The sequence below is a fragment of the Camelus bactrianus genome, chromosome 36 (assembly GCF_048773025.1).
Source record: "Camelus bactrianus isolate YW-2024 breed Bactrian camel chromosome 36, ASM4877302v1, whole genome shotgun sequence".
Classification (NCBI taxonomy): Eukaryota; Metazoa; Chordata; class Mammalia; order Artiodactyla; family Camelidae; genus Camelus; species Camelus bactrianus.
This window is the reverse complement of record NC_133574.1, coordinates 1,143,860-1,204,807: the sequence shown is the minus strand read 5'-3', so window position 1 is coordinate 1,204,807 and position 60,948 is coordinate 1,143,860. Positions and strand designations below refer to the sequence as shown.

The following is a 60,948-nucleotide window of genomic DNA, read 5'->3' as shown; positions in this document are numbered from 1 at the left end:
TTAACAGCGAGACCGTGAACTTGACTTCCCACTAGGAAGGCCCAGTGTGTCCTCAGCATAAGACGTCACGTTCAGCCTCAGAAAGTTTACGCCAAAAGCCATTTCCTTCCTGACTTGCATCGGAAGTGGCCAGTGACCATTCACCCGGGGACTTAAACCTGGGCATCTGAGGTCTGCCTGCCGGCTGAGCAGCCAGGGGACGACAGGGAGGTGCAGTCCGGGAGTGTGAGCTGCTCTGCTGGCCCGCACGAGGGCGGCGAGGGACTGAATCCATACACTGAGCTCGCCTCAGCGGGCCGGCCACATGAAGGGGCTGGGTGACATTCTGGGGACCGAGTGCCCCGTAGCCTGAATTACTGACAGTTCGGAGTAAAAATAGAGCAAAAATAAAATGAACTGTAATGCAAAGCATGGTATGATTTCTGAATAATGCTAAAATAAGATCCCGAGTGAAGACCATGGCGGGACACAAAGTGACAACCCAGCCAGGGCCACAAGTACGGCACGTGAGTGTGAGGCCGAGAGACGGCGCATCTCTCCGTGTGGGGAAGGGGCCGGGGGCTCTGGCAGCAGACGCCGTGCGCAGAGCAGGGTCCGGGGCACCCAGGCCTGAGGTCCTGCGATGCCAGCCAGCACGCCCGGGCCAGGGCGGGGACCGCGTCCCAGCGCTCCACCCACGAACTGAGTCTGCATTTAGCACTAAAGCAGTCGCCTGGGGAGGCCGGCGTGGAGGGAGCAGGAGGAAGCAGGTCTCCCGTGGAACATCGAGGAGGGGCGGCTGGAATGTCAAATCTGTGCCCCGTCAGCACGCATGCGTTCCAGAATAAGCGACCGCTCTCACAACCCGATTCTGCCCCAGAATGACTGTGCCCGTCGCCCAGGGATGCCAGTAGTGGAGAAAAAAGCAGGCGGGCGGGTCTAGCAAGAATGTTAACGTTGCAAATAGTTTTGGCCAAACAAGCCATACGTGGGCTGTTGTTACCAACGGGGCCGCTGGTCACCTTTCCTGATAGCATGGCACTGGACAGCCCTTCTGACTTTAAAAGTTATTGGAAAGCAGGCTTGCTCTCTTGCCTGTTAAAAGAGTAAATTGTTAATATTAAATTTGGAATAAAAATAGAGCAAAAGTAAAATGAACTATAATGCAAAGCATGGTATGATTTCTAAATGATGCTAAAATTAGATCCTGAATGAAGACCATGGCGGGGCACAGAGTGACAACCCAGCCAGGCTTGTGTCTCTTATGTTTGTTCTCTACATACAATTATTCCCCCTTGGATGATGAAATGACTTCTTAAAACAGGCAATTATTTTGCCTGTAGTCTCTGCTCATCTTAGGAAGCCCTTCCCACCGCCCCTGCTGCCTTCTGGCTCAGCTCCCATCCCGGTGACCGTAACTTCCTACTTGTGTTGGACCAGCGGCCGGAAACACACAGACGCCTCCATCCACGGCCCGCGGTGTGGGAGCTCTGAACGAGCAGGAAGCCTGTGTGTGTCCGTTACCTCTGCACCTGCGTCTCCCAAATGACCGAGGATGGAGCTGATAACGGCACAGGTTATAAGAAGGACGTATTGTATCGGTGTGAGTTTGCCTCGGTCTTCGAAGGAAAAGACACCACTGGTCTCTCTGTGATGGAGCAGAACCTGGACCGGCTTTCAGCAAAAATCGGTTCCGTTATCTGACGATCTGTCACTGGGCACGCCCTCCCGAGACCCGGAGGAGACCCAGCAACCGCAGATCACCGCACGGGCCGGACTCGGGGATCGGAGCTGGAAGAGACACGCGGGGACACCGGGAGGGCAGCCCAGGCTTTTTAATCTGTATCTATAGAAAACATTTATATAAGCTCTCTCATCGAGGGTTATAGAAATACACTTCATATAGAATAGTGGACTGCGGTGTCCTCGCTGTGAAAATAGCACATTTTATTGAGAGAGGGCTCCGATGGCCCCGAGTTCTTGTGGATGTCTTGAAATAGATCCATGTCCTTCTCTTGCAGTCACTGTTACCGAGAAGAGCACAAGTGCCGGCCGGTGTCCATCACGCCTCGGCCAGGGTCTCCCCCTCCCCGGCCGGTGCTTCCCAGAGCCGCCCGGGATGCAGACACCAGCACGGTCCCCCGGGAGACGCCCGCGCGGCCCCGGGTCTACATCTGCCTGCATTCGTGCCTGGTGCACATGGCCTGCCGCTCGATCCTCCACGTCCCCTCCTCGTAGGTGCAGTGGCAGACGGTGCACTCGTCCGTCTTCACCTCCCTGCCGGCTGGGATGACGGCCGTCTCTGCGAAGCAGTTGGGACCTGGGGAGAAGAGGGACACGTGGTCAGGGCGGGCGTGAACACGCGACGTCATCAGCTCTACGTTATGTCGCGTTCACTCTCTTGTACGAAGGACAGTGAAGAGGTTACAAGCGACACACAATTTTTATAAATGACAACACTCTGGATTTTCACTAACAGACTATTCAGTTTGGGGACAGTCATCTGATTCAGTTAGTTCCAAGCAATCAGAGAAAAACTTAGATGTGACTTTCAAAGAGCCAGTCTTCTTCATGGCAGTTTCAGAGGAGGGGCTTTTAAACAAGCAAATTGCTTGAACCGCTATGAGTCCAGTGCAACCCACACCCCTTAGAGCACGTTTCCAAGGTCAGCACACAGAATGATCACCGGGACCGCCCAGGAAAGCCTGGTTGCAGGTCCCACGCCAGCACTTGGGACTCACAGGCTTGGGGGGACGGGATGGGGGCAGGGAATCGGCTTTGCTAACAGGCTCGCAGGTGGCACTGACGCCGCCCATCTGGGGCCACATTTCCAGAAGCGGCGTCTCAGCCCGCCCCGGGGCTGTGTCTTTGGCAAGTCCCCTGCGAGAACTGAGGGGCCCCCGCAGTTCTCAGTCAAGGTCACCCGTGAGCTCATCAACCCACAGAGGTGCCACATCTGCATTTTACGTACAGTCAAGGACCCAAAGGGACGGGTGTCAGGAAGATTTCCAGTGTGCGTTGAGACATGGTTTTCACGTTCTGTTTCGTGCACCTGACGTGGAGGTGAACGGCTGCCCCCGAGCCACGCCCTCCCCGAAAATGGAGACCTCGGTAATGACCGCAGCCTAAAGCAGCGCCCCCAGCTTTGAACTTGAGCCGAGTGCTCACCTCCTCCCTCCCCCTTCCTCGGCGCCAGTGCCTCTGATAATGTGCTCACCCCCAAAACACGTCTGATCAGACCACCCCAGCCATGATAGAGATGAAAAATGTTCACCCAGAAAATCTTAAAACATCAGTCAAACCAGCAATTGCAAAGGGAGTGCAGGGAGAACCCATGTGCCCTTCACAAAGCTTTCCCCGAGGGATGTACTTCTAGCCCGCATCCAGGCCCGGAACTGACCAGTGTAATTGGTGTGCACACAATCGCGTCATTTTTCCGTCTGCGTGGTTTTGTGTCAACGCCACTGGGACCAAGATACAGACCGTCCACCACCACGGAGACCACCCTTCTGCAGCCACGTCTCATGCCCGCCCCACCGCGGCACCCGCACCCTGGAATCACCGTGCTTTTCCCATCTGTAGTTTTGTCGTTCAACAATGTCACGTAAGTGGCGTCACACAGTAAGTCAGCTTTCGAGGTGGGCTTTTTAAACCCAGCACAACGCACTGGAGACCCAGCCAAGCATCAGCTCGTGTCTCTTTACAGAGACGGCGTCTGTTCCCGTGGACTGGACGGGCTTCACTTTAAACGTTCACCTGCTGATGGATACTTTGCATTTCCCGCAGTTTCTTGGCCGTCGAGAATAAGGCTGCTAGAAACACTCACATGCATGTTTCCTGTGAACGTAGCCTTCATTCCTCTGAGATGAAGACCGAGGAGTGTAATTCTGGCGGTCTTGTAAGAAACCGCCAGGCTGTTTTCCAAAGTCACGGTAAGCGTTACACCCTGACCCGCAGTCCGGTTTATCCGCATCCTCGCCAGCATCTGGTGTTCTGAGGTTTTCCATCTTAGCCGCTCTGACAGGTGTGCGACGAGATCGCAGTGTGGTTTTAACGCGTGTTCCCCTCGTGGCTGGTGACACTGACGCGCCCGCGTTGGTGGAATGACGCTTCCTGTATTTCTGAATGCAATTGTTTGGTTTTTACTGTTGAATTCTGCAGGCGCTTTTTATAGGCTTCTCAATACCAGTCCTTTCTCGGGTGTGTGGTTTGCAAATACGTGTCACTAGTTTGCAGTCTGCCTTTTCACCATCTTAACAGGATCTGTCACAGATCAAAAGGTTTTAATTTTAACGAGGTCAACGGTGTCAATTTTCTCCCATGCTTTCGGTGTCCTGAGAACTCTTCTGTAAGCCCCATGACCTGAAGATTTTCTCTTACGTTATTTTCTAAACATTTAATAGTTTTACGGTTTACATTTAAATCTGTGACCCATTTTGAGATACGTCTTGCATAAAGCGTGAAGTTTAGGTCAGGAAAAAAAGATTTTTTTCCTTTCTTTTTTTTTTTTTTTTTTTTTTTTTGCCCTTGGCTGTCCAATTCTTCCGGAGGCATTTGTTGAAAAGACCATCCTATCATGGGGTGGCTTTGTCACCTTTGTCAAAAATAAGTCATGGCTCTATTTCTGGGTTCTGCTCTGTTTCTCTGTGAATACTATACTCTTGTCAATACTATAATCTCGATTGGGGGTAGAATGGTCTTTATTCTTTTCAAAAATTACTTTAGCATTGCAGTCGCTTTGCCTTTCCAGGTACATTCCAGTATCTCCAGAAATACTGCTGGTATTTTGATAAGAATTTCATTAAACCTGTATATCAACATAGAAAAACTGATATATTTGCTGTATTAATTCATCCAACCCATGAATGTGGTATTTGCACCCCCATTTATTTCTTTTCCTTGATTTTCTTCCGTCAGTGTATTGCAGGAGGAGGGCGCAGCTCAGTGGTAGAGCACGTGCTTAGCAGGCGTGAGGTCCTGGGTTCCATCCCCAGTCCCTCCATGAAGAAATAAATACATAAACCTAACCTACCCCCCAAATTTTAAAAACTAAAATTTTTTTTTAAATTAAAAGATTTTAAAATTAAAAAAAATAAATTTACCAAGAAACAGATTATATTACAAAGTTAATAGTCATCAAAACGTAACAATGACACAGAGACCAGCAGAATGAACTGAAGGGCTGTGGAAATAAAACACACGTGTAGATCAACGGATCTCCCACAGAGGCACGAGAACACAGTGAGGAAAAAAAATGGTGTTGGGAAAACTGGTGTTATGCACGCAAATGGGCCATACGCAGAAACCAACACAAAGTGGAGTAAAGACTTAAAACGGAAGACCTGAAACCATGAAACTCTTAGAAGAAAACTTGGGGTGGGGGGAGGAAAGCTCCTTGACGGTGGTCTTGACAATGATTTCTTGGAAAGCACAGAAAAAAAAAAAAAAAAGAAGAAACAAATGAGACTATATAAAGGGTGCAACCAGCAAAATGAAAAGGCAACACACAGAAGGGGCGAGAACACGGCAAACCGTGTTAATATCCAAAACGCACAAGAAACGTATACAGCTCAGTGGCAAAAACAAAGAAAGAGATAACCCAGTGGGGAAAAAAAATGGCAGAGAACCTGGGTAGACATTTTTCTAAAAAAGGGCTACAAGTGGCCAAGAAGGACCCAACAAGACGCTCAGCATCGCTCATCACCAGAGAAATAAATGCACGTAAGACCCACAAGGCGATGTCAGGCGGGATTAAGCTATTCCCGAAAAAAAAAAAGAAAAAGTTAACAAGTGTTGACAAAGGTGCGTGCGAACCCCCCAAAGCTGTCAGAAGGATTGGGCAAACCCGCCGTCGGAGGACCACGTCCCCAGCACCGTGCTGATGCATTCAGACGTCGGGTTTTAAGCTGACTTGGCAGGTGGCGTCCCGTCCCTTAGACAGGAAGGCTGCGCACAGAGAGGAGTTCTAGAACTGTAATTAAGGAATCGTCGTCACGCTAATTAAGCCATATTTATGCACAGCAAATAAAGCCGTGTTGACAGCTAATGACTGAAGACAGATACACACTGTCAGGAGACAGGGAGGAGGAAGGAGGGTCTGGAAATAGGATGGAGTGTCAAGGCTTCTGAAAAGGAAATTCTCCCCCCGACCCCGCCCCGGAGCTGCCTCATACAACTTTCCCCAAATAGGAATTTAACTGAAGCACTAAATTAAATCTGAATTATGCAAAAAGCACATCCCTGAACACACCTGGAGAATGGCCTTCTACTGAGGTATGAGCTGGTGGTCTTAAAAGAGCTTGTCTGTACATTTAGTCATTTCTAGGAGTCCATGAGGCAGGCGCTGTGTCCCCAGTTTACAGATCTGGAAACTGAGGCTCACGGAGACTCAGGGACTTGGCAAGACCTGGCAACCACAAAGCGGCCAGCAGGAAAATCAAAACCTGGCCTCCTCCCTGAGAGGCATATGTGTTTCCCACAGAACCAACCAGAACTGCTCCCCCATGTGGGACACTCCCCTGCATTTTCCAGTGTTCTTGGACGATACATTTTAGTCTCCTTCCATATGGACTCAACTCACTCCGCCTCTGTCTCTTAGGGTCCTTATCAAAATCAAATGTTTACAAGCCTGCGACAGCCTCCCATGTAAGTCACAGCCCTCGCAGTGGGTTATTTCCTGCAAATAACCTTCCAGGAGCAGAATCCCAGGGTCCCACGCTCTGAGCATTTTGAGCACTTAATCTGCACTGTCGGGGGGGGGGGGTGTTCCAGAATTACCCTGTGACGTCACTGTCACAGTGCACACGGGGACAAATTTCCAACTTGTTGGTTCTATGGGGTCCAGTTCATGGCTTTGCATTTTTCGGTATGTTTGATCATTTTTGATGAAAACTCATATTCCGAAGGCGTTTTCTTCTAAGAGAGCCCAGCGTGTTCCCTGGAGCAGTTTCACGGCCTCTTGCCTGGGTTTACGTTAATTAATCCGTGCTTTGATAGTTTCTTGAATTAAGGAAACCCCAGGAAGATCAGAATGAAAAGAGACAGTGGGGCTAATTTCCTGATCTATCAGGTGTCTCGATTGACAGGGAAGTTCTCTGTCATCTGCTCACAGTCCCGTCAGGGTTGCCTACCTCTTATTGAAACCAGGAGCCCATGTCGGTCGGCGTTCTGGACGCACATGGGGTCTGCGGCCCCAGCTCACCTGTGCATGTGTGAAAACCTCAACCCTTGTGACGTGCCCCATCCTTTATTACCCAGGTGACTGTCACCACCGTCATTTATCATCTTCCTAACTCTTCACTTTTCTATACAGCAGAAGATACAAATCTTACGGCTTGATGACTATTTGCACACGTACATACTTGTGAAGCCACCACCCCAGGAAGCTTCTTCAGGCCCCTCACTACTTAAGTCACTATCCTCTCTTCTCCTACCAGTGATTGTTTTTCCTGTCCTTGAACTTCAAATAAACAGAATAGTAGATTACGTAACTCTTCATTCAGCGGCATGTTTCTGAGGTTCGGCCGTGCCTTGCATATCAGAATCAGTTCATTCCTGTTGACACCTGAGAGGTTCTCTGCTCCAGGAACTTGCCATCGCTGGTTAATCCAGTCTCCCCGTGACGGGCACTGAGGCTGTTTCCAGTTTGGGACTGTCCTGACTAAGGCAGACACTCTCATTTCTGTAAACGTCTCTCTGTGGACAGCGCGCTGCACATCTTGGGGGCGCGTCTAGGAGAAGAACTGGGCCACGCGGGGCCGTGGGTCTCGGTTTCCCAGGCAAGTCAAGAGACGTCCAGCCCACCTTCCTCCTCCCCATCACTTTCTCTTGGCCGCTTTCCCATTTCAACCCTTGTGGGAGGAACGGATCGTTTTTCAAGACTTTCTTTTATTATAATTTCTTGGACCAAAAGATAGCAAAATTGGGATTTAAAATTTTGCAAAAGGATCCAGAAGAAAAAAAAACTAAGTTATTTTGAAAACTTAGGAGTAACCATGACACAAGGATTGTAGCATCTAATTTTTTAAAATTGAAGTATAGTCAGTTTACAATGTTGTGTCAATTTCTGGTGCACAGCACTGTGTTTCAGTCCTACGCATACATACATGTATTCCTTTTCATATTCTCAAGATATTGAGTATAATTCCCTGTACTGTACAGTAGGGCCTTGTTGTTTATCTGTTTTATATGTAGTAGTGTGTATATGTTAATCACAAACTCCTAATTTATCCCTCCCCACCCCTTTTCCCCTTTGGTAACCATAGTTTGTTTTCTATGTCTGCGAGCCTGTTTCTGTTTTGTAAATAAGTTCATTTGTGTCCTTTTTTTTTTAGATTCCACATATAAGTGATGTCGTATGGTATTTTTCTTTCCCTTTCTGACTTACTTCACTTAGCATAACCATTTCCAGGTCAATCCATGTTGCTGCAAAAGGCATTATTTCATCCCTTTTCATGGCTGAGTAGTATTCCATTGTGTAAATCTACCACAGCTTCTTTATCCAGTCATCTGTCGATGGACATTTAGGTTGCTTCCATGTCTTGGTTACTGTAAACAGTGCTGCCATGAACACTGGGGTCCCCGTATCTAGTACCTAACTTTATAGCACGTGAGTCATGGTTTTGTCCTATCTGTAATTTTTCTTACCTAGCGTAGGCCTTCATTTTTAAAATCTTTCCTCTCTCTGGAATACTCCCCCATCCCCTTCTCCACCTGGACTGGTGAACACACCCTTCAGACCCCCTCCCATCCCTCCCTGGGCCCCTGGGTGGAGAGAGCCCTCCCCTTACTGTGTATTTCGTGAATGTTTCATTTACAGCAGTCATCACATGGACTCACGGCCAATGTCTGTCTCTTCCCCTAAACGTTGTCATGACACACGTTACTCATAATTATGCCAACGAATTGCTGCAGGATTTAAGCACATAGCGGTCTGTGAATATTTATGGGGAAGAAAAAAGTGAACGAAAGAGTAAATGATCCCTCACTTGCAGGGTTTTGAAAAACTCATAATTCAGAAAGAGAAACGGCTGGTATTTTCCTAAGTTGTAGTTTATCTGGAAATTATATTCTAGAAAACCCGACATAAATTTGAGACAAGAAAACATCTCTCCTTATAACCATCTTTCACTACCTCCCTCCACGAACCGGCTGAATGCACGTGAACACTCAGGAGAGTCTGCCGTCGGTGCTGAGTGGTGCGTCCGTGGGACCCTTGTCGTCCTCTCTCTGCTTCTGGACGATTCTGCCGCCCTTACGAGACAGGCACGCACTCCCCAGGGAGACACAGCGGCCCTGAACCGGGCGCGCCTCATCGCCCAAGCACTAAGTAAGTGCCGTCCTCCGCTGCTCTGTGACCAAGGAAATAAACCAGCGATGGCTATTTCGAAATGTGCACAGAAGTAAATTTGGAAAAAGAGGGCCACACCTGGCGCCTGCTTTGAAACAAGAAGAGTGCCGTGCAGGGGATTATATTCAATGTCTTGTAATAAATCATAATGGGAAAGAATACGGAAAGGAATGTATGTGTGGCTGGATCGCTGTGCTGTGCACCGGAAACTAACGAAACACTGTAAGTCAACTTCCTTTCAGTAAAATAAAAAATAAAACAGAGAGCTTGTCCTCACCTGATTAAACCTGTTCTCTAAGCTCTAGACAAACCACTAATGTCACCTCAAAACACAAGAATACAGGTGTTGTCAGGAAAATGGGTTATTAACTGAGTCTGTCTCACCGTCAATGTCCTTTTCCCACCATAAAATCCGTGCTGCTGTAAGCAGTGGGCCCCGGAATCCACGTGGGCAGGTCTGCTGGCCTCCTGACTCTGCACATGGGTCTTGGGGACATCGTCACCGCCTGAGGTTCACAGCTGATTGACAGGTGTACCTGAGGACCGGCCCCTGGGTCTCCGGCCCCGAGCTGTGGGGAGCCAGGGCTCGGAAGAGTGAGTTCCTCGGGCTTTCCTTGTCTCTGGGGTCATCCGTCCATCCATTTATTCATTTGTAGCAAACGAGTTGTTTATGTCAGCTGTGCAGCCCCGCCCCTCCTAGTCCAGGCATCTCTGTCACTACTGTCCCCTCCTGTCCCCTCCGTCCCCTCCTGTCTGTGCTGAGCAGCAAATACTGACACAAAATCCGTGAATGAAAACACAGCCTCTCCCGTTTTCTCATAACTCATCCTTCCCGGGGATCTTCGGGGGTAAACAGTCTTTAAATATGTCTTTTGGTGCCGTTTTGGTCAATGTCATTTCCCTGTGGACTCATTAAGTGACGTGGACCCAAGAAAGTCCAAGTCTCTTCACAGGAAGGTGCTGAAATGAAAAGACCCTTCATTTTTCCAGTGAAGACGTCCAGATGGCCGACAGGCCCATGAAAAGACACTCAACATCGCTAATGATCAGAGAAATGCAAATCAAAGGCACAGTGAGGTATCACCTCACACCAGCCAGAATGGCCATCCTTCAAAAGTGCACAAATGACAAATGCTGGAGAGGCTGCAGAGAAAAGGGAACCCTCCTACACTGCTGGTGGGAGTGCAGTTTGGTGCAGCCACTGTGGAAAACAGTATGGAAATTCCTCAAAAGACTAGAAATAGACTTACCATATGACCCAGTAATCCTGCTCCTGGGCGTATATCCAGAAGGAACCCTACTTAAGGATGACACCTGCACCCCAATGTTCACAGCAGCACTATTTACAACAGCCAAGACATGGAAACAGCCTAAATGTCCATCGATAGATGAGTGAATAAAGAAGCTGTGGTGTATTTATACAATGGAATACTACTCAGCCATGAAAAACAACAACATAACGCCATTTGCAGCAACATGAATATCCCTGGAGATTGTCATTCTAAGTGAAGTAAGCCAGAAAGAGAAAAAAAATACCATATGAGATTGCTCATATGTGGAATCTAAAAAAAAAAAAAGGATTCAAATGAACTTATTTGGAAAACAGAAACAGACTCACAGGCATGGAAAAGAAACTTATGGTTACCAGGGGGAAGAGGAGGGAGAGGGATAAATTAGGAGTTTGGGATTTGCAGATACACACAACTGTATGTAAAACAGATACACAACCAGGTCCTAGTGTAGAGCACAGGGAAATATATTCAGTATCTTGTAATGGCCGATAATGAAAAAGAATCTAAAAAAGCAAATACACATGTATAACTGAATCACTTTGCTGTACAGCTGAAACTAGCACAACATTGTAAGTCAACTATCCTTCAGTTAAAAAAAACAAGAAAAGAAAAAGGATGCCCATGGTGTTTCACGGAGCCTGGTCCAGCCCATGCGTGGGTCGTAGGGAAGAGGCCCACGGGGCAGCCCTGTTCCATCGGCCAGTGTTTGACCTCTTGAGCTCTCAGGCTGTGACGTCCGGGGCCCCCTGCCCCTGGGGGCTGCCCCTCCCAGCTCGGCTAACTCCTAGAGACAGGAAGCCAGCCCCCCGCACCCCCAGGGCGCCTTCCACATGTGATCTAACCTCCAGCCTCTTCCCCAAGGGGCTCACACTCGGGGCCACCACCCCTTTGCTGTGACCCCGGCCCCCCCCCCCGGTGCCAGGGACCGGATAGCGAGGGGCACCCTGGGGCCCCGAGCCCTGAAGTTACTCAAAGTACTAGTCCTCAGCCTGCGCACCCTGCCTTACCTGATCCTCCCCATGGAAGCAGAAACCATGGTAAAGGCTCATTTGTGCACAGTGTCCTCTCCCTGAGCCTGCTGGCTGACCCTCTGCCCACGGCCCCTTCCTCCCGGGAGACGCAAGCAAAACCAAGTCTGTTTTTAGTGGCAGTGGTCTCCTGCTCTGTTGGCCACATAATTCCTCGACGCTATGAAACGTGTGTCCCCAAGAGGGTCACGGTGACAGCACAGGACCGGTGTTCAAGGACCGCAGCCCAGGCCTGTGCTCAGGGCCACGCGTGCACTCCCACGTGCCCCACGTGACAGCCCTGCAACACGGTGACATCGTGCCGCCAGGTGAAATGGGAAAAGCCGAGGCTTACAGACAGTGCGTCGCCTGTCAAGGTCCCGACACGGGTGTCACCAGAGGTCGGGTCACAGCCTCATCGGTCACCATGCTATAAAAATCCTCCACCTTCTGTGTTTCTTCATATTGCCTCCCACGGGAAGGCCTGACACCCTGCCAGTGACCCTTATAAAACCCATCCATCCTCTCTGGCTTGGTGTCCTCTTAAAACACTTTGCAAAGCCGGAGACGACATTTTCAAAGACATCCATCCAAGCTCTGCAGCGCGGCCCTTCTGCTCCCTGCCAGCCAGAGTGAAATTCTGCGGGGAGCAAATCCACAGCCTCACGCTGAATAATTCACCAAAAAAATCTGCCAGCCCGCTAATTATTCCTTCAGCGAGAAACAACCAGATACTTGGATCATAATATTTTACCTCATCATGGCAAAAAGCGCCGAGGTGGCAGAGGGATCGAGACGCCGGGGTTTGTGCCTGTCAAGTGATGCTCGGGAAATTTACATACCGATCAGTACACAGAAAAGGGGAGATGGACGCCTTCCTGTGTCGTGAAATTACGGACTAATTCGAGACATAGGCAGTTGCAGGGACGTGCGGGGGTGAATCTATGTGTCAGCAACTCTTTGGTTACCGTGGAGACCGAGACAGATGTCCGTCTGGTGCTCACAGTCCAGCGGGAGAAGCAAGGCAAGTGATAATAACAACGTGGAGTGATGAGGATACAGGGAAAAAGTTGTCTGTCTCAGACTCTCAGGCTTTCTAGGAGGAAACGCTTGGCCTGAATTCTGCAGGGCCCCAAATTAGGAAGGCATGTCCCTCGGGGGACATCAGAAGCTCAGGCCAGGGGGTAACGGGGGAGAGAAACTCTGACCCCACGTTGGGTCTGTTTCCTTTACGTTCACCTCCGTCTCTACTGCTTCTGCTGTAAGTTAACCACTAAAGGGATGTTGCCCATCCGCTAAAATGGCACATAATGGCCCGTCTCTGGGAACCCTGCCTCCCACAGAGAACCTTTGGGGCCAAGAGGAACTGCCCCAAACAGAGATCCGTCTTCAGCCACAGGAAGTCCACACTTCAGGACACCAACCTTCCAAGATCCTTTCGCACCAAGTCAGGATTCCCAAGAAAAGACCGTAACATTTTAACAAAACGAAAGCCGACAAACTACGGTTACCAGAAATTAATGTGACACTGTCAACTGACTACACTTTCCCAGTGAGACTCACCCATTTGGGAAGATGAACTGTAAAATCGTGATTCTGATGCCAGTGCAGTAACTGTGGGTTCTCGAAACGTGGGCTTCTGACCTCCATGGTAAATTGGGTTCCCGTCGGAGGACGTCCCCCAACCCCCACCCTGCTGCATCCCCAGTGACGTTCTTTCTGTGTGCAGCTCTCTCATCTCAGGACGTTTCCTGTGATCGTGTGGCTCCGACGGGCACTGGTCCAACACACGTAGTCCTGGCCCCCAGCCCCGGGCACCATGCGGGGGCCTTCGGCCTCAGGAAGGGAAGCCAGACGCAGTTTCTGCTTGCATGTCTGTTCGTATAGAAGGCGTCCACCCTCCCCAGACCTCCCCCAGGTTTCTCTCTGCTTCAGGCACGAGACTGAAACAGACTTCAGCACAAACAAGAATGTCGGTGGGACTCCAGACACTTCCTCAGTTCTAACGGCATCAGGGCCGTGTGACGGAGTGCCGGACACTGCTCGTACGTGGACACCATGGCCTCTCCAAGTCTGGTCATGTCGGGGGACCATTTCAACATTTGCATTTCAAAGGGGGAGTTAAATTCAGTCCTTAGCAACTCTTAATAGTTGCATGATGGGGGGCACCTTACACACCGCCTCTGAGGCTTGCTTTTTGATTTGTAAAATGTACATCATATTTATTTCATGAGATCTAAATGATACAATATTGATTAAAAGCTCAGAGGATTTCCCAGAAACTCGGGGGCCTTGAAAAATACATGACAGTTATGATCATGACCATCTTAATATTACGAGCACGCTGGTTAATCCATCCTTCAGAACTCGGCCTGTGGGCCACTCCAAGACCAGTAGAGAATCTCATGCAACTGTCAGGGTGAATGCCCCGGGGCACCCCCACCCCACTGGTGGGGGCCCCTCGTCCCCCATCCCTGGGAAGGATTCCAGCCCTGAGCAGCCCCTTCCCCAGACTCCACGTGCCTCTGCCAAGGACATCCAGACCCCCTGGAAAGTCCAGCCAGTCCTCCTAGGAAATGCAGCCGAGGTTTAAGGCAGAGGTTAGAGGTAGATCTCAGCCTACGTCCTGCACATACGACCACTCAGGAGTCCTGGGTGGAAATGTCTAAGGGTCGCAGAGCGAGTCATCTTTTGTGTGTCACTGGCCAGAGGCAGAGCCCGGACTCTGCCTCCCGGCTCCTACCACAAGGCTCCCCAACGTGGGCAGCGGTCCTCGCCCCAGCGCTGCTGTGAACCCCCACTCGGGTTCCCCAGACCCTTCCAGACCCCCTCATCCAGGCTGCAGAGCTCCGGCTTGTCTTCACATCCCTTCCTCCGAGCTCCGCTTGGCGCCACCCCATCGCACACATAGGAGGCTAAAAGCAAACTTTCCAACCTCATGGTTCTATTTTCTGTAAGGATGTCAAAGATGTTTTTAAAAATTATGTTATATCATAAGAACTAATGGGACAATTCCTCCAGGGCCTCAAAAAAAGAAAGAAACACCGTCCTCTTCAGCAAAACGTTTTATCTGTTTTATTAGCACCAGGGGGCACGTAAGAGATGAGATTTTTTAAATTTCTGCCCCCCTGGCCACTTGAAAATGTAAAGCGAAGTTTGTTTTCCATCTCCAGTACGTGTCTGTGACCTTTGGAAAGCATCGGGGCTCCTAACTTCACTATTAAACTTACTTTTTTTTTTTCTCCTTTCTTTCAAATCGCATCCCTTTTTTAAAGTTGACGTCTCTTCATAGTCCCGGTGTCTTCTATCAGCCTCGTCAAGTACTTTGTAAAATGAAGTGGGATGCAGCGGATAAAGCTCGCTTTTTCATGGATGCTTTCCAGCTTTGATCAAAGAAGACACACAAAGCCAGTGATTTCCCCCAAACAGACGCCCCCCGACCCCGTTCCGATGAAGCGCTCTGGGTCCGCGTCCAGAACGTCACTCCTCCATCCAGCCTTTGGGATTACAAGGCGGATCTTCCAGTGAAGGCCCATTCTTCACTTTCCGCCAATAAAGGGGACCCCAGAGTCCTTCACGTGTCCCGGGGACGCCCGTGCCCCTGCCTGGCCCGGCAACTTCATAACTGGGCTTATTTGTCGGTACCGGTTTCCCCTGCGTTTAAGATCGGTTTTCGCAAAAGGTTGGAGACAATTTTCAGCGATCATTCGAGGAATGTCTAAATTTAATTAAGTCTGATTACACAAGGCGGGGTGAGAAACGTTTGCAATGGTCCACTGAGCTCTGGGTATTTAAATTCGCTCCCTGAGCAACGCGGCTGCAATTCTTAATTTAAAGTCCGCACATCTCTATGGGATGGGTTTAACCTTTTTTTTTTTTCTTTTTTAAAAGAACTGGGTCATTTTTGTAAAGGTTCTCGAGTAACTTCAATAGTTGCCGTGTTATTAGCTGTAAAGGCAATTTTTAATAGCACACAAAGCGAAGAACTGAGAGTTCGGAGATGCAAGCCACACATTGTGAGGGGTTATTCTTCGGCAGTCAACGGCGCGCACGTTCGGAAGTGTTTTGAAATTTCGTTCACAGGTAGAACACAGGTAGTGTGAGCTTCTGCCTTGAACTCTCTCTCAAAAGGAAATACACTCTAGATGCGTCTGAAGGTAAACAATGGTTTGGTTTTTCAGTTTTCAGACTATATATGTGTGTGTGTATCTCAAAATTCTGAAAATATTTTAAAATTTGGACAACTACACCTTCTCGACTTACTTCTGGGGTATCAATTTGTCTGGACACAAACTGTCGCCAAGGCTGTTGCCCCAGAATCACACCCCTGCTCCTCCCTCGAACGGAAACCAGTGGCTCTTGTCTGAATTTCAGGAGCCAGAGAGAAAAAAAAAAAAAAAAAAAAAAACCAAGAACCAGGCAGAACCAGCCGGGCCCAGGATGATGTCCAGGAGACCTTGAGCCTCGCTGTCCGCCCACTGCGATGCGTTAGCTGCTGAGTGACACACCCACTGGCGCCAGGACAGGTGACGGTTGCCATGACAACCACCGGAAAACCCCGTACAAGGACTGGAAAGGAGATTTGCATCAGTTCCAGGTCAGCACAAAAACACATGAATGTCCCTCTCTCTCTAACCAGCTCCCCCTCCTTTGCCTCCGCCCTCCTGCATCTTTGGTGTCTCCACCTGAACAGGGTTAGGAAGTTGATTTGCAAATGAGGTTTCCCCATCTCTATTCCAGTGCTGTTCCAGCCTCAGCGTCGATTTCGTTCTTGGCTGTGCAAATCCTATCGGAAATGGAATGTCTCTGATCGAGACAAGGGGTCTCAGCCCGGCCTAAGACCCCCGCGTGGGTCCAGGCAACCAATGTGGGAACAAATTGAGAATAATAATGTCATCACAGCCAACCCCAATGGCATCGCTGCTCTGCTGGTTCCCTAAGGGATACAGGAAGGTCATGTTTCTATAAGGACGCTCTGCTCTGCCAACAATGTGTTCATCACAGCAATCAAAAAATGATTTAACTTTCGACACTGAACTTTTAAAACCTGCATCTCCAATAGAATGAGCAATCACACTAGACGTTTTTACCTTTGACGACATTCATTTCCGAAAGCTTTGCTCCGAGTCCGGGAATTGAATTTATTTAAAAAAAAAAAAAAACTGAGCTACACTGATTCTCTATCTGAAGCATACAAAAAAAAAAAAAACCTGATATGCATTGTAAAATGATTATAAATCAATAAAAAATGTTACATTGTTAAAAAAAAAAAACACTGATATGAAACTCACAGTATTTAAGTTTTTACTGTTGTTCGTCCACGATGGGAGCCAACATATTAAGTGGTTGTCTCTCTTTCTGTGCAAATACAGAAACCCTGCAATTGCAAATGAGCCCAAACAATAAAATAATTTGTTATAAGATCTTAAAAAAAGAAAAGTAAAGAAAAGAAAATGAGTTTGGTTGATCTAGGGTAAGAGGCTCTCAGTGAGAATGTCCGGTTGAGGGGGGTGACAGCTGGTCACTGCTAACGTGGGACCTAGAAACAATGGATGCTCTTAAGCAGGTTCGTTTTCCGATTTATTTGCACCTGATCCCCGAGTTCACTGCAGCCCCGTCCGCGACTAGACAAGGTCTGTGCCAATTACAAGTTCACCTGCAACAACTTTGAGACACGGAAAATCGATACTAAAGGTTTGCTAATTGCTCACCTCCTTCCTCATCTCATTCCTTTAAAAAGAAATTTTTTTTTCCCCTTTGGAGCTCATGGCAAAGGAAATGATTATTTGCTAAACAGGAAAGCACGCTTCAGATGGAGGGCCGCACAGCTCAGGCCGCGGGACAGCTCACCTCCGTCCACGCCCCTCACCTCCCCGGGATCTCCCGTCCTGCCAGAGCGCTGCTGCGTCTTTGCGGGATGACGAGTGCATCTTCCTGCTGATTTTTTCAAAAAGGATTTTGAAATTTTGGATTTTTTCCCCCACTTTGTGAGGCCCTGGAGAGGCAGCCTGAGATGAAATCATGGGACACATTCAGGTAAGCGTTCCTCTGTATCCCCTGCACGCGCCTCCAGAACACAAGACAAATTTGGGTCCGTTTGATTGGATTTTGTGGGCAAAATGTTACGAGCGAAGGCTGTTACCAGGAGGGGAAAGACCATCTTGCAGGCACTGGATTTCATTATTATTATTATTACTTTAAAAACCAAATTTACATCCTCTACAAAGTTCCTCTAAAGGCTGGATCGGACCAAAATAGCTTTCAAACAAATATCCTTTTCTTCTGTCCTCTGCTCATAAAATCTTCATGAATGAGCCCGTCCTCGAGGCTTTTCTTTCCTCCTGGGCCCCGGAGGGAGCCGGCTCCGTTTCTTTATTATTCTGATGCTGTATTTTACATAATGAACAGCGGGCTGTCTCGGTGAGCAAGGTTCCAGGAGCCTGGGGCCCGCAGCCCTCGGGCGGGAGATGTTCCCGCCACTCACGGCAGGTCAGAGCGTGGGGGGGCGGTGGGGTGGGGGGCCAGGAAGGTGTCTGCAACAGCTGGAAAGACTGGACTGCCTTCCTGGGTCTCAGGGGGCTTGATACCGTCCTTCTCTCAAAGTAAGGGCAGGACGCTTGGTCTTATTTAGAAGGGACAGACCTTGGAAACAGGCAAAGGGACGTTAGTTGACAGTTGAATGTAAACAGCCGCCCGCAGGCACAGGCGAGGAGGGGAGAAAGGGGGTGGAGGGGGCGACAGGGGCAAGTCGTGTGCCCTGGCCTTGGGGACATCCACTGCCGCCCAGGAAGAGAGCAGGTCACGGCGGCCGAGGCCGAGGCCGGACACCTGCCGCGTTTTCTGTGACGGTGCAAAGCACGCAGAAAGCAGGACGCAGGCCTCGGCACTGACCCTTCAAAGCAGGTGGGGTTTTGTTTGTTCCAGGAAGGTTTTGATGCTTTGCCAGCGGAGGCAGTGACCCGGGATGTGGCCCCGTCTCCGGGTGGGTTCGGCCCCGAAGGCTGGCTGCAGGGGGGCCGGGGCCCTGCGGGCCGGCTGGGAGGCTGGGTGCGCGCTGGGCCTCTCCAAGCGGCAGCCAGAGGCCTTTAAAAATCCAAATAGTACGAGATAAACAACTTTCAGGGTTTGGGGGGGACACGTGTGTGATACTTTTTGTCAATATTAATCACGTGTATTCGACTTGCCAAAGCATATCCCGTCCTTTAAATAATATATATGGCTTAATTATTAAAGGCAAGCTCATGTGCATTCTCTCCCATTTTATCTGTTGCCTCTTCCAGATGAGCGAAGTGATGTCCAGATGTGGCCGTAGCAGCGGGTGGAGCGGAGCCAGCAGCCCAGCCTCCCCCAGGCCCCGCTTCCCGCACTTCACGCATCTCTCCAAGCCCCACAGGGGAAGGGGTGGCGGGGCGGGTCTTCAGAGCATAACTGTTGCTCTTGTTTTAAGTGTTTGTCTTGTTCGTTTACAGAATGACTTCCTGACACCCCTAAGGGGGGCAAGCACGAGAGAACGTCTGAATTAACCAAGGAAAGGGAGGCGGTCCTCTCGGTGCAGCCAAAGGGGACGGCTGAGGAAGGATGCCCGAGACTCGCCGGCGTCAGTGGCAAAGACCAACAGACGTTTCACCCTGACGGGCTCCTCCAGTCCTCCGGTCCAGTTTGGAAAGTGTTTCTCTCTGAATCGAGCTGCCCAGACTCTGAAGGCTTCCGAGAAATAGCTTTAAAATCAGAAAAGTCCGTCTTGTATTGCACCCCCATCTTTCAATGTCCACCCACTTTTTTTTTTTTAATGAAAAAATTTTTTTTTTTTTTTTTAGTGGAGGTACAGGGGATGGAACCCAGGACCTCGTGCACGTTAGGCGGGCACTCCACCACTGAGCTACACCCTCCCCGCCTCCATCCACCTTCTGAGCTGACCTGGATGCAGGCGCACCTGCATCGGATGCTCTCAGGGGGCGGAGTCTAAAGGGAACCTTTGTACCCACGGCGACCTCACCTCCTCGGTGAGTGGGTCCAACGACTACACTGAGCACCAGGTCCCAACGCAGGTTAACCAGGGACCCTCTTTTCAGAGACCCACAATTCTTCTTTTCTAAAAGAGGGAAGTGCGCCCAATTAATTGGAGATGCTTTTTCCCCCGGTTTAAGTAATGCTTTCCTCATTCCTGGCTGACGTGGTTTCTCATAGACCCTCGGCAAACGGGTGATTGAAGATAAATTCAGGTCCCAGCTGTCAAGATCCCCCGACTGTAACTGCCCTTACGTGACGCCATCTGGTTTAGGAGAGATGAGAGGCAGTTTTCAGAACCTGTGCTTTACAGACACCTCCTGGGGTCACGGGCTCTTTTTCATACCTGAAGTTTATCTTCCTGAAGGACAAGGAAAGGGTCTGGGGTTTTGCTGTTGGCGTAGGAGCACAGTGCGTCGTCTGATCCACAAAGCGGGCACTTCATGTCCCGTGGCCGCCCCCGCTGGCTTGGGGACAGGCTGGACAGACTGTCCACGGGAAGCACCCGCCTTCACACCGTCCACCCCGACAGCGCGCTCCTCCCCGTCTGCATCCCCCCTAAGGGTTTTGAGGTGGTTCAAGCTACCTCTGGTAGTGGTGCCACTGATCACCACTGTGCTGTGGATTTGGCAAAGATGCCATCTGCCTCGGATGAACTGCTTGCTTTATCATATGTGGGGACAACTGACTTCCCTTCCGCTGGGGACATGGGCTGGACATTCCTGAGACCGCTGTGTCAATGACCAGGCAGGTTTTAACCGACGAATGATAACCAAGCAGTGTGGATGGGTAATCAGCCTTCCAGAGCACAGAGCGCCTTGCCTGTGAAATACTCCGGGAATCCTGACCTCTTCTGCTGCTCTGGGCCCTCCTCCTGGCTGAGGCTGGGGACCCACCGTGGTGACAAATTTAGGGGCCCTTTGAAAGAAAATGTGGTGCTGGGTGGCACTTTTTTTTTTCCTTTTGCTTGCTTTTTTTGGGGGAGGATGTACTTAGGTTTATTTATTCTAATTTTTTTTAATGGAGGTATTAGGGATGGAACCCAGGACCTCGTGCATGCTAAGCACACGCCGTACCACTGAGCTACACCCTCCCCACCTCCAGCCACTCCGTCCCCGGGGGAAGATCGCCCACTTGCAGGGGGAGACTCTGCAGAAGATGAGCAGATGCCACAAGGGGCCAGGGATTCAGCCGCGAGGTTGCACCTGCCTCGCTCCAGAGCCGCGGCGTCCCACACCACTTCTTCAAGGAGTGCAGTCTGACTTCACCGTGCAGAATGTTGAACGAAGGGCATCTTCCAATAGAGCCTAAAGCCTGCTCTTCCGAGGACTCTGAGTCCCACCATCAGGGCGACCGCTTCCGTCTTAATGTTCCATCTCTGGCGCCTCGTTGCCTCGGGATTAAATCTGACCCCTAACGTGTTGTGAAGGTGGTTCGTGGCCAGTCTGTGCCCATCCTTCTGTCCCCGCCACCAGGCCCCAGCTGGTGGGGCCATCCCAGCCTGCAGACGGGGTGCCTTCACCCCCCACCCCGACCGCAGCCCTCCCCACTCCCCTTCAGCATCCTCGCCCTCTGGGGAAATCGCCCCTTCCCCTCGCACGACCTGTTCCCTCTTTGCCATTTCATCTCCCATGGATGGACACGGATCAGTCAACGTCTGCGAGTCGAATTAATGAAACTCCTCTGAACCCGCTGCGTTACTTAATTGTCACAGGACGTCGTAGCTGTGGCTAGAGTCACTGTGTCCATTTCAGAAAGGACCCGGGGAACCAGGCTCCTCGGTCCAACTGTTAATCTGAAGACCTCACTCTATTTGGGGCTGTCTGGTAATTCACGTGGTTTTCATGTCAATGACTTTCAACCATCAAGAACCATTTAATCAACTCTACTTCAATAAAAACATAAAAGCCAAAAAAAAAAAGCACCTTCTGAGTGTTACAATTAAAAAAAAACCACTTAAGTTCTCTTTAAAGTTATTAAGAAAGCAGAGAAGTATAATGCATTGCAGGAAAAAAGAAGTCATCCAACTATTTTAAAGGTTACATGAATATTCAAACAGTGGGCGTCATTTTCTACAAATTAAATTAAGAAAAGGTTAAGGTTATCCTGAAGCCAGAGGTTTCAAACTGCGCGTAACCTTCTGGAAAACCACAGGGCGATCCATATCAGAATCAGAGAAAAAACGTTCCAAGCCTTTGACCTAATTACCTCACTCCTGGGATTCCATCCTAATGAAATAATTCAGCAGCAAACAGGCCGCGTACATGGGATGTTTTCTGAGCTGGTCCTCAGGCTTCCCGCCTCCCTCCCTCCCTCGCCACCTTCATCGTAATTCAAGTCAAACAGCAGACAGCTTATTTCCAGAACCGCGTCCCCTCCAGATGGTGAGCTCATTAAGGGCAGGCACCGCATCCTGAGTCATCTTTGGGTCCACAGTGAAATATATATAAGGGTCTGCGTGTTTTATAAAAGTAACATATACGCACACGCACGCACGCACCCAGACTCCTCGACAAAAATCTAAAGAAAACCCCCAGACATTAAACAAAAGCACCAAATGTTCAACAAAAGAGCATCTTTAATTGCAGTGTCTGCTCGACCCTTCCATCAGAAGACAGTGTGGGGCGAGCAGACACACACTACTGTGCATAAAGGAGGTAAACATTAAGGACCTGCTGCAAAGCACAGGGAGCTACATTCAAGTTCTTGGGACAACCTATGAAGAAAAGAATCTGAACAGAAAAAAAAAATACATGCATGTCTGTGTGTAACTGAGTCACTTTGCTGCATGCCTGCAACTAACATTGCCAATCAACCACCCTGCAATAAAAAATAATAAAATTAAATTAACCTGCTTTAGGAAACAGGACAGAGAAAGTTCTCCAGGTGAGGGCATGAGAGCGCACGTCTTTACAAAGGGACCCCAGGCCTGGTCCTGGGGAAGGTCCAAGGTCACGGTGGACGGTGGACGTGGCCACGCCTGGCAGAGGCCAGTCTGCGACCTGAGTCCCAGCTCTGTCTGAAGTCCAGGTCTGTAGGAAACATCCAGATAAAGCCACTGGAAAAGACACTTTTTTTTTCCACCTGGAAGTTTAGCAAATGTGCTGAACTCCGAGAAGGGCTTCATCGTGATCATGGGGGTCAGTCTGCACCTAACTTGCCCTACTGACCTGAAGAGTTCAGACTCTTGCCACAGTGTTTGCGGACACAAGTGTCATTTTAAGCGACCCCCAAATTTACAAAGAGGAGCCGCTCACGCAGAGCCCTCAGGAGGAGATGAGAACAAAATTAAGTTCCTGAACTCAAGAGATCAAAACCTACCCACCCCTTCTGTTTGTCCAGCTTGGCAGAGAGGAGCTCTGAGAGCTACCTGAGTTCTCTCCTGAGGACACGGGCCATCCCAGCCTGGCGGGGGCCACCGCGAGCCCAGCGTGGATGCTAGCTGAGGACGTGATGGGGTGCGTTGCGGGGGATCCGAGCGCTTCTCCGAAGCAGGAACCTGATGCTCGCGGGGCTCCATCAGGACTAACAGAGTGCCACCTGAATCCTGTTGCCACAAAACCAAAGCACAGGGACCCAGCAGACACACGGAGAAGAAATACGCTAGCACTTTGGTTCAGGTCGGAAAAAGCCAAGAAGAAAATGGATAGAGCTTTTACACTAAAAAATACATTTATTTATGTGGTTTTTTTTTAGGAAAATGGTTCACGAGTAAGTCATTTCCTCTGGTGCGTTTGTCTCTGTAGGTAATAGTTACTAAGTTTCTTTTTTTTTTGGCTCTGGCTGCCAGAAAGCTTACGGTCAATTCAACTCCGCCCGTCTTTAAAAACAAGCTATTACAAAACACAGGATGAAGGCAGGCATCTATCTGCAGTAACTCCTCCTTGCTGGCCTTTCAACAATTATTCTCTCTCTGCCCTAAGAGTTCCATTTTAAAAATATTACTACACGTTGCATGGTTCTAGAAGCTCCAAAATCTCTAGAAAAACAACAAATACGGAATCATGCTTTTGAAAAATGCATCCAGTTCTCAAAAAGATCTCCGCTGGGTGCTTCTCCTGTTAAACTCGACAGGGAGGAAATAATCAAAGAGGGAGAAAACAAGGGCCTCAAAGGCGTGGATGTCCAAGGGTGGTCCCCAGGCCAGCAGCCCCAGAAACGCCGAGGCACACATTAAATGTGCAGATTCCCAGGCCCCAGGCCAGACCTACTGGATCAGGGAGTCTGGGTGGCCGAGGGGGGGCCCAGGAAGTCTGAGTGCTCACAGGCCCTGGAGGTGTGGCGGGGTGAACCCTGTGTCCTAGAGTCTGGGGTCCCAGAAGACCACAAGACTTGCAGGAGGTCTGGAGACCCCTGGCGACGCTCGTGCTCCCTGCATCTGCCGCCCCAGGTCCCGGGAAATTGGGTCCTCACGAGGAAGAGTCTAGAATGACCCGGGGAAGTGTAGCACATGATGGAAGCAGAGAGGGACCTACGTGGGTGGAAGAAGAGTTGTGGGCGGAGCTGTATTTCCGTGCCGCACCCAGGGGCCCCGAGCACAGGAAGTCCGCAAAAAGCCACAGGCACCTGCGGGGGTGTGTGTGTGTGTGTGTGTGTGTGCGCGGTGCAGTTAATCCATCCTCCGATTCCAGCTCTCGGCCACCTACGTAAACGTGCCTTCTTTAGACTTTGCAAACACACAGGATCACACACTATTTGGTCTTTGAAATTACCTTCTTCCGTTCAGGATAATGTTTTTAACATTCAACCCCGTTGGCACATATATTTCTTTTTATTGGTGAATAATAGCCCACCGAATGGGTATTAACCGCACGTTTATTTGTTCTCCAACTGACAGCCATTCAGATTATTTGTCTAAGGAGAATCCTGCTATGAATATTCACATAGACGTCATGCTGTGGACGTACATTCTCCGTCTTCTGGGACTGAATTCCAGGATGGAATGGCTGGGGCAGACGGGAAGTTCTTGTTTCGCTTTTTAAGAAAATTCCCCACCGCTTTCCAGAGCATGTGGACCATCTGACCGTCCCATCAGCAATCCTCGGGGGTCCCAGCTTCTCCGTGTCTTTGCCAACACCTGCTACGCTCTCTTTTTTACTAGAACTGAGCCAGTGCGGGTGGACCGGTTACCTGACCGTGTCTCCGATTTTTATCTCCCTGAGGACCAAGGACGCTGCGCATATGATTCTGCGTTTATTTACCATCCGTTTACCTTCTCTGCGGAAATGTTTGCCCATTTTGTTTCGGGTTGTTTACCTCCTTACTGAGTTGCACGCGTTGTTTATATACACTGCACGCCGGAATTCTTCTCCGGTGCATCATTTGTAAACATTTTCTCACCGCCGGTCGCTTGCATTCTCATTTTCATAATGATGTGTTTTGAAACGTGACACTTTTAAATGTCTACGCCATCCAGTTTATCGGCTTTTCTTTTTTTTTTTTTTTTTTCCTTTGAGGAGCTGTGATTTCGGTGTTGAATCTAAGTACTCTTTGCTCACCCCAAGATCATGGAAATGCTCTATTTTTTATACAAAATTTATACAAAATTTTTATACAAAAGTATCGTTTAAACTCTTACATTTAGGTCTATGATTTATTTTGAGTTAATGCTTGTAGATGGGGCTGATCTAAGTAAAGATCTAAGCTTTTTTTTCTGTTTATTTTTCTTTTTCCATAAGGATCTCTATCTCCCAAATGGCCCCAGCACCATCTGTTGAAAAGTGTTTGCATGAGATCGGTGTCATTTCTGCAGTAAGAATTTTGGAAAAATTCAACGTGGAGGCCACATGGGAGCAGGCTTTCCTTGTGAGCGGGTCTTGATGTGAATCTGACACACACACACACACCCCATTCCTTCCTGTCCAACTCCCTGCATGGGGTTTGCTTATGACCTCAGCCTGCTGTCTGAAAGCCGCAAGGGGAAACACAGAACTCTGTCTAACTCTCAGTGCCGCTCACACGTCCCCCATGAAAACGCTTCTGATCATCTGAAGTCTCATTATTTGGCTTAAAAGCTTCATGAACGTTTCCATTTTCCTCCCCAAAACAGCCCTATTCATTTCCTTGTGGACAGAAAGCTGCAAATAACCAGCGTCCGGTGGCGCAGACTATCTGAGGGAGACACACCGTCTTTACACCCAGGGCCTTTGTGCTTTTGGGGGTCCATAGTCCCCCCGGGGTGTGCTGCTCCACCCACGTTGGAGAACCAGCACTGGACCCCGGCATCAAGGTCCTACGGCGGTCAGTTTCCTTCCTCTGAGCACAAAAAGGCAGACAGTGCGCCCGCATGCAGAGCGAGGCTTCCCGTGTCTGATGCTCACGGGCGCAACCAAGACGAAGGGCACCTGGCACCAGAGATAAACCTGAAGTCCTCTGCGTTGATACAATACTCTTTGTATCATTAGGGAAAAAAAACCCAAACCAGTCCCCCCACAAACATCCATTTTTATCAAAGCAAAGCCTGGGGAGATGGCTGTATACAAGCCCACAGTGAATACACAGTAACTCGTCTGTGGCGAGCGATGGTCTATTTATTATTATTTGTTTACAGCCCAGGGCATTCCTGGCTTCAAACTCTTGTTCCTCGGAGCAGGTGACTCGCGCAGCCTGCTGCTGAACTGCGACTTTCCGTCCTAACGGTGCCACAGGTCAAAACGTTAACAATATGATGAACCGAAGCCGACCTCCTGGGGTCAAGGGCTAAGGCCTCCATGTCCACGGAAGGAGCTTAAAAGACGTATTGCTGAATGGAAGAAGCCAGCCTGAGAAGGCTGCAAACTGTACAATTCCAGTCAAGTGACACTCTGGAAAAGGCACGGCTGCAAAAGCAATGAAAAGATCATGGTTTCCAGCGGTTTGGGGAGAGGGAGGGAGGGAGGGAGGAGCAGACGGAGCACAAGGGATTTTTAGGGCGATGAAATTAGTCTGTGTGACGCCGTAGTGATGGCCACATGTCATCATGCACCTGGCAAAGCCCACAGAATGTGCACCATCAAGAGTGAGCCCTCATGTAAACTGTGGACGTTGGTTGATAATAACGTGTCCACGTTGGTTCATCGATGGCACCAAAGATGCCACACTGACGAGGGATGCTGAGGGTCGGGGGTGGGGTGGGGAGGGCTCCGTGTGAACTCTCTGCACTTTCTGCTCAGCTCTGCTGTGAACCTGAAACTGCTCTAAAAGAATAAAGTCTATTCAAAAAATCCGAAATAAAAAACGTTTAATTTTACATAAGGCATCACTTTTTATGCCCTGTGACCTGTGCTCCATCAGACGTGGACTCTTTTTTCTTACGAAAACCTTGCCTTCCGTGGGCAGCGGCAGAGAAGGACGACCATAAATTATTCACTGATCCCAACCAATTATTACAGAATGTTTGTTTCTCACGGAAACTGTTCTCATTTTTCAAGCCAATTTTTTTTTTTTTTACCAAGACGTCCAAACACCATTTGCCCGCTTACAGTGGGAATACCCCAGAACTAGAGCTGGACGAAAGCCACATTATATCCAGTGAATATATTACCACAAATCTTAAGACGACTTTTGTGATTCGACACATTTAAATTTATTTTTAAGTGTCTTCCTGGGATGTTTTGACTTAACTGGATCAAACCTTTTCATCCAAATCCTTTTGTAACCTGTGACCCTTCTTAATCTAGTTTTAAGAAACATACACCCTCCACGCCTCTCTGTACCTCATTCGTACAGATTTTATTTTTGAACGCTTTCTGCTTATTCAAAAAAATAAAGTGATGTCTTCATGTAAAACCTGAGTACAAACAACAAAAAAAGAATGGCTTTACGATTTTATCAAAATTTTTAACCTAGCCACACACGGCAAAGAATTAATTCAAAGAATTTCTAAAGTGGGCTAAATCCTAAGGAAGAAAAGAATCACACACACAAAAAAATTCTTGAACGTCCCTCAGCAGGTGTGTATCCTGCGTGTGTGTCACGGGAAAGGACAAAAGAGTAAATGAATGGACGCTGCTGGATTATATACGGACAGGGACGAAGACAGAGATCAAGACAGACAGAGCAAATGTGCCAAAATGTTAGCGACAGGCCGATACAGCGAACGGCGTACAACCGTTCATTGTGCAATTTTGCAACTTGTCTGTAGCTTTGAAACGTCCAGAAGGCTTCAGAGAATCGAAAAAATCCTCAGGGTTGGACATCGCATCTCCCCAGGTTTTGCAAACATCCCAAGGGGAGCCCCCTGACCAACGCCAGAGCTTTGTCTCTGAGCGGAAGGGAACACACAGCACGTTGGACACTGAAGGTGCCAGACGTCGGGGCGACTGGTACTCGGGCCATCGCTGAACGCCCTCCAGCCACTGAGGGGCTGGGCCGCCCGCCACCTGCTGTCTGGACCTCGCCATCCCGGTGCCCTAACCGAGTCCACTTCCCCCCACCCACGGCTAGAGCTGTCCATTTATTTTTTAAAGAATTTGTCCACGCTCAATGGGCTCCCTGCTCTTAGCCTTGAGGGATGGTCCCCCGTCTTCATAACTAATGTGCACAGAAGAGCAGCCAGCCCCGCAGGCAGTGCCCTCTGGAGCATCTCCGGACACTGTCCACCTACGTTCAGAGGACGGTAGCCGTCCGGCTCCACACTGATTTCAGCCACCCACCTCGCAGGCTGGCCGGCTGCCTCTCTGAGACGCCCAGGCCGGGGGCTCGCTCCGTCTCTCTGAGATGCTCCGTCCCCGCCTGCGTCCCAGCACCATGCATGGGGGCCACGCAGAGACAGTCCCATCCCAGTCCCCAGGGGACACGTTCGTGGACTTGAAGACGCGGTCATGTCCCTTCCAAGCTGCACTCAGATGCTCTATCAAACCGGCCCCTTCCTGGAGCCCCAGTCCTTAACCCCATCCACCCCGGGAACACACTCTTGTCAATGCACCCTTAAGGTGATGCCCCGATGGGCCCCCTACTCCGCGAACCACGTCATCCTCGCCATTCGGAAGGAGGGAACAGCTTCCCTGCACGATCGGGGACGCCCTGCCACCTTGCTCGCATCGTGCAGACGCGGCTTTTGATCCACCCACCTCGGGCTCTCTTCCCACCTTCTCTTCCCGCCCAAGCTGCTTATGGAAAATATTCCGCCGTGTTCCAAGTGTCACCTGCTTAGTAATGAAACATTAATGAGCCCAGCCAGCGTGTTTGATTTTTGTCTCGGAAACGGAGAAACCGCTTTGCAAGAACAAACAAAGTGAAATTAAAATAAGGGACTCCCTTCGATAGTGGAAATTGAATTTCTCCCCGAAGAATGTCTTAACGTCTGTAAAGCCGGGGCAGGGGTGGGTGCTGAGACCGGTGAGAGCCAGCCTGCATCCCTGCAGCCCCGCACCCGCCGGCCCCCCCGGGACGCCGCGGTCAGAGATGCGTGTGAGTGACGCGGCGCAGGTCCCGGGGCCCTGCACGCCCGGGTCCCCGGGAAGCCGGCGAGGGGGCACACCTACCGTTCTTGCAGATGGGACAGCACTGGTCGGGCTCGTACACGGGGTCCACACACTCCGTCTGGGGACACGCGGACACCGTGCACAGCACTTCCCCGCTGGCCTCACAGCGGCACCGCTCGCACGGGGACACCTGAAACACAGGCCACGGTCAGAGTCAGGGTCAGCGTCCTCACCGCACAACATACAGACGTACTCAGCCCCGGGGTTTAGGGGGGTCCCCTCGGCGTAAACACCAGGTGGCCCCCCAGGTCTCTGTCTCCCTCTCTGCTCCCCATGGAGCAGCTAATTTTTAATTCGTCCACATAATGAGCTTTCTGTTGAAGACAAGTTTGTTTCTCTGAAGTGCAACAATCAAGGCAGCGTATTGAATTCTTGCCCGAGCAGCAGGCATCCTGCAGGTGACCCCCCTCCCCGCATCTCCGTGTTGAAGCGGCAGGACCGGAGAGGAAGGGGCGGGGGTGAGGAGGGAGCCCGGGGCCCGGCCAGGAGCTGTCTGAACGGGACCTCTCTTAACTCCCAGGCGACCCTAAACTGCACCTACCAACACGACCCGCCCTATTTACGGACGAGGAAAGCAGAACTCGGAAGCATCAGGGAGCTGGCCGTGGGCAGACCCTTCACCCGAGGCAGGGCTCCGGCTCCCAAGTCCGCGGTGGTGCCACTCCCCTCCAAGGCCTCGCGTGGGTCAGTCCCTTCCATCACGCAGTGTCACCTGGTCCTCCCACATCCTGGCTCCAACTTGCCTCCAGCCACTGGCCCCAGTTCTATATTTTGGATCACTCCAATGGCACGATGGCCGTTCCTGGAAAGGCTGCACCCTGCCAAGAAATCCTCCTAGAAACAACTCTTATGGACCACGATGTGGATGGATCTTTTTCCTGGAAACCACCCACGCAGTGACTTTTCATGTGGGTTGACCCATGACCAAGCAGAAACAGCACATGCAGACCCAGTGATCAGAAGCAGAAGCTGGAAATACGTGCTTTAAAGGGCGGTGGACACGGGGGTTGTCAAACCGAGCTTCCCGGACAGGGGCTGGCTTTGGGTACCAGGCCCAGGATGCAACCAGCACTTACAGGGTTAAGGAACACACGCGACACTCGGCAATGCAGCCTTTGCCTACACACAGCAAAAGGGAGAAACGGAAATCTCCACCAGATGGCCTGCTTATTTCATGGAGCAAAAGCTCGACTTGTACTTAAAGGCATGTTTCTCAGGTGCCAGGCCACGGTCAGCCCGGCTGGGAGTCAGGACTCAAGGGTGTGTGTGTGTGTGTGTGTGTGTGCGCGCGTACACGTGCGCTCTTAAAAAATAATGAAGGATATGTACTACTTTATATAAAATAGGCAAATTGCAAAGACCTGTTGTACAGCACTGGGAACTATACTCAGTACCTGGTAACAGCCTATAATGGAAAAGCATCTGAAAAAGACTAAATATATCTACACAACAGCCAAGACATGGATGCACTAAATGTCCATCGACAGAGGACTGGATAGAGAAGCGGTGGTCTATTTATACAATGGAATACTATGCAGCCACGAAAAAGAATGAAATCATGCCATTTGCAGCAACATGGATGGACCTGGAGATCATCATTCTAAGTGAAGTATGTCAGAAAGAGAAAGACAGATACCATGTGGTATCACTTATATGTGGAATTTAAAATATGACACAGGTGAACTTATTTATGAAACAGAAAGAGATTCACAGACATAGAAAACAAAATCATGGTTACCAGGAGGGGGGGAAGGGGGCTGAGGAAGGATAAATTAGGAGTTTGGGACTAGCAGACACACACTACTGTATGCAGAATAGATAAACAGCAAGGTCCCACTGTGCAGCACAGGGAAGTGTTTTCAATATTCTGTAATAAACCATAATAGAAAAGAATATGAAAAAAGAATATATATATGTTTAACTGAATCACTATGCTGTGTGCCAGAAGCTGACATAATATTGCAAATCAAGTACAGTTAGAGAGGAAGAAAGGAAAAAGGGAGGGAGGGGGAGAGAGAGAGAGAAAGAAAGAAAGAAAGAGAAAGAAAGGAAGGAAGGAAGGAAAAGAGAAAGAAAGAAAGAAAGAAAGAAAGAAAGAAAGAAAGAAAGAAAGAAAGAAAGAAAGAAAGAAAGAAAGAAAGAAAGAAAGAAAGAAAGAAAAAGAAAGGAAGGAAGAAAGAAAGAAAGAAAGGAAGAAAGAAAGAAAGGAAGGAAGAAAGAAAGAAAGGAAGGAAGAAAGAAAGAAAGGAAGAAAAAAGAAAGGAAGAAAGAAAGAAAGAAAGGAAAAAAGAAAAAGAAAGGAAGGAAGAAAGAAAGAAAGAGAAAGAAAGGAAGGAAGAAAGAAAGGAAGAAAGAAAGAAAGGAAGAAAGAAAAAGGAAGAAAGAAAGAAAGAAAGAAAGAAAGAAAGAAAGAAAGAAAGAAAGAAAAAGAAAGGAAGAAAGAAAGAAAGAAAGAAAGAAAGAAAGAAAGAAAGAAAGAAAGAAAGAAAGAAAGAAAGAAAGAAAGAAAAAGGAAGGAAGGAAGAAAGAAAGAAAGAGGAAGGAAGGAAGGAAGGAAAGGAGGAAAAAAAGACTAAAAAACCCGTAGAGCGTGGCCATGGACAAAATCTTCCTCTGCTTTGCATCACAGACTTAGAAGCTACAGCCAATCTCACAACAACATAGAGGCATGTATTTCAACCACATTCTTTTTTGGTATATATATAATTTTTATTGAAGTGTAGCAGAGAGCAGGTTGAACGTGACTCCCACCTGGTCTGTGTCCCAAACGTCCTTCCACCCTGGAAGGCAGAAATGACCTTTGCACGACATACAATGCCTTTCTTGTCTGATTTCTGGCGCTCAGCACAATGGCTCTGAGATCCGTCCATGTGGGAACACACACCAGTACTTTCTTTCCCTTGGATAATGTCCCACTGAATGGATGTACCACAGGTCCTTTATCCACTTTCTTGTTTAGGGATGTTTGGGTTGTTCTTGTTTAGGGCTGTGACCAAAAAAGCTGCTCTGAAAATTCATGCGCGCACACACACACACACACACACACACACGAAACTGATTTCTAGACATTTCCTCCAGCTCCCTCCTGCCTACACAGCGGGACTCCCCCACCAGCCACCAGAATGCCCACCGACTTGGCAATGTCAACACAGCTTTTCTCAAATCCTGCTTTCAAACACACCTTCCTCATCTTTGCTGCCAGAAAAGGCCAGTGAGCTGAGCTGGGTGGGAGGTCAGAGATGCCTTGTGTCACCCGCGTCCTGCTGTCTGAGCACCGACCACCATCACATTCCCAGTCTGGGACTTTTTTTTTTTTTTTTTTTTTTTTTTACTGTGATTGCTGGAGAAGGTGCCCTGAAACCCCGCTGCCGCCGGACGCAGTGGCTCCCGGTGGCTGCAAAGCGACTGCGGGCTGGACGCCGAGGCCTCCCCACAAGCAGACACGGGGGACGCGTGACACCCCCAGAACAGTTTCCAGCCCTTGTCGTGCTTTCACAGATAGGATTAATTCACACACAGAGTAGAAGGACCAGCAGAGATAACAGACGTCAGCGCAGACCCTGCGCAGCCCCAGACAAACCCCTCTCTCCATTCCTCCATTCCTTCCATCCTTGGGGAGGGTCTGTTTATCCTTCTAACCCCAAAGTGATGGATTCCGCAGGGACACAAGAGAAGATTAACGTGAACACGAAGAGAAACACCGAATTCCGGGCCCGTCTCTCCCTTGCACTTTCCTGATTCCATTTCCTTCGAATTCCCAAGGACCCGGGTCCCCTTGAGTCCTCCTGCCACCCAGAGCCCTGCTCCGGGTCAGCCGGGCAGCTGACACCTGCTTCGGTGCCACTCGGGGGCCAGGGCCACACCTCTGTCACACCCGGAATCGTTCCAGTGACGGAGCTGGTGCAAAACACTGAAAAGGCTGGATGAACATTGACCAAGTCAGGAAAGACAGGCTCGGAAAGACACAAGAGCTGAGGCCGACGTGCCGGGCGCGTGATGGAAAACGCTGAACGAGAAAAATCTGCACCTTGGCTTCAGGAAGGGCTGCTCTCCGCCTCGGCAGGAGCTGCCCGGGGATCAGACACCCACTCAGGAGGAAAAAGGATCAGACACAAATTGTCCTCTTCCGAGGGTTCACGATGCGGATGGCACGTTTAATCCGCCGAAGGAGGACACACCGGCCCTGGAATGAGATGCACTTTAAAGCCGCGACTTGACAGAAGGGGCAGGATGCTGTGTAATGAAGTGTGTGGCCCCTGGGTCTCTCAGCGCACAGTCTGAGATAAAGATTTGCAAATATTAACTATGGTGCATAAAATAGACACACAAGTTTATACTGTGTAGCACAGGGAACGCTATTCGATGAAAAAGAATCTGAAAAAGAACACATGTGAATATATACGACTGAGACATGACGCTGTGCACCAGAAAGGACACATTGCAACCGACTATATGTCAATTAAAAACAATTTTTTTTAAATTAAAAAAAAGCAAAACTTCAAGATTCTGGAGCAATCAAATCCTGCCCCTGGGGGCGGACGTCACGCCACCCACAGCCCATTAATTACAGCTTTTCTAACTGCTCCACTGTGTTTTGTCAATGTTTCCTATAAATGGTTGAACTTTATACGGAGTCGCCGAGGGTTCTGACTCTCTCAAGCATTCAATCCACAAGCTTCAAATGCAAACATGGACGGTGCAGGATGCGGGCACGTCCGTCTTGCGGACTCGGGGTGACACACGCCCGGGTCCTGGGACAGTGATGCCAGGAGCCGGCTTTCCCTGGCTGCATCACCAAGCCCTCCATCCTCCAGGGAGCAATGCCAGAGGCTCACTGCCTCATGGGATCCCGTATTCTCAAGGACAGATGCAAGGAAACACCCAAGTCACTGACCTCTGAGCTCCCCAGAGGTCGGGGACATTGAGACATAAATGCATGGAAAAAAAAACTAGCAGAATGGCAGGGAACGGTCGGTGCCAGCTGAGCTGGGAGCTGGGTGCCTGTTACGGATTTTAAAGGCAAGGGCTGTCGCTTTTGGTGGGAGGGGCAGGGAAAGATCAGACTGGAATATGGTTAAGTCAGCTGGGGAGGATGGAGGGACACCATCGAGACAAAGAGGGGCCTCGGAGGTCCCTCCTGGGCCGACGACCTGCCCCAAAGAGACCCAGAAACTGGTACGAACAAACGCTTCCCAGCATCCGCCGACGTGGCGAGCTGCAGAACTCAAAGACCGGTTCTCAGACGAAAAGAGCAAGGTCTTAGTGCCCGTCGGGCCCCTGGCTTCTGCTCACACCTTATGACCCAGGGACATCGTTACTCTGAAAACCTCAAACCCAGAAACAAGCGGCCGGAGGCTGGCGCTAAAACCGCCCTCCGCGAAAAGGAGCCTTGGCTTTGGCCCTTCGCAACGCCACTGGCACCGCCTTGTCACCAGGTGGCGGAAGTGTCCTTTCCAGCTGCCGAGCGTCCGGCCTCACGGTTGCTCACGTGACGCCCTTGAGGGCAACCGCCAAGTCTCCGTCTGTTCCAGGCGCCAGGTCTGTTAGCTTTTGATAACCTGCAGTCTTGTTACGTTGGGGCTGGAGGGACACGCAGGAACAATGCTTTCCAGCTCTGGTTTTTTCTGGGGTGGAAACACACGCACGGATCTGGTGAATCGCCAAGAAATCTACACAGGAGGTCGGGGCAGCGGCCAGAACTCGGGGGGCCACTCCCGTGCCACCTCCCCAAGCACGTCCTGCGCCCCCTGCCTCCATCGAACACCCTCTCCTGACTCCCTGCAAGAAGTCTGGGCGGTGCTGCGCAGCCCCCACCCTTCTTTTCAACAGTCCCCTCGAACTAAATCTTTCCCCAAACTTGAGCCGGGTTCCTTGGGTGAACCTGTCTCCATCGAGGCCAAGGCGTCGCCAAGCTCTGTCTCCCCCCCCACCCCCCGCCCCGGGAAGCAGCGGGTCCCGCGGCCGCCGGGCAGCCTGCGTCCTCCAGGCTCCACGCCCGTCAGTCAGGGCCGCTCGGCCATCGCTCCACCTGCTCCGTGTCCCGCCATCCGCCCTCCCTCCCGGGGGGAGGCGGCAGCGCCTTCCAGCCTCCAACCCCAGCCGACGGCTTCTGTTTGTCTCCTGCGCCCTGTTGTTTTGTTCTCTTTGGTGCCTCCGCGGGCTGTCAGAGACCGGATCCGCACACAAAGGGGCTTAATTAAGAACTGGCCCCGGGAGCCGTCAGTACCACGGATCGAGAGGCACCGGGCTGACACCCCAACACAGCCCGGCTTTCTTCTCAGGCACCAAAGAGCGGCTTTTCCTTCTTACGGTTTAGCCGGAGGCCAGACCCTCTGTCTCAAACTGTCTTTCAAACCCTCTTGTGAGTAATTGGCTCAGATTAAGATCCCGCAGGTCCTGGCGTAAGCGAGGGGGTGGATTTTGGCAGCGTTCGCACAGTGGGCTTCCTGCTCTGGGAAACAGGTGAGCAGCTAAATGAGAACGGCCTTGGGGGCGAAGCCTTTGTGGGGTAATAATGGGAGGTCGAGGGTGAGACCCTCATGGTGGGGCTAGTGTTCCTCTAAGGGGCGGCAGCGATGGCTCTGTGCCACGTGAGGACACAGTGGGAAGGCGCCGTGTGCCCGCCAGGAAGAGGGCCCTCAGCAGAACCAGACGGTGCAGCCACCTTGAACTTGGACTTCCAGCCCCCAGAACTCCGGGGAGTAAATCTCTGCAGTTTCAGCCTCACACTCTATTGCATTTTGTCACGGCAGCCTGAGCAGGCCTCGCCTGCAACCCCACTTCTGCAGTGGAGGGAGATGTGTGCCCACGGGGTCAGGGGGGGCATCCCCTGACCTCCCTCCCCTGCCCCCCCGGGGCAGCTGCGAACAGACCAGCGCAGAGCGGAGCAGAAGCCGGCGAGATGCTCAGCGACCACAGGTGCCCCCGGCGGCCGGACTCCGTGCTGCCCCCCAACACTGGGCCCGTCAGGGCGTGGCCTCTCTCCTCCCACCTGGGAGCACGGGGGACGGTGGCATTTTGATGGCATTAATTTCACAGACACTTTGCTCGTGCATGGGTTAACAAATTCAGACCTTACTAGAAGGGGCGTGACGCCCACTGGGCATGACTGCCTAGAGACCCGGCAGCCTGGGGGGACAAGGCTGAACAAACTCCTCCTCTTTAAAAAAAAAAAGAAACAAAACAATGCGGAGATCGAAACCCTTCTGTTTGAGAATTAGTGTAAAGCCTTGAAGATAGGGGATCCATAGGAGAAAGACACAGAGACGTGGTTTTCCCTTAATATATAAATGACCAAGTAAGTGTCTTCCCAGAGTCGGCTTTGGAAAGACGGGTGTGAGCGTGTGACCCGGGGATGGGTTCTCCTGGGGACCAGATCCAGATTCTTCCAGGGAATTAAGTCAACTAAGAAGACGAGGCGGGAGCTGGGTGCAGCATAGGAAGTGGTGGGGACTGCGGCAAACGGGGGAGACGCTTAATGTACCCCAACCAGCATGCACACCTCTTCCTGCCACAGACACACCCCAGGACACGACAAAACCGTGTGGTCTTCTTCATCTGAGACGCTCAGCAGGGAAGAATGCAATGCAGGTGACCCCAGGACCGTGGCAGCCGCCCCTGCCCAAAGCGGACGCAGCTCCAGAGCAAGACTCACAACGGGGGACTAGATGGCGGCCACCGGATGCCCGGCTGGACGCCCTCTGAGGTCGGAGCCGGGCTCCCACCGGCCGGCCTCGGCTGCCCATCACCCGGAGAGCGCCGGGCCCCAGCCCAAGCCGGGGCTGCGGGCGCTCCTGGCTGTCACCTCTGGTCCCACACTTCTCGGAGCATCCTGCAGCTCCAGCAGGTCACCGCCAGCCGTGTCTCCAGGTAAGGAAGCCCATTTCCGAGGGGTTTTAAGCTCAGGTGGAGGAGAAAACGCAGGGACCCTCACAGGAGAGGGTCCGTCTCTGAGCTCAGACCGTCCCTGAGTGCTGGCCGGTCCCTGCGGTCACCCTGGAGCAGGCTGGGCGAACTGCCCTGACGTCCTGGAGGGCACCTGAAGCCGGAGGGCAACTTGCTTCCCGCGGGAGCCGCGCTGCGCTGAGAGGCTGACATCAGAGCACAGTTCAGCCCTCGGGCGGTCCTGCCGCGCGTCCCCAGCTCCTCACAGACCCAGGGAAAGGCAGCGGCCTTGTCACAGTTCCTTCTCTTCCTCCTCCTCGTCCCTGACACGTCTGCCCGTGTGACCTGATCAATGCAAAGGGGCTCAGGGCAGCCCTGCTCCGCGTGGGAAGGCGCCGCCCGCATCCCGGCCACCTGCAGACTCCCTCCGTGCGGCCCCAGGGGACAGAGATGACCCGGTGACACCCTGTCCACTGGCCCAGGGCCTTGCGTCCCCAGAACAGAAGTGTCAACAATGCAGCAGGGTGAAGGGCCACGGGGCTACCCTGACCCCTCAACGGGAATTAATAAACGTGGGTCGTGGGTCAAAACTAATCTTGTATTCTATTTGTTTCCAGCCTTTTTTTTTTTTTTTTTTTTTAATGGAGGCTCTGGGGATGGAACCCAGGCCCCCGTGCATGCTAAGCACGCCCTCTACCCCTGCACTATTCCCCACCCCGCTGTCTCCGGCCTTCTGAAACAAAAATATTGCCATACCTTGTCCAAAAACATGCCAAATTTGAAAGTAAAACATAGGCAAGAAATTGTTTTTTAAAGTTGGACAAGGGAGCGAGAAATGAGGGCAGCCTGTGAACCACGACAAAAGCAAAGCCATGACCCACAGAAGGACCGGTCCATCCGCTTTTTCTGGGCTGCTCGGGGGGCAGAGGGCACCGACAGCCACGCAAGAGGGAGACTCCACTCAGAAGTGGTCTGAATTTGATCGCAGGACGGGCCGGAGCATCGTGCATGGCCGGCTGGAGCTTGGTGGCACCTGTGACCGGCAGAAGGAGGGGCCTGTGAACACGGCCATCTGTTTCACGATTCGGTCAGAAGCTGCACTCGCCCCCAGCAATGCCGTTTTCCCCAGAAGCATTTAAAGGTTGCATTTCACGGTGCTTCCCGTCTGCTCAGAACTGTGACAATGCCTCCTGGCGTTGGTTTTGGGGGCTGTTCTGTGCCCCGCCGGGTTCCAGCAGCACGCCTGGACCCACGCATCCTCCCACCGCATCCCGTTACGACAACCGCATCTTCTCCACGTGCCACCAGGCTCCCCGGCCCCCAGCTCCGCGAAGCAACAGGCTTCCTTCCGCTCCTCCTCGACCCCCTGACTTTGCGTCTGGGGTCGCGGCCCTTCTCCCTGCATTTCGGCCTTCAGGCTGCATCTGCAAACCCTCTCGGGGAAGGTGTGTGGCTGGTCCGCTCGCTGCTTTGGTCTGAAACCACTTCGGTCCAAGCTCCTTCCTGGAGGGCAGCCTGGCTGGGACGTAAATTGCATGAACACTTACTTTTTGTTCTTTTAAACACTTTCTTTCGCTACTTTGGGTTTTCAGGCGGTCAGCCTAATTCCTGTCACGTTGTGGGTTCAGTCTGTTCCCAGCGGGATGTTAGAGTTAGCTGAGATTATATATATATACATTTATATATATTTTTTATCTTTCTTTAGACGCACTGGGATTCCCCAATCAGAAAGCAGGGGCCTTCCGACTAGATGATCGTGGACACTCTGTCTTCGTTTCTTCCACGTTCTCTGCTACATCTTTCAAAATTCTAATCGGGTGTGTGTTACACCTTTTCTGTCTCGTGTCCACGTATCAAAACGTCTTCCTCTGTCCCGTCTGCGGACCTGGGTTTCCTTCTGGGAAACTTCAACTCTACCTGCTGGTTCCCTAGGTCATCTCGTAATCTGCACCTCCAGGCCCTCCCAGGCTGAGCCTCCCCGTGGTAACCCAGCGTTTATTTCTTTGGGAATGTTACTGTTTGGGCCCCGATCTGGTGGCGTTGGTCGTGGCTGCCTCAGGCTCAGGGCGCTCTCCCCTCTGCTGTGTAATTTGTATTCCGACATCACACGCCTTGGAACGCAATTCGCAGGGACGCTGTGCAGCCTGGATGGACGGCACGTGCTTCCCGAGGGTGCTGGCCTCCGTCGGGCGCCTGTGGGCGTGGCCAGCCTGGGACCCCTTTAAATAAAAACAAGCCTCTTGGAGTTTTCAGACCCCTCAGGGAAGAGTGAATGGAGACAGAAACACTTGAGAAGGACCCTCCCAGCTCTGCAGGCGCTGAGGCCTGTCCAGGGGTCTGTCTGCTCCGACCTCTGGCAGGCCAGGCTCCTCCGGGACCCATCCTGGTCTGATTCTGTCTCTCTGGGGCCCTGGATGTGTCACGTGCGGCAGCCTGGCCCTGAGGACCGAGGGTCGGGCCCCAGGCATCAGCGATGCTCACAGCCGCCCCGGAAAGGCTGGCCTTTCTCTCTGGATCCTGACTCCCACCCCTGGGAATTAATCTTTCTCTCTCTCTCTCTTTTTTTTTTTTTTTTTTTTTTTTTTTGCCATTTCAGCCATGCTTTTAAGAAGATGTGTTTTATGTGAGACCCAGGATGTCACGAGTCCTGTTTCATGCACTGTGGCTTTTCAGGCCATCAGTCTCCCATATTCCCCGGCAAGGGTGGCCTCATCACCTCCTTAAAGCAAAACTCACTTCTGCCCAAACAGGGGACGTGCAGAGCCACCTGGCACCTTGATTTTCCATCCCTGGGCTTTGGGGCGAAGGCTTCCACGAGAGCTCCCAGGGCCGCGGGCAGAGGCCTGACATCATCCTTTTCTGCAGATCTGACAGGCACTGGATGTCCTAGCCGCACCCCGGGGCCCGACAGAAATAGAAGGAGCGAAGTCCAGCTGGCAGGATCTCAGCCTTGGAACAGACACGCCGCAAGGAGGTTTTCCGGCTCTGCGGGCAGAACGGACCGTGAAGGATGGCTGCAGGGGCCCTGGGCTCGGGCGGGAACCCACCACCTTGGCTCAAACTCGTGCATATTCTTTTGGAGACAGACTCGGGTCCTCCCCCCACCCCGAAATCCCAGAACCCCAGGACTTTTCCGTCACTTAAAAACAGCCCAGCAGCAACCCCGGAGTCCAGGCGAGTGGCTTCCACCTGGCCTTCCACCCTGAGGGCCCTCTCGCCACGTTGCACACTCCTGGGTCGCTGCCCCCTCGCTGGAGGGACCCGAGGCTTTGTCTCCGCATATCCACTCTCTAGCCCAACGCCTGCAAATGTTTCTTTGAAGATGCATTCTTTTTGGAGGAACTGAATGCAGGAGTGCGTTTTCTGTTGGGAAGCATCAGATCTGGAAGCAGCATCCAAGAAGGAGACATTTACAGGAAAACACAGCCGAACGGTGAGGACCTCCCCGAGACTGGAGCCTGGGGAAGACGGTCTTTCCGGCTGCGGGCCGCACCTCCCAGAAGGTCCATGCTCCGCAGAGCGCACTTCCAAGGCCACACGAGCAGCGGGCTCCCACTCCCCTGTCTGTGCAGAGCTCTGCAGGGTCACACGTGCCTCATTCCCTCCTCATGACGTGGGCCACAAGCAGGATACCGTCCACGCTTTACCACCAGAGGCTCTGAGAGTTGCCCGGGGCACAAGGACGGAGCAGAACATGGCACCGGGGCGTCTTCAGACGGTGGGTCCTCTGCCCTCGGAGCTCTAGGAGCTGCCTGTCCACCCGAACTGCGGGGCAGGACTTGACGGTGTGGGACCAGGCCTGGGGGCCTCCCCGGATGCCCACTGGCTGGCCGATTTGGAAGAAGGCACTGGTCCTCTAAGGGGCAGTTTCTCCCCTTGCGGGCAGAGGGCATCACCTAGGAGCGAGGCCGCAGGACCACGGGGAAGTCAGGCCAAGCAGGGGTGTGGTCAGCTGGCGAGCAGGTGTCCTTGGAAAGGAGCAGGTGGCTGCCACCTGGGACTCGTCCGCTCTCGCGACCAGGTGGCAATCAGACAATGACTTCTCATTTGTCAGATGTCCGCAGTAGTCACACGTCTGTCTTCTGTGTGGTGGGCCGCGCAGAGCAGCTCCCTGGGCCGGGGCTGGCTGTCGGGTCAGCGCTGTGTCTGCCGAGGGCCTGGTCACCCCCGAGGTCCGCCCACCTGTCCAGATCCAGCGCCCCGCAGGGAATCCCGCCCTTTTGTCCTCAGGGGGGTCCCGTTCCCCCTACAACTCAAGATTTCAGGCCTTGAAGGACACAGTTATTTATTGGGTCCTCGATGGCCTGGGTGAAACACAACATAAACCCACTGAAATACTATATAAAAACCACCACACTGATTCAGCATTTACCAGACACAGATGCGGGCCAGGTGCCTCCCCTCCTCCACGGACCACAAATCCCCTCAGCCACACAGAAGGTGCCACCCATCACCGAGGGGCCGTGAGCAGCCGCAGGCACGTGGGGAGGGCACGATGCTCAGAGCCCGGCAGGCCAGGCCTCAGAACCCAGCTTCCCTAGTTACGGGATTGCTGACTTTGATCAAATTCCTGAAGTGGTTTGAGCCTTAATTTTCTCTCCTTTAAAACAATAAAAATAAAAAATACCATTAATATTAGTCTGTTGTGTAAATCCTCCCAAAATGCAGACAGCGCGTTGGCGCTGGACAAACGCTGGCTTCTTTTTTCCCATCATAAAAGCCTACACTTTGGGGGGTTAGCAGATACGGGTCCGGTTCAAAATCTCCCTAAGACACCTCGGCCACGGCAAAAGGTCCTCAACATTTGGTCCTATCCAGAGAGTCCATGAGAATATTCGGGCCACGCCAAGTGGTTTTGGACGGGACCAAGGATCAGGGACCTGTCGGTGTGGATCAAGTTTCTTAGGGACGTTTCGGACATTTTTATAACGTTCGTCTCACCAGATGCGCAAGTCAAGCACTGTGTGGAACATGTTAATAAGCAGTTAGTTATTTAAGTTGGGTTTCCCCTGCCTGAGTCAGGGACACGTCTGAAGGGCCCAGAGAAACCACATGGACTTCCTTCTTTAAAAAAAGAAAAAAGAAAGTTGCCATTTAAATGGCTTTAGCCAGAAAGGCAGAAACTAAGAAATCCAGAACTTGCAAAATCTTCTTAGAAACTACGAGAAACTCCATGGTAGCAACAGCACACGCAGGAGACTGACTTATGGAAAAGAACGTGCACCTTGCGGGACTTAAACTTTGCAAAGGTGGATAATGATGGCTTTGTTCCGGGTTAAGCAGCATTCGCCAAAAGACTATAAATGCCGCGAGACTGTCTTTCTCTTTACTGGCAGTTTCTCATAATTGCAAGAGAGATCTGTTTAGATGGCGCTTTTGATTCCAAATTTCATGTAAGATTTTTTGACTTTTTTTTTCATCATAAACTCCCAGCCAGGAGATTTTTTTTGCAGCAAGCCAAATGCTGAGGCTCTCGTGTGACTCACGGGTCCGGAACCACTTCACCTGCGTTCAGTTATCTCCCGTCCAACAGTCCCCACGCGTTAAAAGACAGCCCAGCAGGCGTCGCTGATCCATAATTCATGTGCTCTTTTCCTTCCGAGGTTCCTCCAACTGCAAGTCAGGGCTCCAGCCTCGACACCCTGGGCAGATCCCACCCCGACCAAAAGCAGGTGAAATTTCGGTTCTCCTGCACACCTTTATCTCGGGGAGGCACACGCATTCCATGAGGTGCTAGAAAACACCGAAACGAGCTTGCAGACCTCGTTTCCAGCTCCATGGGTCCCTGGCGATCAGGATTCCCAGGTGCAGGGGGCAAGGGGGGACAAGTTCTTTTGAGGTTCGAAACGGAATGGTTTTACATGAATTGGATTTCAAATCTGACCTGCTGCTGGCCCCCGCGGTCGTCACCAGGGGCAAGTGTGAAAGAGATCAGCAGAGCCCGGGGCAAAGGGTTCACTGACACAAGTGATGTGACAGTTCCTGACGGCGCCTGGCGTGGAATACACAGATTCACGGTGGTCTCAGTGGGCCGCTTAATTATGCTTATCAGACCTTCATTAGTTTATTACCCATCACTCTGTGCCTTGTCTGTAAATTCTTTCTGCCCATCAGCCTTGCTACTGCAACCCGCCCCCCACCCCACAGGCCTGGGACGGCCACTCTGGTCCCCGACAACCTACGCGACAGGCTGGACCGTGTCACCCCCCAAATTCAGATGCTGACGGCCTAACCCTAATATCTCAGAATGTGACTGTCTTTAGACACGAAGTCTTTCCAGTGGTGACAAAGGGAAAAGGTCATATGAGCTGGTCTGAAGCCAGTCCGCCTAGGGTCCCTGTGAGGAGGGATCAGGACACAGACACGCACAGAGGAAAGGCCATGCGGGGGCACAGGATGGAGACGGCCTCGGGGGAAACCGGCCCTGCTGGCACCTTGCCCTCGGACTTCCAGCCTATAAATGTCTGTTGTTGACGGCCTCCGGTCAGTGGTTCTTTGCACGCAGGTGACATACCACGGGAAGCAGGGAGCACCACTCATTTAGAAAAATTATAAACCAGGAGGCAGGCTTCCTGACTCAGAGCTGGATGCCGGCTGGTATGAGGTGAAGACAGGACACTTGGTACAATGTGAGCAGCAGTGGAGGAAATCCTACAAGTAACTGTGTTTTTATTTGGCTGCACAAAATAAATCGCGAACACCCCTGCAGGAATGAGGAGATGACTCTATTATGAGCACCTTAACAGTATCTCGTCCAAGCAAGTGAGGTCTTCAGCGGACATCCGGCTGAGATCCACCAGGCAGAGAGGAACGGGGGTTTTTTGTGGGGCAAAGAGCAGGGAGAGGAGGCGGAAGGCAGGCTTGGAGCACAGAGAAGGCTGCGCAGAGGACAGCAAGTGGACGCGGACCCAGGCAAAGAGAAGCTCAGGAGGGCGGGCGAAGCTACGATCTGTCCAGGACCCAGCGCGCATCCAGGCACAAGAAGGATCTGGGTTCTGGTTTCTGACTTCAGACACCCACCGACGGCGTCCAGCCTCCATCACTCTCAGAGAGCAGAGAACAGACCACCTCAACGCCCGAGTGCCCCCCAGGGAAAGAGGTCCAGAACCGGCCTCCCTTCCACCTCCATCCTTGCTACGGTCAACAGCGTTCCAAGCAGAACCCTTTGTACCGCCACCTCCATTTGAATTGCATTTTCTTTGGCAAAGCGCAAAGCGCTTCAGATACAAAGTGCATTCCTTCTCCCTTTTCCCTGTACTTTGCGCCACGCAGACTGCAGGCTGCAACGGCTCTCCTCTGAAGCCCAGGGTACCCGGAGTAGCAGGCGCGCGAGCAGCCGTGCCCTGGCGCTCAGCATCATGTCCCGACAATGCCCCGTTGTTGCAGCGCACAAACCCCCGGGGCCTCCCCGCTGACCCTCTGCCCTTCTGCGCTCCTGCTCTTTGGCACGTGGAAGGAAGCTTGCACAAAGCCAGGGTACCTTCGGGCGATGCCTGGAAACCTTCCCGATACTAACAGAAAGGAACAAGCCTTGTGACATAGTTGCACTGTGCTTACAGGAGCAGGAACAGCGTTAACATTTCGCGGCAGCTTTGCAACATTCATGCACGTGGGCCCCTTGGCAGCGGGGTTAAAGGCTCCGTGAGCGAAGGGCTGCTGGAAGGTGAAAAATGCACTTTATAAAAAGTAGCTTTACGGGCACTGTGATTCGCCCCGAGATGATCAGCTCCCCGGTCTCCATTCTGTTCCTGACATCTCTCAACTCCAGACCGTGAAACATTCTAGCTATCCACCGATTTTTGAAAACAGGAACCGAATAAGGAAGCCCCTCCCCCAGGGCACCCAGCGCTCGGCAATGAGCAACTAAGACAGAGGTTGGAATTCTTCCTTCTACCTCTGATTCTTGCTCTGTGATGTGGTTGGGTTTTTTTTTATCAACCCAGGACCTCCTGCCTGCTCAGCACGCACTCTGCCGCTGAGCTCTACCCTCCCCTCCACGGGACGCTCCAAAGAAGTGTCTACAGAGCAGCACGCAGTGTGAAAAACCAACATTATTAACGAGAAACTCACTGCTCTGTCTTTGCCCCACCACACTGAGATTTTTGTACGCACCTAAAGCAGAAGGGCACTGTTCGTCTGCAACCCTGTCCCAGGCCGACCTGGAAGGTTCCCTCCTTCCGGCTTCCCCAGCTCCCACGGCCAGCTGTGCCTCGGCACTTCTGATTTATACCCAAAACATCTGGAGACGTACCTGCCCGGCTCCCCAGCAACCGGGAAGCCTTCTGAGGGCAGGGCTCCTGACTCACTTCTGTTGTGTGGCCAGGTTCCGGGGACCCACAGCCGCCCTCCCCAGCCGCCTTCCTTGCTCAGCTCCCAGGATGCCCTCTGCTGCCCGGGAGAGCTCTGGCATGCCAAGTCAACAGGCCAAGTCGAGCCAGGCCAGAGGGTGAGCGGACCGTGGCGGGGTTGGAATGGCTGGATGGCCGGGCAGTTGCCTCCCAAGCTCACTAGTAAAGCAGCAGGGCTTTTGGAGTTCACCCCCGGGCAATGCAAGCGCCCTGGGAAGTATCTCCACCTGCACACGGGCCCCGCGGGGCTGGGCTAACGGCGCGCCCGCTTGACACAGGACTCTGCTTCTTAAAGGCCGTGTTGCTTCCACCTTATTTAACTATTGTGTCTCAGTTTCCTCTTCTTCATAAGCTGGAGCTAACAGTCATCTACCTTGCAGCGTGCTATGAGTTTTAACTCAGTTAATACTGACATCTCACAGCCAGCGTTCAGTAAATAGCCCACGCCGTTAGTATTACGACCAGAATTCGCCTAAAATAAAACAATTTTTAACCATCAACAGTACTTCTTTCTTTCTTTTTTTTTTTTTTTTTGCCGTCTACTATTTTGGCATCCGATCAGCAAGCATTTTTTTTCCTTTTCAATTTCTAGAGCATTTGCCTGGCACCCAACATATAATCTAGGAAAGTGGCTTATTTAGAACGAGCTGAAGGATCGACCCCACATGGCACGGAAAACTACCCTGTGTTTGAAAGTAGGTGAGCATTTCGGCAACAACGCTCTTCAATTAGGAGCCGTCAATTGATGTTAAAAGCAGAACCAGGACTTTTGTTCGGTCAGCTTCCCCTCCGTGCCACGGGCTTCACTCTGAGGAAACCCTTTTATAGCGAATGTGGCTTGGGGCACATGGCTTTTAAAAAAATTAGCTCTGGCCTGAAAAAGAGCGACTGGGCTTGGCGGCCGCCAAGCAGCGCCGCCCACCTCTGGGCACCGGGGCGCGCCGGGGGGGGGGGGGGCGCAGCGAGCGGGGCGACCCCCTCCGGGGAGGCGCAGAGGCGCCCGGCGGGCGCTCGCGTCTTACCACGAACTCCTCCAGGGTCTGGTAGGTCCTGCCCCGGAACTCGCAGTAGTTCCTCCTCTCCTTGCACTGCGGGCAGCACTGGCTGGTGTCGACGTGGATGCAGCGCGGGTGCAGCCGCGGGCACTCGGGCTGCGCGCACAGCGGCCCCTCCTCGGTGCACAGGCACGGGCAGGCCGAGGGGCCCGGCGCGAACTTCTCCCCGATGGCGTAGACGAAGCCGCCCTCGTCCACGCAGCCCTTGCCCCGGTAGTCCGGGTACGCGTACTCCTCCGGCGGCTCGGGCGTGGGCTCGGGCTCCGGCCGCGCCGCGTCCTGGGCGGCGGGGGGCTCCTCGCGCGGGGTGTCCCCGCGGGGCCGCGCCGGCAGGGCCCCGGCCTGGGCGGCCCAGGCCTGCTTCTGCTTGGTCCACGCCTCGCGGCCGGCCGGCCCGCGGCCGCCCCTGCTCTTCCAGTCCCGGCCGCCGCCGCCGCCGCCGCCCTCGTCCCTCGCCGGGCGCCCGAGCTCGCTCACCCGGCCCGGGCCGTCCCGAGACGCGTGCTCGCGCTTCTCCTGGCCCGGCTGCTCCGGCGCGCGGGCCAGCTTCTCCAGCGGCATGCTCGGGCTGCACAGAGCCACCACCAGGCAGCAGGTGAGCAGGAGGGAGCTGGACAGCGCGCCCGCTGCCATCGCCGCCGCGCTGGGCATCCCCTACCGCGTCCCGGCGGGCGGGCGGGCGGGGAGCGCGGCCGAGGGGCGAGTCGCATTCACAGCCCGGGGGCGCGCCGCCGCCAGCCGGGAGCCGCCGTCCCTGCGGAGAGAGAGCAGCGCACAGCTGAGCCCCGCGGCCCGCGCGCGCGCGGCCCCCGCCCGGCCCCGCGGCTGCCCACATCCGCGCGCCGGACGCCCGGCGCCGGGGCCCGGCCGGGGCGCTCAGGCGTCCCGCGTGGCGCAGACGTCCGCGGAAGCCAAGTCCCGGGAGAAGCCCGGCCGCCGGTGCTGCTCCCGCGGCCGTGAGGAGCGGGGAGGCGGCCAGCCGGGCCCGCGCCCCCTGCGAAGCTCGGAGGGCGCCCCATCTTCCGGAGTCCCGGGTCCCCCTCCCGAGGTGCTGACCACACTTTCCTAAAGGTTACCCATCGCGGAATTGCGCAGTGGAGGACACGAGGGACCCCTCCCTCGCTCGCCTTAGGGCGTCTGGGGCGGAGGGACGGGCGGGGGTGAAGGCAGCCCCTAGGGCCCGGTGATTCATCCCCAACAACTTTTCAACCGCCCCCGCCCCCTCCCCCCCCCAGGCAGGAAGAAAGTCCCCGACGACCCCCTCATCCTCAGTACCCCTCCCCCTCCTCCCCCTCCCCCGCCGCGAGGTCGGGGATCCTGGCGCCCAGGCAGTCGCTCAGCGACTCGGGGCGTTAACAAGAGACCCCTGCGTGGGTCGCAGCGCTGTCTCACAATTTTTTTTTAGATCGGGGGGGGGCGGTCGTGGCGGCGGGGCAGAGATGCCCGGCAGCACCAAGGTGTGCAGTCGAGGGGGAGGGGGCTAGGGGTGCAGGGCGCTGGGCGCGGCGAACCCCTCACTCTCCTAGTCTCCGAAAGCCTCTCTGGGTCCCAAACTTTCTGCCGCCCCAAGGGGCCGACAGAACCCTAGACGCCGCAGGGTGCTGGGAACCCAGCCTCCTCCACCTGGCCCTCCGCCTCCCCCAGCCCCGAATGCGGCGCGCTCCAGGGGGTGGCTGTCTCCCCCTCGTCCCCACCCCCTTCCGGGAGGGCTCCGGTCACCCCCGCCCCCTGCTCACCCCCAGCCCCGGCCTGGCGGCCCTCATCCCAGGCGAATCGCCCAGAAATACGAACTTGGAGTTCGGAGGCGCGCCTTGGGAGCAGCAGGGAGGCGGAACGGTGCCCGGGGCGCTGCCCCCCAACACGCACCCCCAGCCCTGGGGGCGCGCGCCCACCCTACGTACATGAGCGCGGGGCGCCGGCCGGACGCCGGGCTCGCGGCGGGCGCGGTAGCAGCAGCGGCGGGCGCGGCCCCGGGAGGCCGGCGCCCATCCTCCGGCCGGCCGGGGACCCGCGCGGGGCGCACCGCGGAGAGGGCCGCCCCACCTGCGCGCTCCGCCCGGCGCGTGCACCCGGCTAGGGCGGCTCCGCCCGCTGGCTCGTCGCGCCGCCCGCGGCCGCCGCTCGTGGCTCCAGGTCGCGTCAGCGCCCGCGCCGCCCTCCGCCGCTCCTCCCCAGGTGTGCTCCCCGCGGTTCCGGTCCCCAAGACGGACTGCGCCCTTGGGGCACCCCGCCTCGGCCTGGCGCCTCTCCTCCGGCGGGGACGGCGGGCTCCCCGGACCAGGCAGGGATGCTGCGCGAGGCGCGGCGCGTCGGACGCAGAAGAGACGCCCGGAGCGCGGCGGGCGAGTGGCACCGAGGCCGGAGTGGGAGCCCGAGCGCCCTCCTCCGGCCTCCCCGCCTCCCCCGCCGCGGCCGCCTCGGGCCCCGCGCCCCCTCCTCTGCGGCCCAGGGGCTGGGGGGGACTCCCTCCCGCTTGCTCCCTTCCGGGCCCCCCAGACCCACCTGTCAGCCTCCCGCGCGGCCGCCCCCCCGTTCTCCCCTGTCACTCACCCTCCCCTGGCCCTTTCATCTCGCCATTTCCCTTTGCTTTATTCTTTAATTTCTTCCTCCCTAATTGGCCCCCTCTGGCTTTCCTCCCTGAGGACAGCTCGGTGTTGCGACTGTTGAAAAATCTGAACCGAACTGCGTGTTCAGTTTGGAATTCGAAGGCCGTGTTAGCTTAGCAGCCTTTTGGAGGGTTTTTTTTTTTCTTTTCTCCCCTGCACCCTCCTCTTTACATTCAGAATCCCAGAGGCACAGTCCTGTAAGAGAGAAAAGTCATATAAAAATCCGTTCAGCGTACTTCCTCCGGTCACGAACAGGAACGGTTCGGATTAACTTGGCTAGAATGCTAAATCGCTAAGCAGAGGCCCGAGTGGTTCAGGCCTTTTCCTGTTTGATCTTGGCCAATGGATGCGCTGCTCTGTTTGGATAAAGGAGACAAGGTAACTGTTCAAATTAACCCCCAAAGTGGACTTTGTATGGAGATGCACATCCGGAAGGCCGCGGTTCCTAATCCTGTCATCGCAGAACCCCTGAAAATGCTCAGACGTGCAAACACGCAACTTTCCCCTCTAAGGAAGGGCCCTGGGCTGGGCGGTGGTGGAGGCGTTGAGGAAATTCCACTTTCCCCTACCTTACAAGGGGATAAATCAGGTTGAGATGAAGTTCGGAAAAGACAGGGAGGCCGCGAAGGCCTGGGCGACAAGGCGCTTCTACTTATCCACCAAGATCAAATAAAAAACAAAAAAGTTGGGTGGGGTGTTTCTGTGCCCAGGAAGATTTGAGCCTTTCTGCCTTTGCAGTCCCCACCCTCTTTTTTTCTTCCTGTCACTTCGCGGCAAGAGACAGGTCACACTTGCCCGCGGGGCAGGGGAGCCTGGCCACCCAGACTGATTCTTCTCCAGTCCGTAAACATCATGTTTGTGTTTTTGTTTTGACAACAAGTGCTCTCCCGTGGTTGCCAAACAGGTGGGGAGTGAGAGGAATTAAACCCTAATAGTCTGTACGGAAGATTCTGTTGCCGGTGGATGTAGCCGGTGTCCAGGTTCCTGTCCCGTCCCAGAAAGAATTCAGAGACAAGATGGAGAGATTGAGATGGGAAAGTGAGGATTTATTAAAGGATGGATAGGACACTTTCAAGGGGGGAGTGGGCAGACTCAGGTGAGCAGCTGCCCTGAGCTGCTTTGGCAAGTTGGTTACACAGGGTGTGAAAATGAATGGGCAGAATATTCATTGGGGAGGGAAGGTTTTGGGGTCATGTTCCCTGATTTCCATCCCAGCTCCACCTTCCCGAGGGGAGGAGGCATTTTTGTCCTTCTTTAGTCTGGATCGGACGTGTCGTGGCCTCGGTGCATGATGGGGACTTCTGATCTGCAAGGCTAATGTTACTGAAATGAGGGCAGAATGAGCAAAAGGTTCCATTTGGACACTGGAGATTCCTGGCTTTTCTCACCTTTCTTTGTCGGCCTCTAGGTCGCTCATCACCCCAAAAGTTGTGACCACTCGTCAGCCCAGAGGTCCCTGCTTCTCTTTCTCTGCCCGGGGACCCCTGGTGCTCACATGATGTGTGGTTCCCTGCGTTTGGCCCACGCCCCTCCTTTCTGCCCAGTTCCTGCCATGTGGCCAGCGTCCCCCTTTCTTGGCACATATCTAGCTGTCTGCCTGCTCTAACAATTCTACTTATGGCTAAAAAAGTTGGCTGGGGGTCCGATCTGATGGAGAGAATTACGGCGTCTCTCCCGCTCCGAGCTCAGTCTCGGGACCCTTGAATCAGAAAGCTTCGTGCCAGCTCGTGTGAGCGCCGTGGAGAGCCAGGGTGACGAGACCGGGGACGCGCAGGGAGGGGCCTGACAAAGTGCGGCGTCACTCACACCGCCCGGGGCCCGGTCCCCTGGTTCTGTCCGCTGCCCTCGGAGGCGGTGTGACGGCGCAGAGGAGCGAAGGGGGACTTCGGGAGGCTTTGCACCCTTGGTTAAGCCCGATGCCCGTGCAGCTCTGATGAGCTGGGAGATGCCAGGAAACGTCAGGGACTTCGCAGGCATCGCAGGGGTCTGAGCCACCTTCTTCCTTGCTCTCTTTCTTGGTCTACGTTCTCCTGCGGCTGCAGAGCGAGAGGCGGCGGGAGAAGGAGCCCTGGCCGGGGAGTGAGGTCACACGGGTGTCTTCAGGCTGCAGCAGGGGCCGGTTTGGTGGCCTCAGACCATCACCCGGCGTCTGAGCATCTTCACTGGCTCCTCTTTAGAAGGAAGAAGAAGGCCTCCAAGCGGGTAGGAACCCCGAAGTGCGCTGAGACCCTTGCCCGCTGTCCCCCTGGTCTGTTACGTCCGTCTTTCTGTCCGGGAGCCTGAGCGCCACCCATCGGCACAGGCTCGGTCTCCTCCAGCAGCGAGTCCGGGCGTGCGTGCTCACCCAGGCCCACCCGGAGCAGCGGGCAGAGCAGGCTGGTCCCAGGTCGGGGTCCAAGTTGCCTCCTAGGTGGCCTCTCCTGTCCCCTTGGGCGTGGCCAGTCTCCCCTTCCCCTCCGTCACCCGGGCACGGTTTCTGTCTCTGGGACCAGCCTGGCAGCGGCTGACTTTCTCTGGGCGCCAGCGTGTCTGCACCCACCCCTGAAACGGTGGCTTAGCAAACAGAGGGCCGAGCGGGGCTTCATCCACCTGCCTGTGCTTACAGGCCAGGACCCCCGTGAGCCAAAGGAAGGGAGCACAAAAGGAGGAGCGAGGAAGGGAGGAAGGGAGAAGAGAAAGGACCGAGGGAGGGAGAAAGGCTGAAGAAACGTGCGTGTCACTCACACATGCCGGCCACCTTCAGAGCCATCTCCGTCATTTCCGCATCTTGGGGACCCCATTCTTGGTTTCCGTTTTGCCGGTGGGCAGGTTGAGACTTGGCCAGGGTCACTGCTCCCAGGACAAGAGCCAGGTGGACAGTGAAACCTCAGGCTAACTCCAGCACTCCGGCCCCCAGGCGTCACTGCTGCCCGTCTCCAGTGGCGCCCTGTCGGCTCCCTCGTGTCCCTGACCCAGGCCACGTGGGTCTCCCCCGCCCCCCAGTTCAGCCGATCCCACCTGACTTCACGTCCTGGGCTTTGTGCTTCTGAGAGCACTGAGAAGTGGCGACCATGAAAGGAGCCAGAGCGGGCTGTGTGTCCTCATGTCCCTTCCGGGCAGCACAGGAGAAGAGGTGCCAGGAGTCGGCCACCTGCTCCGAGGGCCGGAGACACGGTCGCCTGCGGGGACTTGGGGTGGCAGAGGTGGGCTTTGTGGCCTGACACCATGTGCATCTTCTCCACCAGCAAAGAGCTCTTGGGGGTGCAGAGGGGAGCGTCTCTAGGCGTGGCCGTGGAGAACGGGAGACGCGGAGGGGCTCCTGCAGGAAGCTGACCCTCTGGGAACCCCAGTGCCGGGCACGGGATGGGGGTGGGGCACCTACCCCAGCCTTTGCAGAAAACACGGACCCTCTCGCTTGGTCCTGCTCGTCGCTGATCGCCGGGGCACAAAACATAAGGGTTGCTTTTATTTTTAGTTCGCACCTTTGGTGACGCTGCATTTAACGTGAATTCTGGACTTGGCCCCAGGGGGTCGGGGGCAAAGCTGTAAAATCTTCACCTTCCCACGTTGGAGGGAAATAAAAACCGCTTCTACCCACCATCGAGGGCCAGCAGTTTTGTGGTGAGGCAGAAGGTGGATCACGGGCTCAACTTAGCGAGCCCAGGTTTATCACTGTGCCCAGCGCAACCCCGGCAGTTAAGGGAGCCGGGGACCCTCCGGCAGAGGCCGTGGCTGCACCCCGCTCAGCCTTTGACGCGTGTCTGGCCGGGCCAGCCCGTGGCAGAGGCGGCCTGATCGCCCCGCGCCTCGGAGGCTCACCCCTCCTGCTCTCCTGCCCAGAGCCACCAGCGCCTGTCCAGGTGACCAAATGGATGACTCAGGGGTATTGCTCTAAAACTGGGGGCAGAAGCGTGTTTCTTGAAAGGAGGTGTCCAGGATCCATTTTTGAGAAACTGTGAAGTCACCCACTACATTCGCATCCCAGACCACAGACACGGAGGTGGATGTGAAAGTTTCAGAAATAACCCTAAGGAAGCAAGGGTGCACAGGACGGACGGGCTCGGGGACGGCGCGGGCCTGCGGGGTTCTGCTGACACCCCGCAGGCCCCGGGAGAGGGGGCCCGGGTGCCTCGGGCGGGGCTGACAAGCCTTCGGCGGCTCTGGTTTTAAGGTTTCCTCCTCCTTCTGGGCAGCCCCGAACGAGGCAGTGTGGCAGGTGCAGGGCACCACGTTGAGTCTAAAAGGAGCCCGGGGCCCACCCTGGAGCACTTCCAAGGTGGGGTGGGTTTTCTCACGGCCTCTGGTCTTCCCAGAAGCCAGGCACAAGCAGGGACCAGCTCTGCTCCCTGGCCCCCCACCCGAGGCAGGATGCGGGCAGAGCACAGAGCAGTGCAAGGAGGGTATTTCCAGAGTGCAGTGACTTCTCTCCCAGGCCCCAAGTGGCTGGGCTTCTGGAACCTTCCAAGTTACGCCGAGGAGACTTGGCAGGTCTCTGGGCATCTCAACGCTCTCCCGGGGGTCACCAGCGACGAGTGATGGTGGAACCCGAGGAGGGAGCCCACAAGAGATTCCTTCTGGAAACGGTGAGCCAGGCATGCTCCGCGGGCTCAGACACTGGGCTTCCGACGTGAGCACGTGGTCCAGTGACCATGGGCCCACGGTCATAGGCGGTGCGTCCTTCCCCCAAACTGCCTCCGAATAGAACCCACATGTGGGCGCATCCGGACGTCTGGGGTCTGGGGCGGAGGGGGACAAGGACAGTGCCTGAATCGTCGATCTGAGATAAAAGCAGAAGGAACCGGTTGGTGCTTGGCACTTAACCCAGGAGGCATCAAGGACCGAGGGGGAGAGTGGGACATGCGCGACGGGCTGGACTTCACAGCAGCTCAGTCCCGGCACAAGTCCGGTCTTCCTGCAGCTCACGGAGCCCTCCAGGGAGTCCACGTCTTCTACCGGGCCTCCCGGGGGTGCGGGGTGATTCGTGCCTGCAAACCAGAAACGAGGCTGACACCATCGAACTGCCCGCGGAGCCAACTGCCTTTCTTTGCTTTTCAGATCTACACTCTGCAGCATTTGTAAGACAGTGTTGCATCTATTTCTTTTGTTTGTCTGTTTGTTTGTTTTAATTGAAGTACCGTTGGTTTACAACGTAGCATCAGTTTCTGGTGTAGAACATAGTGATTCTGTTATGCTATGTATGTATAAATTTTCTTTTCCATGGTAAGTTATTACAAGTTATTGAATATAGTTCCCTGTGCTAGAAAGCTGTCTATCTATTCTGTACATAATAATTTATCTGCTAACCCCAAACCCCCACTTTATCCCTCCTCCCCACTTTCCCTTTTAGCAACGATAAGTTTGTTTTCTTTGTCTGTGAGTCTTTCTGTTTTGTAAATAAGTTCATTTGTGTCACTTTTTTAGATTCCACATATAGGTGATCTCATATGGTATTTGTCTTTCTCTTTCTGGCTTACTTCACTTAGTATGACAATCTCCAGGTCCATCCATGTTGCTGCAAATGGCATTATTTCATTCTTTTTTATGGCTGCGTAGTATTCCACTGTACACACACACACACACACACACACACACACACACACACACGTATTTCTTTAATTATCTCTCTCACCTTCCATGCCTCAACTCCCTTCCCAAAAGCCCCTTCTGTATTTGTAGCCTCGCTCCTGTGTACGTAGCAGGGACAGGACAAATGTTTATCAGATGAGTTAAGGAAGAAATGCAAACAGCATGATCTTCTATGACCTCGCTCTTGCCTGCCCCTCCTGCGACTCCCCCGCCTCCACGCTGGGCTTAGCCATGTGTCGCGGCCCTGCAGGCGCACTCAGAAGTCTCCCGACTTTCCCCCATCCTCTGCCAGGCTGTCCCAGGCTCTCACCCTTCTCCTCCTCACTCAAGAGTGTGCACGTTATGTTCCATCTCTGGCTGTCAAGAGAAGCTACTTTTATTTAAGCATCAGGTAAAAGGAGGGCTGAAATTGCTCTGCAGTCTTGAGCCAAGAAGTCTTGTTCTCTTGCTCTGTCCATGCCTTCTGCATCCCAATTATGCTCTAATTTCTTGAAATATTCAAGAGGGAAATCTTGCAGGATTTGATTAAGGCTTGCAAGATTTCATACCTGGTCAGTGAAGGGGTCACTCGGCGGTCCACTGGAGTTCGACAGTGGGCAAGCGTTCTGCATCCTATAATTGTGGAGCTGGCCTCATGGACGTCATCTTCAGCCTTCATTTCATTCGTGGCATCTGTTCAGGGAGCCTGGTCCCTTATTCCTATAATCCTCATTCTGCCTCCCAGTATATTAACTCACCAGCCAGACTTCCACCCAGAGATGTGACGAGGGCAGGAGGGTCGGACTTCTCGCTGCCGGCTTTCTTCCAGCTTGAAAGCAACTCACTCACGGATTCATATTCTTGGAGTAAAGTTTTTCGAACAATCCAAGCCACCTCCTCATCTTGCATCCAAATTCTACCTCTTACGGTGCCCCAAAATTCTTTTTATTGTTGCATCCATTCGAGGTTTCCTTATTCAGGCTCACATTGATTTTATTGGATACTGTACACATACTTATATAACTGTAGATAAATAAACATTGCCCCTCGACATCCATTCTCTTTTTCTGATAACGAACATTGGCCTGTTTCCCTCTGGAGAACCGAGCACTGCTCCATTCTCAGACACCTGCTTCTCAGGCAGGGCTGTCAGCTGGGCTAAATCACAGGTCTGGCCAGCATCACGGTCCCTCCCCGCAGTGGACGGTTCAGGGATGTACATGTGGTCCTCGGGAGGGCCGCGAGAGCCAAGCCTGTCACTTCCACTTGAATCATCTGAGAGTAAAATAAAAATTTTTTTTTTATTTTATTTCACGGTGTCTCCAGGGATCAAAGCCAACGCATGTCTTTTGTGCCCAAGCCTGTCTGAACTGGAGTTTCCCCTCCCTGGCAAATTCAAAAGCTCTGACAAATGAAACGGTTCATTGATGGAATTCAGCGATGTCATCATTCGAACAGGGGGCCCCAAATGTACCTGCAGACACAAAATTCCACCAGCACGGTTAGACTGCGAATACTTCGAGCCTTTTACTCGATCTTCTCAAAGGTGCCCTGTCACTTAGAAACCCAGGCACTGCTCTCTCCACACAAAAATCCCTTTCATGCACTCCCAGCGAATCTGCCTCTGTAGCCCTGCTACGTTTTTTTTTTTTTTTTTCCTGGCAACCCCAGCCTCCAATCAAGATTTCTGGGTCCCTTCCAATCACAGCACCATTTAGAAATACTCAGCATCTTCCAGCCTGGAATAACGAATCGATCGCTGTAAAAGGAGAAACAAGCTCGCACGTCCCCAAATGTTTCCTTACATTCGTTCTATTGTAATTTCACTTAAATATATACAGACATAAGATACTACAAACTCTTAAAGGCTTTGGCTTTTAGGCAAGCATGGAAAGGAATTTACAGATCGGAGATAAGATAAACGACAAAGCCAATGGAACTGAAATGAACCGCGTTCGTTTACGGGGACAGAGGCACAAACCCTCCTGAAGATCTGTAGCTGCTCGCAGGATAGGAAGCCCGTGGGTCCTTCTGGGCTCAGCATGGTGACAGGATTCGTGCCTGGTGGGGCCTGGATTCTCCAGCCTTCTTCCCTCTTCAGATTACCTCCACGCTTTATTAGCATGGCCTCCCATGAAGGCACTGGCCACCCCCTCATCGCAACGACAGTATTTCTGAATGAAGGGTCACTGCCGATTCTTATTGGGTCCACGAGGATTAAAATTGCACCGACCATCAGGCCTGCATCCTGCGCTGTGAAAAATGAACTCACAGCCCTGTCGCCGTGAGGGCGGTCCTCTGAGCATCTCCAGCACGCTGATTGCATTTCGCACCACTTCCTTGGGGAACAATTTACAATCACTTGCACAGGTTTTATACCCTGGGCTAGATTTTGAGAAGTGTGTGTTACCTGTGTTACCGCGCACCGATCAAGATACACATTGTTACAGTCAGTCAGTCCCTTCTCTGCCTGCCCAGCAGTCCCGCCCCTGAGTCCCGGAGAACGTCCATCATTTTGCCGGTTAAGGACTTCCCATACTTGGAACCACGGAGCACCCAAGAGTCTTTGGTCCCCAGTTTCACTCGCTGTTTAACGTTTCCGAGATGCTTTCACGTGTCACGTACGCCGGGGAGCTGCTCACCTGATGGCTGAGTGACGTCCCCTCGTATGCTCCACCAGAGCTATTTTTCCCATTCCCCTCCTGATGGACATTCAGGTTGTTTCTGGCTTTCAGAATAAAAGCTGATGTGAGCGTTTTTACACAAGTCTTTCTGTGAATGTAGTGTCCATTTTTCTGAGAAATAGAATTGTCACGTCTACAAGAAGGGTGCATATGACTAAAAATCTCCCTGGTCATGCAGGACACCCATCTGTCCTGGCAACAGCAGCTAATTGCCTGATTTTATTTATTTATTTTTTTTTTTTGCAGCTTTGCATCCCCCTGAACTTGCTCTGGGTTGGAAGAGCCGTGTCCCTCCCGTGCCAACGTGGGCGGAAATCAGCTTGAGTGGCAGACATCCATCCCCGAAGAAACTAAAATTGACCCACATGGGGAAGACACTGGAATTGTCAGAGGCAGGGCCAGGCCATTTCAAGAGTTAGAAACAGCTTTGATGTCCCTTTATTAGAAGATGCGTGTTGTCACAGACATTTTACTGCAGAGACAGACAGGACCTGGTTGGGGTGATCTGGCCGACTGGGTAATTAGGGTCCGTGGGGTTAGTGTAGGCTGGTGCATGGATTAACTCTTAAAATTAATCAGTGCCTTTACTGGACAGGCTGCCCTGAATATTTATTTACTTTGGAAAAACCCAACCTGAGAAAGCAAGTCTCTCAGAATGAAAGGAGGCCCCTACTTTCAAAAAGCAGGTGCTTCTGTCCGCTGAAATGAGGGCTTACATTTCAGAAGCCTTGGTCCCCAGAGAGTCCTGTTTTTATATCCTGCCCTACCCCCCGCCCCCACCCCAGTTCTCCTTGAAATAGATTTCCCGGGAAGCTTCCAAGTCGATCCACCTGCTCTGGGGAACTGAGCAAACTCATTTCCATACTCGGTTCCAAATTTGCTGAATAACTGTTTCTCCACCTGCCAAGTGTCTGGAACTGGGCCAGCCTCCTTCTCTCCAACTGCAGATCTTTTCCAGCCTCAGAAACGGCACCTCCCCGCCTGGCCGGCCCCGTCAGACAAGGGCTCGGGGCAGAGCAGGGGCGCGGGGGTGTCAGTGGTGACTTGTCCCACGAGGTCCAAGGCGGGTTAGGCCTGGGAATGGCCGGTCTGGGCATGATGCTCCCTGCTCAGGGGCCTGGGGCTCACCCGCGGCCGGCCCCCACGGGCCCCTGCCCCCGGTCAGTCTGGCCCTGCAGAAGCTGTGCGTGCGAGCGGGGCCCCACTTGTCGCCCGTGGAGAGTCTAGGCCTTGCCTCCTTCTGGGGTTGTAGCCCCACGCTGTCTGCAGTGTGGCCAGCATCATCATAAGAGGTTTGATGATATTTTGTGAGGCTGAAGAGGTCTCTTTTCGAGCCAGTGCAGCCAAGAAGACGCATCACTTAGCATCGCACGCCTGCCCTGCCCGTCAGACATAATCGTGACGGGCCTCCGTTTTCTTCTTCTTGTCACCTTTTCCTTCCGATCCCTTCTTGGACTCCTCCGCCGACGGGGACCTCCCTTTCACTGACAAGTTCACTTTGAGTTCCTGCTGCGTTTAATCCCTTTCAGGGCGGCGGCGATGTGATGGAAGGAGTCTTTGAAAGATAACCGCCCGCAATTTCCACGGGCTTCCATCACTTTTTGTCTCTACGTCGCAGGACAAGTTTGATGCTCCGAGTCCCAGGTTGTCAGAATTTGCAAAACTGACAATAATGCTCGCCTCCAACGGGGCGGTGGGGAGGGGGAGGCTCACATTTTCCCACGCAAGACAGTCACCTGCAAAGGAGTTTCAGTTCCTACTCCTTTTCTGTTTTGTCCAGTACATCTGTCTGAAGCAGCTGGGAGTTTTGTTTGGGGAATTTTTTTTTAGTTAACATATAGTCAGTTTACAATGTTGTGTTAGTTTTTGGGGTACAGCATAGTGATTCAGTTATACCTATCAGATAGATAGATAGATAGATAGATAGATAGATAGATAGATAGATAGATGATAGACAGACGGATGGATGGATGGATAGGTAGATAGATAGATAGGTGGATAGATTCCTTTTCATATTCTTTTTCATTATAGATTATTACAAGATATCGAATACAGTTCCCTGTGCTGTACAGAAGAAATCTGAGTTTTTTAAATCTATTTTTATAGAGTGGCTAACGTTTGCAAATCTCAAGTTTCTTCCTGAGTAATTCATCCATCTGTTCCTAGATGAATGACCTGATTTTTTTCCACGAAGTTATTATCTGACAAGCACCATTTTATTGATGGAGTAACATGAGCTATAAATTGTTTCCCTTCCAAAGCTGAGAAATGTCAACACAGTTGCCACTTCAGCAGGACGATACAACGTCCCTTGTCTCTTAATTGTTTTCCTGTCAAGAAAAAGATAAAAAGAAAAAGAGAAAAGGCATCACACGCAGATCATCCTTAAATACCTTAAGGACTGAAAGCTTTGTTCTCATCTCTAACAGTGGGACCCAAAGTTTATTAGCAGCTCCCATTTCTTCTAGGCATGCATGATAATTGGTACTAGAAATAAAGAGAAAAAAAAGACAGTCACGGTCCTGGGATGGTTTACTTAACCAGGTGGGTTGAGACTACAAAAAAGATTCGGTCTAGTGTCAAATGTGTGGCCTCAAATAGGTGTTGCCACAAAACCAGCCTCTGTACCCCAAAAACCAGATTGAGGCCCAGAGGCAGAGTTTTGGGAGAGTCAGAAAAGAAGAGCTTCCTGCTTCGCCAGGTGGGCTCACATCTGTGGGACTGTGAATCCATCCTGGGCGTGGGGTCCTGAGGTTTTATAGGAAAGCTGGGTGGACCGGAAAAGGTGGTACCCATCAGGGTGTTCTGCACGGTGCTACGTTCCCCTTAACCTCGATGAACCTTCCTGGCAGGAGGAGGAACCCCCAAGGGCTGGTCCGTCCTCCTGAGATGATCTGCGTGTCACCTTCTTCCTGGGGCACAGCCTCTGGCTTGGAGCTGATCTCAGTAAATAATGCATCACCGAGAGGGGAGCGCGGGTGGAAAGCAGAAAGGGAGGAACAGACACGCTGCCAGGCTTGCCAGGCAGGCTGCACCCGGGGAGGCAGTTTGTCCGTTTGCTTCCTCCCCCTTCATGGGTGGAGCAGGGATGGGGACGAGGAATGCTTTGGCCAAGGCTTGGGGATGGCCAGGTTTGTAAGTTCGTTTGAGCATTTGACCCATTCCACGAGGTCGCTGCGCTGCAGCAGATGGAAACAGAGCGGCTGGCGTGTCTGTCGTCAGCCGGACTCACTTCCTGCGTGATTTGCTTCCTCTGAGCCTAAAGCCAGCAAACCGTTCGGGATCAGACCTCAGGAAAACTCCAGATGTCTGCAGCTGTGGACAACACCACGATGTCCGCATTTACCTTGTTGAACAGTGCTTTGCACCAGCGTCAAGATGGGGCTCCTTCAGCGTGACACGCTATGACAAATTTTTACATAATTTTTTTTTAAATCCTGTTTTTTTTTTTTGTTTTTTTGTTTTTTTTTTTTTTGCAGGGGGTATGTAATTAGATCTATTTACTTTTTTTAAATTTTGTTTTTTAATGGAGGCACTGGGGATGGAACCCAGGACCTCACGCCTGCTAAACACACTCTTTACCACCGAGCTACACCCTCCCTGCTAATTTTTTGCATCCTGTCTGATCTCCACATCCGTTCTCATCGGCCAGTGTCTGCTGTGCAGCAGGGCTGAGCATTTTGAACGCTGTCTCTGTTTAAGCTGCGATGGACTTGAATACCTAAAGCT

General features: G+C 52.7%; 1 protein-coding gene across 2 annotated transcripts; it reads right to left on the bottom strand.

Annotated features, from left to right (window-relative positions):
- Window positions 1-1,798: 1,798 nt before the first annotated feature.
- LOC123615417 (brorin) lies at window positions 1,799-48,745 on the bottom strand. 2 transcript variants are annotated; one of them, XM_074358645.1, is made up of 4 exons: window positions 48,287-48,745; window positions 46,353-47,139; window positions 29,099-29,228; window positions 1,799-2,299 (listed from the first exon to the last, which is right to left on the bottom strand). In XM_074358645.1, exons 2-4 carry the CDS (start codon window positions 47,034-47,036, stop codon window positions 2,148-2,150), a joined length of 966 nt encoding a protein of 321 aa, XP_074214746.1. In that variant the 5' UTR covers window positions 47,037-47,139; window positions 48,287-48,745; the 3' UTR covers window positions 1,799-2,147. The 2 variants fall into 2 exon arrangements, with proteins under 2 accessions (XP_074214746.1, XP_074214747.1); XM_074358646.1 differs by lacking the exon at window positions 48,287-48,745 and having other exon boundaries at window positions 46,353-47,622.
- Window positions 48,746-60,948: the final 12,203 nt, after the last annotated feature.

Coding starts and splice junctions, on each gene's coding strand:
- LOC123615417 (XM_074358645.1), bottom strand. CDS start 47,036: ATGCCCAGCGCGGCGGCGATGGCAGCGGGCGCGCTGTCCAGCTCCCTC. Junction 29,229..46,352: donor AGACCCTGGAGGAGTTCGTG/GTAAGACGCGAG, acceptor CCTGTGTTTCAG/GTGTCCCCGTGCGAGCGGTG. Junction 2,300..29,098: donor CTGTCCCATCTGCAAGAACG/GTAGGTGTGCCC, acceptor TCTTCTCCCCAG/GTCCCAACTGCTTCGCAGAG.